The sequence below is a fragment of the Mustelus asterias genome, chromosome 22 (genome assembly GCF_964213995.1).
Source record: "Mustelus asterias chromosome 22, sMusAst1.hap1.1, whole genome shotgun sequence".
In the NCBI taxonomy this organism is placed as follows: domain Eukaryota; kingdom Metazoa; phylum Chordata; class Chondrichthyes; order Carcharhiniformes; family Triakidae; genus Mustelus; species Mustelus asterias.
The window spans coordinates 22,873,501-22,945,589 of record NC_135822.1 but is presented as its reverse complement, the minus strand read 5'-3'; the positions used below and the strand labels follow the sequence as shown (position 1 = coordinate 22,945,589).

Genomic DNA, 72,089 nt, shown 5'->3' with positions numbered 1-72,089 from the left:
ACCGGAGCACCCGGAGGAAACCCACGCAGACACGGGGAGAATGAGCAAACTCCACACAGACAGTGACCCGAGCCGGGGATTGAACCCGGGTCCCTGGCGCTGTGAGGCAGCAGAGCTAACCACTGTGCCACTGTGCCATCCCATATGAGGGTAATAGAAATGAATGTTGTGTTTGCAGAACAAAAGGGCAGCAAATGCCTGAGAGGGAGAAGGCCCAGCTCCCACCAGAAGCCTGTGCACTCCATGCAGCATGTGCAAGAATGTGCAAACTCAACACAGTCACCCGAGGCCGGAATTGAACCTGGGTCCCTAGTGCTGTGAAGCAGCAGAGCTAACCACTGTGCCACCATGCCGTCATGCTGTCATTCCACTGAACACAATGCGATGTGGGCATGAGAGAGAGTGCAATGAGGGGTTGAGTCATGAGGGCAGCACGAGCATGATTAAGACAGTGGTGTACATCTGAGTGTGCTTTCAATATGTGAAGGGATATACCTAATTTCTTCATTTTGTGTCTCACAACTGCCAGCTCTGCTAGCTCTCCCCCGGGTTCATATCATCCCTCAGGCATCAGGAGGAGGAAGACATTGCCAAGGAGGCAGCATCACATCATACTAGCCCACACCCTACCAATTCAGATACCGGCAGTTCAAATGGATCGAGTTCACGTTTAGAATTAGTGGCACAGAGTGAAAGGCAATGCACCAGAGTCAGAGACATCTGTGCACATTCCCCTTTGGAGGAGGGGGGAAAAGTCACAATGATGCACAGTGGATAGGATCATGGAGCCTCAGGAGTCAGCTTTTGGGGCACTGTATTTGTCAGATTGGGAGCAGATGTGCAGACATCTGGTGGAACTCCCCAAGGCACTGGGAGCTGTTGGACTGTAAATAGAGGAATCCATGAGTTCCACATTATCCTGGGGTCTCAACTGCATGAGATCTGACCAAGAGAGATTGGCACTTGTTCAGTATCTTTCTTCTCAGCTTCACATGACTGAGTGTGGGAGTACAATAGAAGGTTCACATGTGAGCAATATTGACGGTGGCATCTCAACATAGTTTCACCAAGAGCAATCTGTAGTCTGATTGGTGAGGCAGATGAGAGCCTCTTCCTTCCCTGTTGCATCACGTGAGAGTCCAGAGATCAAAGGTTCAAGCACTTGTGACGTTAGTGTACCTTTAAAAAGGTTTTTTTTAAATCATGATCTCTGCAGCTCTCACAGTCAGTGTTTCTCAGTTCACAGCCTTAGCTGATGTCATTATGTTGCCAGGCTGACTACAATGAGTCCTTTTATTAGAGACATAGAGGTTTACAGCATGGAAACAGGCCCTTTGGCCCAATTTGTCCATGCCACCCTTTTTATTTAACCACTAATCTAGTCCCAATTGCCCGCATTTGGCCCATATCCCTCTATACCCATCTTACCCATGTAACTGTCTAAATGCTTTTTAAAAGACAAAATTGCCTCTACTACTACCTCTGGTGGCTTGTTCCAGACACTCACTACCCTCTGTGTGAAAAAATTGCCCCTCTGGATCCTTTTGCATCTCTCCCCTCTCACCTGAAACCTATGCCCTCTAGTTTTAGGCTTTAGACTACCTTTGGGAAAAGATGTTGACTATCCAGCTGACCTATGACCCTCATTATTTTATAGATCTCAATAAGGTCATCCCAAGCCTCCTACGCTCCAGGGAAAAAAGTCCCAATCTATCCAGCCTCTCCTTATAACTCAAACCATCAAATCCCTATAGCATCCTAGTAAATCTTTTCTGCACTCTTTCTAGTTTAATCATATCCTTTCTATAATAGGGTGACCAGAACTGTACATGGTTTTCCAAGTGTGGGCCTTATCAATGTCTTGTACAACTTCAACAAGACGTTCCAACTCCAGTATCCAATGCTCTGACCAATGAAACCAAGCATGCTGAATGCCTTCTTCACCACCCTGTCCACCTGTGACTCCACTTGCGACTTCAGTGGTTTAAATGGGTTTTTTTTGTGTTTACTCTGGGATTAGTTTTACGATCCTGTATTGTTAGGAGGATGGTCATGTGTTTTTGGACAAGTTTTTTTCCCGATGAGTTTAAGGTTTCATTTACAGTTCTGAGCTGCAGTTGGGTTTTAACAGGGATAGCAAGCTGAACAGAAGCTTCTCTCTCCCTGTTGTATTTGGAAATTCTGTTGCTTTTCTGAAGGGTGTTGATGGGAGCTATTTTTTTTTTGGAAAACTCTCTTATCTTCAAACTGTTCTGAGTCTCAAGAGCATTTGACTGCAGAATTCAGCAAATTGCCTTAATCCCAGTATCACGTGAGCATTAGTCTATGCTGCGTTGAACCTGTTTAGAGAGTTGTTTATGGAGGTTGATTTGGTTGGGGCAGCTTATATATATTCATTAAAGTTTATACATTATTGTGGTTCTGTTTCTTGTTTGTAATTGTTGGAAGTTCTTGCTAATTTTCTTTCCATACATGTTAACTATATTCTTAAATAAACTTTATTTGATAAAAGCTCCCTGGTGGGTCATTTGAATCATACCTGAAGTGAAACCTATCATGCTTACCCTAGCCACATTCAAGATGCAAAACTTTTGATCCAGATGGTCTCCATAAAACACTTAGAAGTTTCTGACCTGAACCATAACACACTAAGATGCTCCTTGTATCCATCTAAGCATGACTTGAAGGGAGATTTAACGCACTCTGTGACCAGCTGGTCAGTGGATATATCTGAAATGCTGGTGCTATACATTCACTCACACTACAGTGATGCACTTTGCTCTTAAGTTGGGCACTTCAGTGTCCTTTATTGTGGCTGAGGCAGTATAATTGATATCATGTTAATTTTAATCTGAACTAATGCAGTGTTCTGTGGTTTTAATGGGCCCTTGGGATTAATGAGTAGAGCTTGATTTGAGAGTGATTGACAGGTCAGGTGACATGCCTATTTTTAACAGAGCATTTCAGTTTTAGTTTCGTTTTCAGAAGCGGCTTGAAGCTGAGAAAAGCAACAGTGGTTTGTCCCTCCCTCTGGAGCTGGGGTTTTTTGTTTTTTAAGTGTTGCTGTGTTGGAAAGCTGCCAGAGACTGGATTTACGTCTTTGGAGTTTGGTTGTTTTGAGGATATATCCTTCTCTGCAAACCATTGGCCTGGATTTCTGTCCATCGGTGTTACAAAGCTGAAAATCCAGCATTCCGTGAGCATACTTGTTTTTGTGCCAAGTCTGAAGAAGGGTGTATGTCTGTGCATTGAAATTTAACTTGGAACAACAGAGATAGCTAGCTGTTAGGAGTTACACTATGTCAAGTTTAAGTCTTGTAATTGGTAAATGTTATGCTCATTCTTTTTGTTACACTTTAACTGTCGTTCTTAAATAATCTTCATTTGATAAAAGCTTCCTAGTGGGTCACTTGAATCATACCTGGAGTGAAACACCTCATGCTCACCAGCGCCAAAATCAAATGTAAAACTTAGGGTCTAGGCTAACTTCACAAAACACTTCATAGAATCATAGAAATCATAGAAACCCTACAGCACAGAAAGAGGCCATTCGGCCCATCGAGTCTGCACCGACCACAATCCCACCCAGGCCCTACCCCCATATATTTACCCACTAATCCCTCTAACCTACACATCTCAGGACACTAAGGGGCAATTTTACCATGGCCAATCAGCCTAACCCGTACATCTTTGGACTTTGGAGTCTTTAACACTAGGAACCATCCCTGGATCTGCAGTGGGTGGATAAAATAGATTGTGGAATTGCAAATTCCTCAGTACGGAGTCAGGGCAGGTGCCTGGGGAACTACAAAGGGTCGTGAATGAAGTCTAGTCCATCACGCAAACTAACCTCCCACCCATTGACTTTGTCTACACTTCCCTCTGCCTTGGAAAAGCACAGTACGAAGTCTCACAACACCAGGTTAAAGTCCAACAGGTTTATTTGGTAGCAAAAGCCACTAGCTTTCGGAGCGCTGCTCCTTCGTCAGGTAAGTGGAAAAGCAGCCAGCATACTCAAGGACCCCACACACCCCGGACATTCTCTCTTCCACCTTCTTCTGTCGGGAAATAGATACAAAAGCCTGAGGTCATGTACCAACCGACTCAAGAACAGCTTCTTCCCTGCTGCCATCAGGAATGGACCTACCTTATATTAAGCTGTTCTTTCTCTACACCCTAGCTATGACCGTAACACTACATTCTGCACTCTCTCCTTTCCTTCTCCCTGTGTACTCTATGAACAGTATGCTTTGTCTGTATAGCACGCAAGGCACAATACTTTTCACATTATCCCAGTACATGTGACAATAAGAAATCAAATCAAATCAAATGACTTGAGAAAACACCTTATTGTGGTTGCAAACCACCAGTAAGTACTTTTATAGAGTGAAATAACTCGTGGTTGGGGAAGGTGTCTGCAGACTGAGTTGGGAGCTTTATTGCAACACTGAGTGCAGTCAATGGTGCCCTGCACCTGGGGGAAGCTTGCAATTTGGCAATCTGAATCACTGGCTCTCTGAGTCTGAGACTCAAAATCCAAGGGGAAACTAATGTACCTCCCCACATGAACAAACAAGGAATTAGTCACTTTTGGAATTCATTGTGTGCTGCTGACTGGGCGAGGCGATGGCCCAGTGGTATTATCCATAGACTATGAATCCAGACACTCAGCTAATGTTTTGAGGACCCGAGTTCGAAGCCCGCCACAACAAGTGGTGAAATCTGAATTCAATGAAAACAAAATATCTGGAATTTAGAATCTACTGATGACCATGAAATCATTGTTGATTTTCGGAGAAACCCATCTGGTTCATAGAATCATAGAATCCCTATAGTGCAGAAGAAGGCCATTCGGCCCATTGAGACTGCACTGACCACAATCCCACCCAGGTCCTATCCCATACATTTACCCTAGCTAGTCCACCTGACACTAAGGGGCAATTTAGCATGGCCAATCCACCTAACCCGCACATCTTTGGAGTGTGGGAGGAAACTGGCGCATCCGGAGGAAACCCACGCAGACACAGGAAGAATGTGCAAATTCCACACAGACAGTGACCCAAGCCGGGAATTGAACCCAGGTCCCTGGAGCTGTGAAGCAGCAGTGCTAACCACTGTGCCACCATTCTGCCCCAATGTTCACTAATGTCCTTTTGGGAAGGAAATCTGCTGGCCTTACCTGGTCTGGCCTACATTTGACTCCAGAGCCTGAGTAATGTGGTTACCTCTCAACTGCCCTTGGGCAACCAGGGATGGGCAATAAATGCTGGCCAGCCAGTGATGCCCATGTCCCACGAATGAATTTTTAAAAAGCCCTTGTTAATCAAGAATCGGCCTAGCTATCTAAAATGGAACATGCCATATTTGATGGCGGGACTTGGATTTCGAGCTCTCTCTGGAATTATCCAGGAAGGGGAGGCTCACCATGATGGTGAAAATATAAGCCTTGGACTTTCAATGAATAGGGTGTAAATGGCATGGAATTAGTACTTTCCTTTTGCCCGTGATCCTGAGGGACACTGGGGAGGATGCAGGTACTGCAACCTGGGTACCAGCTGGATCTGTTGGGTTTCCACTCAGTTGGCAGGTAACCATGATACAAGAAGAGCGGGTGCTTCTTATAACCCCTAATTTCAATCCTCTGGCACAATCCTTCGACTTAAGCAGACACAGTGTCCCCCCCTCCCCCCCCCCCCGTCCCCCCCATCCCCCCACCGGAAAACACAACTTGCAGGGGGAGTTTAAAGTTTGCAGTCAGCCTGAACTTTTGCACTTCTTCTTGAGGACAGTTCATCTCTCCATTATCGATAGGACATGCCGGCAGCTACAACAAAATGAACACTTCAAATAGCTACTCTTTTTTGATTTAAAAAGGAAAAAGCCAGTGTGAAAATTAAATGAGAATATGCTGGAGTGTTACACAATCAAGAATATCATTTTCATTTCTGTATCAGTGTAACAGTCGCCTGTCCAATTGCCATGGTGATATCGAGTTAATGTTCAGGATGGCCAAACACTGAACCAGTGCCGGATTTAGGCAGAAGCTAAACAAGCTACAGCTTAGGGCCTCACAATCCGCAGGGGCCTCACAAAATTTCAGAAGGTTTACAACGAAGAGAACATTTCAGAGCGGATACCAGAAAAGAAAAAGAAAGCACCAGCTTGAAGAGCAACTCAAAAAATTACCAAAATTACCAAAATCTATGAGAGAGATCAAGCCAGCCGAATGATAAATATGTAATCAGTAAATGCATTCATTCGAAAATACTGTGTATTTTTCACTTTAAATACCTTGCTATTAAACAATTAAAAGGCATAATTATGTTTTCAATTTTTTTGTGGCGACCCAAGGTCCTGTTTTGGTACGCACCTTTAGATACATAGAAATCCTACAGTGCAGAAAGAGGCCATTTGGCCCATCGAGTCTGCACCGACCACAATCCCACCCAAGCCTCACCCCCTTATCCCTACATATTTACCCGCTAATCCCTCTAACCTACACATCTCAGGACACTAAGGGGCAATTTTAGCATGGCCAATCAACCTAACCCGCACATCTTTGGACTGTGGGAGGAAACCGGAGCACCCGGAGGAAACCCACGCAGACACGAGGAGAATGTACAAACTCCACACAGACAGTGACCCAAGCCGGGAATCGAACCCAGGTCCCTGGAGCTGTGAAACAGCAGTGCTAACCACTGTGCTACCGTGCCACCCTTTGTGAGACCTTTTGGTGTAACTTTTTAACAAGGGGCCTCCAAGCTTTATATAGCTTCAGGCCTCACCAAGTCTAAATCCGGCACTGCACTGAACTCACCATCATGCTGCATGGAAACTTCACAGAATAAATTTATCGATCCGACATGTCTAACCAGAGGCTGCACCAGAAGAATGTATTGCCGAGGGGGTGGCACAGTGGTTAGCACTGCTGCCTCCCAGTGCCAGGGACCTGGGTTCGATTCCCGGCTTGGGTCACTGTCTGTGCGGAGTTTCCACATTCTCCTTGTGCCTGTGTGAGTTTCCTCTTTGTCCTCTGGTTTACTCCCCCAGTCCAAAGATGTGCAGGTTAGGTGGATTGGCCATGCTAAATTGTCCTTTCACTTCCCAAGATGTGTAAGTTAGATGGGTTAGCCACAGTAAATGTGTGGGGTTATGGGGAGAGGGCCTGGGTGAGATTCTCTGTCATAGAGTAGGTGCAGACTCGATGGGCTGAATGGCCTCTTATGCATTGTTGGGATTCTATGGGATTTTCCGCTCCTGTTCACGTCGCGTGGGTTGGGCGACAGGAGTGGAAAATATCTCGAGAAGACCATTGTCATGTTTCAGGATGGCGTGAAAGCCGGAAGCGACCGTTCCCCTCCCCCCGGTCAGTGACAGGCTGCGTTTCTCAATGTTCAACATCAAGAACCTCATTATAATAAATTAACATATATTGATCAGGCCCATTTGCCAGAATCATCTCCCCCACCCCCATGTCAAACAATCCAACCACAGCAGCGCGATGGCAGAGGGCGTGAAGTATGACTGGTCTCCCCAGGAGTGGCGAGTAGCACTCCCAGGGGATGTCAGGTGAGTCAGCACTCAGAGGGGAGAGGGTAGTGCCTGGGTAATGCCAGGTTAGTTCCCAGATAGTGCTAGATAAAGGGATTACCCACGTGGCAGTGTAGTGCCAAGGGCACCAGGATAGTTCCCAGGTAGTACCACATTGATGCCAGGGTAGTGCCCAGATGGTGCAAATCTGATGCCAAAATAGTGATGGGTGCCAGGATAGTGCCCAGGTAGTTCCAGATTGATCCCATAAGATGCCAGGGGAGTACCGGGGGTTGCACATGGGTGAATATCTCTTCCCACTGTGTGCTGAGGTGGCCTTTAAAAATGGCGCACAGGATCATCGAGTGTCTGGTTTGATGGTGGGGTGGGCGGATCAGAGGTCGGCCCACCAGCGATACAATGTGGAACCCATGACTGTAAGCTTTTTTTCCTGAGTCCTGCACTAGGTGGCAGGAAAGCCACCATCGACGTCAGGGGCTTCAACACTGCCTTCCCCGCCCACCATCGGCCTTTGCCAATATTGGAGAAACGCCCAGCCGATGGATTGAAGTTAATGCCACAGATCCTCATTATCCAGCAGCTGTTACTTTCCAATGTGGCTTCTTGCTGGGAATCAACATCGATGAATTTGCCCCAGCAAACCAGCTTTTGATTTGTTTGAGCATTCTTGCAGTGGTCAAGAGGGAACGTACCCATCTGATAGGAAAGGATGGTAATAGACTGCCAGTGAACCAATGATGTGGTGCCCAAATCAAGTGCAGTTTGATCAATGTTTTGTGAAGGACGTTTTGCCATTTTGTTCACCAATCTTTTACCTTATTTATTTAGCGGTCTCTGATTGGATATACTGTAGTTCTACATCCATCCAATGATCAAACACTTTGGTGTAGTACCTATGTTGGAAAACTGTCACAGGTTATCTATCCCAGAGGGGAGGCGATGGCCTAGTGGTATTATCGCTAGACTATTAATCCAGAAACTCAGCGAATGTTCTGGGAATCCGGGTTCGAATCCCGCCACGGCAGGTGGTGGAATTTGAATTCAATAAAAAATATCTGGAATTAAGAATCTACTGATGACCTTGAAACCATTGTCGATTGTCGGGAAAACCCATCTGGTTGACTAATGTCCTTTAGGGAAGGAAATCTGCCGTCCTTACCTGGTCTGGCCTACATGTGACTCCAGAGCCACAGCAATGTGGTTGACTCTCAACTGTCCTCGGGCAACTAGGGATGGGCAATAAATGCAGGCCAACCAGCGATGCCCACATCCCATGGATGAATGAAAAAATAAGATGAACAAGTGTGGTTTTCTAACTATCTTAGATTGGATTTCTGTCATGGTGCATCAACTCAATGATCATAGAAATCATAGAAACCCTACAGTGCAGACGGAGGCCATTCTGCCCATCGAGTCTGCACCGACCACAATCCCACCCAGGCCCTACCCCCACATATTTTACCTGCTAATCCCTCTAACCTACGCATCTCTGGACTCTAAGGGGCAATTTTTAACCTGGCCAATCAACCTAACTTGCACATCTTTGGACTGTGGGAGGAAACCGGAGCACCCGGAGGAAACCCACGCAGACACAAGGAGAATGTGCAAACTCCACACAGACAGTGACCCGGGCCGGGAATCGAACCTGGGACCCTGGAGCTGTGAAGCAGCAGTGCTAACCACTGTGCTACCGTGCCGCCCATGCCCTCTGCCTGAATTTGCCAGGGGAAGGAACACGGTGGCCCTGAATCTCTATTTTTGCATAAGATGCAAGCGTCAACCCTAACCCAACAGTACACCACTGTTTCCCAGTGACAAGAAACTGTAGCCTTCACTTCTATCCAATGACGGAATCTAACCTGAGATGGTTTCTAGAGAATTCAGTCACCTTCTATTTTTTGTATTCATTCATGGGATGTGGCTGTCGCTGGCTAACCTAGCATTTGTTTCCCATCCCTTATTGTCCGTGAGAAGGTGGGGGTGAGCTGCCTTCTTGAATCGCTGCAGTCCCTGAGCTGTTTATTGGTGATGAATCAACATTGTCCAGGACAGGCAGGAAGGTGAGAGGGTTTCTCACCCTTTTTTTGGTGAGTTCAAATCCAGAATTTAATGAACTTAATGCATGAAAAAATGGGCCGAACCATTCCTTGCCTGTAGGGGAAGGGGTAGGGCTTGAATCGCCAGTCAGCATGTGGAAGCAGCAGAGGACGCCAATGTCACACATAGATTGGCGTACAAATGGCCCCCTTATCTCAGTGCGCATGTGCTCCTTGAGAAGACGGTTTGGGTGAGGGAGCTGACGTTAGTTTTGAACACTCTATCCTAACCTGCAGGCCTTTGTCAGGTTTCCTATGACATGGTTAAGAAGGGCCTGTGAGGTGTGTGAACCACCAGACCCAAGCAATGGCGGCCCCCTTACCACCCATCCCTGATACTTTCCTTGAGTAAATCGCCCTTGTACCGAGAGATGGATTTTCAAAGAATATCCCTCCTATCAGCAAGAGAAGGTTTACGTTACAGTGAAAGATCTATGCTAGGATTAACCCAAACCCTAACCCAAGTAATAGTACTAATAATAATTTTTAAATAAAAATTAAACAGTGACTGGAACTGAAAAAGGGCCAAAGAGCAAAAGTTTCCAAATCCATCCCTTCCTGAGATTCACTTGAGGGCTGTTGCCAACGAGACAGCATTGATCTCATTGCTCAGATCAGCTGTCTGCAGAGGAGTAACCAGCACTGGGCCCACTGAATACGATAAGGCCCACGATCCAATTCCCATCCATCCTCAGGCCTCCGCTTTTGTGCATGCAGTGCTTCTGTGCAGCACGAGAACCATTCCCGGATTAAAACCTACCTGTAATGACTTCAACAAAGCCCATGAGGCTGGCCTCTCGGAGTATGAGCTCCCTGATTGAGGTAATGATTGCCTGCAAGCTTGCCATAAACAAGTCCGGGAAGCAAGCGACCGAGGGGGTCATCCAACCTGACTGTCTGCCCCTCTTCCACGGCTATATTCATGCCTGGATGTCCCTGGAGAGGGAGCATGCGGTGTCCGAGGGCAATGTTAATTTGTTAATTTGTTAATTAACAATGTTAATTTCGTTAATCCAACCACCGGTTGCCCTCCTTTTGGGAGCCGCCCCTTTTACTTTGTCCCCTCATTAATTTGACTTAGTTTATTTGGTTGGCGCGAAAGATTGCCTGCCCAATCAGAGAGTCTCACCTGTATATATAATGAGGAGTGTCAGAGCTACTGACGCTCCAGATTCTGGTTTTGTACCTGAAAAACTCTAAGGAGTGGAATTGAGTTTGTAAATAAAGGGAATCTGGTGAGGGGACACCGGCCGCTGAGGAGGTATTTCGCCATCCTCAGAACAAATAAATGTCCAGATTGCAAGGATGGAGTTACAGCTCCGTGGAATGGTCAATACTGTGATGATATGGTGCCAGTGTTCCTAGCTGACAATATAGTGATACAATTCCAGCATTGACAGATGTCAGGATTGTAATATGATTGCACTTGCAATGATGGATGATGTTGTAAAGCCAAATCTCCTGCATCGACGTCTACTGACATGATACTGACATGATATTGACATGATAAGCCAGTTGTAAGCACATTCTGTCAGTAGGTGGAAGAGGTTCTTAAGTTCCCTAGAAGAGAGTAGCCATACAGTTGTCGAATGGGAAGTCACACAGCAAGGGCTGGGGTTCGGAGTGTTCACTGAACTTGTGCATGAGAGTGGGGTGTCACTGAAAATATTCCGCTTCGACCTTCCTGAAATCTCAAGTAAGGACGCATCATTCTGCGTGTTTCAGTATACAGCCACATTTATTCCATTTGCATGTTTCACATAGAACATAGAACATTACAGCGCAGTACAGGCCCTTCGGCCCTCGATGTTGCGCCGACCAGTGAAACCAATATAAAGCCCATCAGGTTGATTATTTTGAAGGGTTTAGCATTTCGTTACGTGCGTGCGCTGGCGTCTTGCCGGACTGGAAGCCAGTCCTCTTGGCGCGAGCAATGGGTTAAAACGATCACGTGATCAGAGATGCCAGGCACTGATAGCAGAATGATTCTGGCTGACACCACATCTAACATTTCAAAAGATATTTGAACAAACGAGCCGCACACATTAACAGCGGTTTACACTGGAGAATTCGCTGCGGATTAGTACACAGGACCTCCCAATGCTGTCAGAGCTTTAGCAAACATACAAACCGGTAACTGATCGTCAAGAGCACCAGCAGCTAACATCAACTGAACAGAGAATGAATCTGTGATTATCCCTTGTTGAAAAACATGCTCCGTGAAGTTCTGAATTGACACATATAGTGAAGCAAAGTCTCTGAGTTCTGTATATATCTCCCCTGCCACAATGCTTCTCCTCAGATGGGATTCACACATACATATACACAAAGGTTATGAATACATATCAACATTTATAAGTTGGCACTGTTTGGATTTATAGAAGAATATTTCTCAAAACAACGGTGCAGCAGCACAGTGGTTTGAACAGCTGCCTCACAGCGCCAGGGACCCAGGTTCAATTTGGCCTTGGGTCACAGTGTGGAGTTTGCACGTTCTCCCCATGTCTGCGTGGGTTTCCTCCGGGCACTCCAGTTTCCTCCCACGCTCCAAAGATGTGCGGGTTAGATGGATTCTATTCTATTCTATGATTGGCCATGCTAAATTTCCCCTTAGTGTCAGGTGGATTAACAGAGTAAATACATGGGGTTACAGGGATAGGGCCTGGGTGGGATTGTTGTCTGTGCAGGCACGATGGGCCGAATGGTCTCCTTCTGCTCTGTACGGATTCTACGATTCTAAAAATTCTTAACTTGGCAACAGAAAACCCTCCCGTGTTTTCTCTTTTGGCAAAAATGTGTTTCTTTCCCGCTTTGCCAGCCATTCTATAAATTGCAGTTTATTAAAACCCGCACAAGTGCCTGATTTTGTTTCCAATCACTTCTCAGCCTTTTGGCTAAGATCAAGCGTCAGATCAAGCCCAAGATGGTTTGCCATTCCTTATCCTGTCAGCTTGCATCTTGTTTGTCTCTCTTGTGGGGACCTTGAATTGGATTCAATTGGATTTCGTTTTTGGAGCAAGCAAGGAGATAGGTTCCGGTCTACCCAGCCCACTCTGGAACTTTAAGGATGGAGTGGAAGAAAATGCTATTTAAGAGGATGATCAGGTGACTCCATTTCATAATGCAGTGCATGTTCTGGGATAATCAGTCCAAATGAATGGGCGGCACGGTGGCACACTGGTTAGCACTGCTGCCTCACAGCGCCAGGGACCCAGATTCAATTCTGGCCTCGGGTGACTGTCTGTGTGGAGTTTGCACGTTCTCCCCGTGTCTGCGTGGGTTTCCTCCGGGTGCTCCAATTTCCTCCCGCAGTCCAAAGATGTGCGGTTTAGGTTGATTGGCCATGCTAAATTTCCCCTTAGCGTCAGGGGATTGCTAGGGTAAATCTGTAGGGTTACGGGAATAGGGCCTGGGTGGGATTGTGGTTGGTACAGACTCGACGGGCCGAATGGCCTCCTTCTGCACTGTAGGGATTCAATGATAGCGCACTGGTGATGGGTCAGTTTATTTTCTTCCAATCTCATGTTCAAAGAAATGCCACAAACACGCGCGAGGACTTTGGATCTGGCGGATTTTTCCCTCAGGCTGTTTTGCAAGCACTGAACTTGGCTGCTCTGCCACACATTGTGAGCGATGGGCTGTGCTGTAACGGCCCATTAGCAGCGCTGTCAGAAAACAGATATTCAGATGACGGGAGCTAATGAGAAACCGGGGTTGCTACTTCCAGATTGATACAATGCGAAGGAACCCAGGAAAGTACTGATCGCACCACAGCGGTGAGATCCCAGAAGTGGGCCTGTGATATGCTGCTTCACCCCCTGAGCGCAGTCGTTCCTGATCAGAGGGATTTGAAACCCCAAAGAAATGGGAGTTTCTGGGTGGGGTGGGATGGGATGGAATAATGTATCTAAAATTCTTAAATCTGAATCCGAGTATCCTTGAACACAACCTCCTGTGGTTTTAATAGAGACAGGCAATCCATCAATCCGCCCTCAGCTTGTGAGCTGCTCCGTTACGTTTGTTAATGAGACATTTTTATCTCCCTTTTAAATTTAACCTGACGGGGAGACAAGGAATGCTGTGCGGGAGAGTGTAAATCCCTGCCCAGCGTGGCTGGTGAAGGGGAGAAAGAGACATGCTTTCCTCCCTCATCAGCCTAACCCGATTCTCTTACCCGGTCTGGCCTACACGATCCACAGCAATGGCTGACTCTTAACTGCCCTCCGAAATGGCCGAGTGAGCCACTCAATTCAAGGACAGATAAAAGGACAGACTCGGGGCGGCACGGTGGCACAGTGGTTAGCACCGCTGCCTCACAGCGCCAGGGACCCGGGTTCGATTCCTGGCTTGGGTCACTCTGTGTGGAGTTTGCACATTCTCCTCGTGTCTGCGTGGGTTTCCTCCAGGTGCTCCGGTTTCCTCCCACAGTCTGAAAGACGTGCTGGTTAGGTGCATTGGCCGTGCTAAATTCTCCCTCAGTGTACCCGAACAGGCGCCAGAGTGTGGCGACTAAGGGATTTTCACAGTAACTTCATTGAAGTGTAAGCCTACTTGTGACACTAATAAATAAACTGAAACTGTAAACTTTGGCCCATTTTATCTCAATCTTCCCGCTTTCCAAAGTGAGTAATCTTGCCCGGGCAGCGTTGAACTGCTTCTTCAATGAGTCCTGTGGTTCTTGTCTCACAGCGCCAGGGACCAGGGTTCGATTCCCGGCTTGGGTCACTGTCTGTGTGGAGTTTGCACGTTCTCCCCCTGTCTGCGTGGGTTTCCTCCGGATGCTCCGGTTTCCTCCCACAGTCCAAAGATGTGTGGGTTAGGTGGATTGGCCATGCTAAATTGCCCCTTAGTGTCAGGGGAACTAGCTCGGGTAAATGCATGGGATTATGGGGATAGGGCCTGAGTGGGATTGTGGTCGGTGCAGACTCGATGGGCTGAACGGCCTCCTTTTGCACTGTAGGGATTCTATGAAGAAAAGCAAAATACTGCGGATGCTGGAATCTGAAAACAAAAACCAATAACGCTGAAAAATCTCAGCAGGTCTATGGAGAGAGAATAGAGCCAACGTTCCGAGTCTGATGATGACCCTTCATCCTGACTTGAAACGTTTGGCTCTATTCTCGCTCCAGACCTGCTGAGATCTTCCAACATTTTCTGTTCAAAGGGGCAATTAAGGATGGGCAATAAATGTTGGCCCAGCCAGTGACGCCCATGTCCCACAAATGAATTTTCAAAGAGAATGGACACCTTGTAGTCGCTGGCTCCTTCAGCGCTAGATTCTGCAATGGGACTATCCAGTGTTTGTGCTTGAGGGAGGGTGCCCCCATCCCCCGACCCCCATCGCCACTCCAGGGGCAATGGTGGGGCAGTGACAATGGGTGGGACTTGTCGACCTCCCCGCGGTGTGTATCTCACGGTGGGAGGGGGCACACCATCGGCCGGCGGTGGGATGTTCTGGTCCTGCCGCTATCAATGGGATTTCCCATTGCACCGCCGGCCAGTGGGAAACCCGCCGCGGGAATGTACCGTCGGTGGGACCAGAAGGTCCGGCCAGCGTGAACAGCCAGAAAGTTCCGGCCCTCCCTAACGTTTGGGGACATGGGGTTCAAATCCCACCGTGGCAATTTAACTTCAATTAATAAATCTGGAATATAAAAATATTCTCAGTCATGGCGACTATGACAACTATCGCCGATCGTTGCAAAAGTCCATCCGGCCCTTTAGGGAAGGAAATCTGCCATCCTTACCAGGTCTGGCCTACATGTGACTCCAGATCCACAGCAACGTGGTTAACCACCCTCTGAAATGACCCGGAAAGCCACTCAGTCCGAGGCCAATTAGGGATAGACAACAAATGCTGGCCCTGCCAGCAAAGGCCACATCCCATCCACATGCAAGAATAAAGAAAATACTGTGACAAGTTTACCTCAGCAGATTAAGATGCGAGATTGTTCACATATTATTGCAGATTGATGTAAAGAATGTAGGTGTGGAGTGTCAGAGTCTATTCAACATCTTAAAGACTGGCAAAGCGATGAAATATAGTTGAAAATGTGTCAGATTACTGATCCCCTTCAAAGAGACTGCAATAAATATATCCCTATTCAGAATGATAGGATTGAGAAGTGGTGGGGAGAGGGAGAGATTGTAATTGTGAAAATACACTACAGTTTAGAATGATGACTTTATTGAATTGTTACATCACAGAAGGAGGCTATTTGGCCCATCGTGTCTACACTAGCCCGCCAAACAAGCATCATGACTTAGTGCCATTCCACTGCCTTCTCCCCATATCCCCGCATAGGGTGGTACGGTGGCACAGTGGTTAACATTGCTGCCTCACAGCGTCAGGGACCTGGGTTCGATTCCCAGTTTGGGCCACTGTCTGTGTGGAGTTTGCATGTTCTCCCCGTGTCTGTTCCCCGTGGGTTTCCTCCGGGTGCTCCGGTTTCCTCCCACAGTCCGAAAGATGTGCTGGTTAGATGCACCGGCCATGCTAAATTCTCCCTCAGTGTACCCGAACGGGGGCCGGAGTGTGGCGACTAGGGGATTTTCACAGTAAAGTGTATTGCAATGTGAATGTAAGCCTACTTGCGACTAATAAATAAACTTGGCACTGTTTACATTGAAGTAATCATCTAATTCTGATAAAAGCCCCCAAACCAAGGCATCCATCTGTCCTTTCCCTTGATAAATGATGCGGGGGGGCCAATGTGTTTTTCCAGGAATCACTCTTTAGATTTTAGCATTGAAATGTCAATGATTTCACAATGCAGCAAGGCAGGCGATGATTATACAGATACAGTAAGAGCCTGCGGCACATTCAGATCATCCCAAAAACAACCATTCAGACCCAAGCCTTCAAATTGCTGTCCCACTCTTTCCCGTTGCAACAGCCGCTGGGGTTGCCGAGCCCAGTCCACCTCATCCCTTTGTAGGTGGCTCGGGAGTAGGGCACGAAGCAAAGGAAGAGGCGCAAACGGCGCGCCACGCTGCAGTAGGTCACCATGGCGATCACAATCAGGGGTGACATCAGGACAAAGCCCAGAATGATGAGGGCCGAGGAACTGTTATCGTCGAGGATAGTTTTGCAGTAATAGGCACCGGAATGAAGGACCTGCAGACAAATACAAAACAAGTATGACTCTGAACTCACAATGATTATTGTGTGCCATTTACTCATCGGGAATTCCACTAACACGCTTTCTATGAATGCTATTAAAACACAGATCGTGAACAATCTTAAACCTCAATCCATATCGTTCACTGACACTTAAAGCTGTTGTTAAATATTTTTGTCAAATTTTAGGGGTAGGGAGATAGCCCACTCTGCCAGCTTTTTATTGGCTTTGGCAATTTTATCTTTTGAATGTCTGGGTCTGTATTTAACAGTGGAAGTGGGTGGATTTCCAATGAGTTAAAATCTCGCCCTCCGTCTCTCCATCCCCTCACTTTTACTCCCATACTCTGGGTGGGATCTTACTGGCTCGCCGGGCATTCGGTGTCACGAGCCGGTAAGATGGGGGTAAGAGGTGGAAAATCGGGAATTGCACCCGACTTCTCGGCTCTCGTGATCTTGCCGGCCCCATGCTGCCGGCGAAATCAGCCTTGCGCCCGGAAGGGGGGAGGGGGTGATCGGCCGGAGCCGCGGTGGAGGGGGGGTGGGGGGGGGGGGGGGGTGGTGGGGGTAGGGGGGGGCGTGATGTTGGGGGGGTAATTGGGGGGGGCTGCGAATACTGGGGGGGTAATGTCCATGGTGTGGGGTGGGGTGGGTGACAGTGGCACAGTGTACACAGTATACTGTATGCACAGTGTACACAATATACTGTATGCACAACGTACACAATATACTGTATGCACAGTGTACACAATATACTGTATGCACAATGTACACAATATACTGTATGCACAGTGCACACAGTATATTGTACACAGTGTACACAATATACTGTATGCACAGTGTACACAGTATACTGTACACAGAGTGTACACAATATACTGTATGCACAGTGTACACAATATACTGTATGCACAATGTACACAATATACTGTAATCACAGTGCACACAGTATATTGTACACAGTGTACACAATATACTGTATGCACAGTGTACACAGTATACTGTACACACAGTGTACACAATATACTGTATGCACAATGTACACAATATACTGTATGCACAGTGCACACAGTATATTGTACACAGTGTACACAGTATACTGTATCCACAGTGCACACAGTATACTGTACACAGTGTACAGTTTATACTGTACACACAGTGTACACAGTATACTTGGAGATCGGGGTGCCTGCACAATAGTGCCCCTAGAGCTCAACAGCGGACTTTATGAGTGTGCTGAGGCTCCACCTTCCCCCCATCCTCGCCCCAGTGGCGAGATTCACATCCCCGCCTCTGTATTGTACAGAGTGCTGTAAATTACCATTACTTACCTCGTCGAATAAAAACAGCTAGAACACCTCGATAAGGGATAAGGGATAGGATCTACAAATATTTGGATAGACAGGGACTTATTAGGGAGAGTCAACACGGCTTTGTGCGTGGTAGGTCATGTTTGACCAATCTATTAGAGTTTTTCGAGGAGGTTACCAGGAAAGTGGATGAAGGGAAGGCGGTGGATGTTGTCTACCTGGATTTCAGCAAGGCCTTTGACAAGGTCCCTCATGGGAGGTTAGTTAGGAAGGTTCAGTCACTGGGTATACATGGGGAGGTAGTAAATTGGATTAGACACTGGCTCAATGGAAGAAGCCAGAGAGTGGTTGTGGAGGATTGCTTCTCTGAGTGGAGGTCTGTGACTAGTGGTGTGCCGCAGGGATCGGTGTTGGGTCCATTGTTGTTTGTCATCTATATCAATGACCTGGATGATAATGTGGTAAATTGGATCAGCAAATTTGCTGATGATACAAAGATTGGAGGTGTAGTGGACAGTGAGGAAGGTTTTCAAAGCTTGCAGAGGGATTTGGACCAACTAGAAAAATGGGCTGAAAAATGGCAAATGGAATTTTAACGCAGACAAGTGTGAGATATTGCACATTGGAAGGACAAACCAAAGTAGAACGTACAGGGTAAATGGTAGGACTCTGAAGAGTGCAGTTGAACAGAGGGATCTGGGAATACAGGTACAGAATTCCCTAAAAGTGACGTCACAGGTGGATAGGGTCGTAAAGAGTGCCTTTGGTACATTGGCCTTTATAAATCGGAGTATCGAGTATAAAAGTTGGAGTGTTATGGTAAGGTTATATAAGGCATTGGTGGGGCCGAATTTAGAGTATTGTGTACAGTTTTGGTCACCTAGTTACAGGAAGGATATAAATAAGGTTGAAAGAGTGCAGAGAAGGTTCACAAGGATGTTGCCGGGACTTGAGAAGCTGAATCACACAGAGAGAGTGAATAGGTTGGGACTTTATTCCCTGGAGCGTAGAAGATTGAGGGGAGATTTGATAGAGGTGTACAAGATTTTGATGGGTATAGATAGAGTGAATGCAAGCAGGCTTTTTCCACTGAGGCTAGGGGAGAAAAAAACCAGAGGGCATGGGTTAAGGGTGAAAGGAGAAAAGTTTAAAGGGAATATTAGGGGGGGGGGCTTCTTCATGCAGAGAGTGGTGGGAGTGTGGAATGAGCTGCCGGATAAAGTGGTAAATGGAGGGTCACTTTTAACATTTAAGAAAAACTTGGACGGGTTCATGGATGAGAGGGGTTTGGAGGGATATGGTCCAAGTGCAGGTCAGTGGGACGAGGCAAAAAATGGTTCGGCAGAGACAAGAAGGGCCAAAAGGCCTGTTTCTGAGCTGTAATTTTCTATGGTTCTATGGTTCTACCTCCAGTTTTTTCACCCGTTTCATATTTGGAATTGTTTGGAGAAAATTCCCCCTCTGTTCCTGATGACAGAGGGCTGGTGTTTTGCGTGACTCACTTGTCCAGCCAGCGGGGAACCCGCCGCGGGGAGTCACCTTAGGCAGGACTGGAAGATCCAGCTGACGGGAGGGGCTGGAAAATAGCAATTTTTCCTTTTCTGACATTGTGGTTTAGTGATTTGTCCTTTCCCCGGATTTTGAACAGGGTTGTAATATTGGCGCTGTTCCAAATCCCACAGATTTCGTGTGGAATTTTCCCGTCTCATCCACCACGGGAATCGTAGCAGACGGGACGGGGACCATGCAAAGGTCCGTTGATCTCGGGCGGGATTTTCCGGTCTTTGGGCGAATGCGGCCGGCAAATCCCACTCTTATTAGTGTTTTTTTTTCACAGATCAACAGATGGTTTTAGTTCACTGTGAGATTCTCAGAACAGTCTCTACTTTGACCCTTGTTCCATCTCTTTGATGAGTGCAGATTTCCCGTGCAAGAAATGTTTCGCAGGTCCAGAATGTATTGCCCCACATCTGGCTTCATTGGGGGGGGGGGTTGACATATTCTGCGCAGTTTGCAAAACAGCATTCACAGCAGCAGCAGTGTGTACTATCTACAAGATGCACAGCCGCAATTCACCAAAGATCCTTAGGCAGCACCTTCCAAACCCACGACCACTTCCATCCAGAAGGACAAGGGCAGCAGATACACGGGAACACCACCACCTGCAAGTTCCCCTCCAAGCCACTCACCATCCTGACTTGGAAATATATCGCCGTTCCTTCGCAGTCGCTGGGTCAAAACCCTGGAACTCCCTCCCTAACGGCATTGTGGATCAACCCACAGAACATGGACTGCAGCGATTCAAGAAGGCAGCTCACCACCACCTTCTCAAGGGCAACTAGGGATGGGCAATAAATGCTGGCCAGTCAGCGATGCTCATGTCCCACGAATGAATAAAAAACAAAACTATTCTCAAAACGACTTCAAATTTTGGCATCGACATTCGAATCAGGCACACAACAGGATGGATAGGTCTATCTGGATAAAAGTTGTACACAGCGCAATGCAAAATCTTGTAGTCCCGGAATGTTAAGTTCAAATATGTCAGCAGGGATTGAAAAGGGATTGTGCGCTGGCAAGATATTTGTGCTGAGGGATGCCACGCTGACAACAAATAAAGCTTCCCCAAAATAGCACAAACAAGCATAATGGTTCACACGTTAATAATGAGTGTGAAACACATTTATCAGCACAGGAACTCCGCAGAGACAACAACATTAGGATTCAAAGCTCCAGCATTGCTGCTTTCAATCACAATCCAATTATTCTTGCTGAAAATGAACATGTGTGGGCATTCCGTGGGTACAGGGTCAGGCGCCGCTGTGATGTCCCCTGTTGTTAACACCCACAGTCCTACACTCACAGCTGAAGGTCAGCCAATTGAGTGGGACACCAGAGATCAGGCACCGTGCAGGGAGCGGAGTTGAGTGAGGAGTGGAGGGGGAGGAAGGGGATATCGACTCACTCAGAGAGGTTGTGCGGACAGGTGAAATTATATCTCCACCCTTGAGGCCAGACTACAGCTATTTTGTTGGGCTGAGTACAGGAGGCTTTGCTGAGGATCACAGTGGCACAGTGGTTAGCACAGCGCCAGGGACCCAGATTCGATTCCCTGTTTGGGTCACTGTCTGTGCAGAGTTTGCACCTTCTCCTTGTTTCTGCATGGGTTTCCTCTGAGTGCTCCGGTTTCCTCACACACTCCAATGATGTGCAGGTTAGGTGGATTGGCTAGGCTAAATTGCCCCTTAATGTCCCACCATGTGTAGATCAGTTGAATTAGCCAAGGTGAATGTGGTGGATTGCAGTGATGGGGGAGGGCCTGGGTAAGATGCTCTGTCGGTGAAAACTCGATGGGCCGAATAGCCTCTTCTGCACTGTAGGGATTCTATGATGAAGACAACCTAGATTATCTGCTGCTGTGCCGTTTGAACTCCATTCTGACTCAGAGGCCATTCTTGACAGTCAAATGTCCATCTCTGGACAGCTCCATCAGCATGAATAGATAAAGCAAAGACATGGCCATCTGTCTCTCTGACTCTAGGTTCCACCTTCACGCTATCATACATTTTTTGTAAATGTTCATTTGCATTCATTACCATATATTAGTCTAAACAAACAGCTGAATTGATGCAGTAGACTTTGGAATAAGAGTCTAATCTATTTTTGGCTGTCTTTCGGACAGTTAAAGGTTTCGTCACCATGTTGCTATTACCACAGGCTGAGAATGAAGATAAACTGCAGAGGTTCTGCTGGAGTCTGACAGGGTGGGTTGGGATGAAGAAAGCTCTCCAAGGCAGCACGGTGGTAGAGTGGTTAGCACTGCTGCCTCACAGCGCCAGGAACCCGGATTTGATTCCTGGCTTGGGTCACTGTCTGTGTGGACTTTGCACGTTCTCCCCGTGTCTGCTTGGGTTTCCTCCGGGTGCTCCGGTTTCCTCCCACAGTCCAAAAGACGTGTTGGTTAGGTGCATTGGCCATACTAAATTCTCCCTCAGTGTACCCGAACAGGCGCCGGAGTGTGGCAACAAGGGGATTTTCTCAGTAACTTCATTGCAGTGTTGATGTAAAACTACTTGTGACACTAATAAATAAACTCAAACTGTAAACTTTGGTCCATTTTATCTCAATCTTCCCGCTTTCCAAAGTGAGTAATCTTGCCCGGACAGCGTTGAACTGTTTCTTCAACGAGTCCTGTGATTCTTGCCTGAACCAGGGCCATACAACAAGTGAGGTTCTTCCTCTCCTACAGACCCTGCAATCTCACCCACCACCGCATCTCCCCATGCTTCCTCATTGCCTGGAGATTGGGCTGGGACAGGCAAAAACAGTATGGAAAACCTGCTACCAATTTCAGGCGATTTCATCCCTCTTCCTTGGCTCCCAAATACTCCCATATCCCCAGAAACAGATGAAAGGGCCAATCTATGCTTGCTGTAAAGGATTTTACCTCACTTTACTCATTTAGAACCGAGGTGAGGAGGAATTTCTTCAGCCAGAGGGTGGTGAATCTATGGAATTCACTGCCACAGAAGGCTGTGGAGGTAGGGTCATTGAGTGCATTTGAGACAGAGATAGAAAGGATCTTGATTGGTAAAGGGGTCAAAGGTTACTGGGAAAAGATGGGAGAATGGGGTTGAGAGATGTATCAGCCATGATCGAATGGCAGAGCAGACTCGATGGGCCGAATGGCCTAATTCCACTCTTATGTGTGGGATTTTATGGCCTCGCTCATCCTGAAACCGTAAAAACCAACCTGAAGTCAATGGACCTTCCCATGGGGGGTCCGCCCCTCGTCCGCTCCAATTCCCTTGGCAGGCGGGACAGTAAAATTCTGGCCTATATCTTTTGGTCTTATAATGCCCTTCAATAGGTTCTGCGTGCCAAGAATATATCGATTCCCCTCTTGAAAACGTCACCTCCAATGCTGTAATCCCAGCTCTCTATTCACAATGTAACACCTTCCCCACTTACAGAGAAAAATGTAGAACATATTGGCACAGAAGGCGGCAGTTCTTCCCATCGCGTCAGTGCTGACAGAAGAGGAGTTATCCTGCCCAATCCCACCTTCCAGCTCTTGGCCCTTAACCCAGTAGTTTCGGGTATTACGAGTGTATGCCCAAGATATTTGCAGCAACGACAGTAACACCTTCCCACTGAGAATGAACTCACTCCATCTCCATATAGTTTCGGCCCGAGCAACTTCAACTCGCGCCAATGGACATTTGCATTTGCCATCAACTGGAAAACAAATAATTGCAGGAATATAGATTTTTAGGCCCTTTCCGCAATACTTTCTTCATGATTGAATATGTGGGATGGTAGCAGTTTGCATTTATGTAGCACCTTTTATGTGGTAAAACATTACGAGGCACTTCACAGGAATGTTAGCAAACAAAATACATCACCGAGCGACCTCAGGAGATATTATGGGCTGGTGATCCAAAGGTTTTAAGAAGCTTCTTGAAAGCCGCAAGAGAGTTAAAGAGGCAGAAAGACTTTAGGGAGCAAATTCCAGAGTTTAGGATTGAGGCATCTACAAGCAGGGCCAGCAATGGTGGAGTGTTTATAAACTCAGCCTTGGAGGGTTGTTAGAGGGTTGTAGAGGGTTGGAGGAGATTACAGAGGTAAGGAGGGGAAATGTCATGAAGGAATTTGTTTGGGAACATGTACCAACCAACCCAAGAACAGCTTCTTCCCTGCTGCCATCGGACTTTTGAATGGGCCTACCATATGTTAAGTTGATCTTTCTCTACACCCTATCTGTAACAGCAACGCTATATTCTGCACCCTCTCCTTTCCTTCTCCCCTATGTACTCTATGAACGGTATGTTTTGTCTGTATAGCGCGCAAGAAACAATACTTTTCACTGTATCCCAATACATGTGACAATAATAAATCAAATCAAATTCGAAAAGAATGGCTGAAATTTCCCCTCCCCCACCCAAATCTGGTAAGTTTCCCTGCTCGCCATTGGTCTCTAGTAGGATCTTCTTGGTCCCGCTGAAATCCGTGGCAACTTGCATGGCTCGCTAGTCCCGCCGCCACAGGAGGTTGCCTTCAGTGGGATTGGAAGATCTTCCAGCCAACTAGATCTTCCAGTCCCGCCAGCAGGAAGGGCCAGAAAATCCCACCCCGGTGATCCGAATTTTCAAATCGAGGCATCGTTTAACTGGGAACCAACGTAGGCCAGCGGGCACAGGGGTGATGGGTAAACAGGACCTGGGGTGAGTTCGGGTACAGGCGGCAGAGATCTTGATGAGCCTAAGCTTCTAGAAGACTGGAGGCTGGCTAGGAACGCATTGGAATAGTCTAGTCTAGAAATCAGAGAGGTGGCGATGAAGGTATCAACGGTAAATGAACTGAGGCGGTGGCGGAATTGGAGCATGTTACAGAGGTGGAAAAAGGTGGTCTTAGTGATGACATGGGTATGTGCGTGGAAGCTCACCTCAGCATCAAATATTATAGGAAAGATTGACATAGACATAGAATCCTACAGTGCAGAAGGAGGCCATTCAGCCCATCGGGTCTGCATCGACCACAATCCCACCCAGACCCTATCCCCATAACCCCATACATTTACCCCTGACACTAAGGGGCAATTTATCACGGCTAATCCACTTAACCCGCACATCTTTGGAACCGGAGCACCCAGGAGGAAACCCATGCAGACACGGGGAGAACGTGCAAACTCCACACAGACAGTGACCCGAGGCCGGAATCGAACCCGAGTCCCTGGTGCTGTGAGGCAGCAGAGCTAACCACTGTGCTACCATGCCACCCCTGAACAATCTGGTTCAGCTTCAGGCTGTTGTTGGAGGGAGGGATAGTGTCAGTGATAGAGAATGAAGTTTGAGGCAGGAATCAAATTAATTACCCGAAATGAGTGGTTGGTTTGGTTTAATTGCCTCTGGTGCAGAATAATTGGTTTAATTGGTACATTATTCATTGTGTATTAATTTTGTAATGGCCCGTTTAATGCACTGGAAAAATAACAATTCCATTTCTACAAAGTCTCATCAAAAATGAAATCCATACATTTGGGTCCACGATGAATGCAGTATTTATATGGTCTGCTCAGCATGATATTGCAAGCTGTAGCAACGGTAGTGTTGAAGACAAATCCGTGTCTGTGTGGATTTCCTCCGGGTGCTCCGGTTTCTTCCCACACTCCAAAGATGTGCGGGTTAGGTTGATTGGCCAGGCTAAATTGCCCCTTAGTGTCACGGGAAATAGCAGGGTAGATATGTGAGGTTACGGAAATAGGGCTTGGGTGGGATTGTGGTCGGTGCAGACTCGATGAGCCGAATGGCCTCCTTCTGCACTGTAGGGATTCTGTGATTCTATGATTCTATCATGATTCTAACATGCAACAGCAAAATGGACTATTATTTAAATGATAAAAAATTGCAGCATGCTGCTGTGCAGAGGGACCTGGGTGTCCTTGTGCAGGAATCTCAAGGAGTTGGTTTGCAGGTGCAGCAGGTAATTAAGGCGGCAAATGGAATTTTGTCCTTCGTTGCTAGAGGGATGGGGTTTAAAAACAGCGAGGTTATGTTGCAGCTGTATAAGGTGCTGGTGAGGCCACACCTGGAGTACTGTGTACAGTTTTGGTCTCCTTACTTTAGAAAGGATATACTGGCACTGGAGGGGTTGCAGAGGAGATTCACTAGGTTGATTCCAGAGTTGAGAGGGTTGGCTTATGAGAAGACACTGAGTAGACTGGGGCTATACTCATTAGAATTCAGAAAAATGGGGGGAGAGCTTATCGAAACATATAAGATTATGAAGGGAATAGATAAGATAGAAGCAGGGAAGTTGTTTCCACTGGCGGGTGAAACTAGAACTAGGGGGCATGGCCTCAAAGTAAGGGAAAGCAGATTTAGGACTGAGTTGAGGAGGAACTTCTTCACACAAAGGGTTGTGAATCTGTGGAATTCCCTGCCCAGTGAAGCAGCTGAGGCTACCTCATTGAATGTTTTTAAGGCAAGGGTAGATACATTTTTGAACAGTAAAGGAATTAAGGGTTATGGTGAACGGATGGGTAAGTGGAGCTGAACCCACAAAAAGATCAGCCATGATTTAATTGAATGGCGGAGCAGGCTCGAGGGGCCAGGTGGTCTACTCCTGCTCCTAGTTCTTTATTCTTATGTTCTATGATGCTATTGTAGCCCAGTAACATTGCTGTTATCTTGCTGCATTGACTCACAGTCGCTATCTGACATAGAACTGGCACAGGCTAAAGAGTGGGTCCGTTTAACTTCTAACATATGAGTGGCTTTCATTTTGCTTGCCTTCCACTTGACTTCTCTTTGTCTTTGCTGGCAGAGTCCGACAATGCACATGTTTGTATTCAGAGCGTGTGTTTTGCCTGCAGTGATATCTCCTCTAAATGATGCCAAACATTTTCCTAATACGCCAACAATGAAAAATACACCATTACAAAGAACATACCGAATTGGGAAGGCTTCCCCTTCATCAGAAGAAAGGTTACATTTCCATCAACATGAGCGAATGCATTTTTTATCGATGCAGTAACAAGATTTCTTTGTTCAGTTGACTGCCTGTTTTCATTTGTGTGATGTGCTGGTTTAGAAGTAGTTAAACACTGCCAACAGAATAGAGTTATTATGCTGACGATGCAGTTCGAGTCATAGTGACAGTGGAACTTTTATTATGCTGGTAACTGCGGCAGGGTCCTCCGCTGGAAAGATGCTTTGCTCTCAGTAAACTGGCAATAACCCTCAGTCCTCAGCACCCAGGAACATGACTTCACATCACTCAGAGGGGAAGAAAGCAATATCCTCTGGCTCTTCAGTGAATACAGTAAGAAGTCTCACAACACCGGGTTAAAGTCCAACAGATTTATTTGGTAGCACGAGCCACTAGCTTTCGGAGTGCTGACGAAGGAGCAGCGCTCTGAAAGCTAGTGGTTTGTGCTACCAAATAAACCTGTTGGACTTTAACCTGGTGTTGTGAGACTTCTTACTGTGTTTACCCCAGTCCAACGCCGGCATCTTCACATCATAGCTATCTTCAGTGAATAACACTGCCGTGTTTCTCACACAGAATTTGGGGGGTGGCACAGTGGTTAGCACTGCTGCCTCACAGCGCCAGGGATCCAGATTCGATTCTGGCCTTGGGTCACTGTCTGCGTGGAGTCTGCACGTTCTTCCCGTGTCTGCGTGGGTTTCCTCCGGGTGCTCCGGTTTCCCCCCACAGTCCAGAGATGTGCAGGTTAGGTGGATCGGCCATTCTAAATTGCCTCCCCTAGGTTAAGGGGATTAACTATGATAAATGCATGGGGTTAGGAGGAAAGGGCAAGGGAGAAGGTCTGGGTAAGATGCTCTTTCGAAGAATCGGTGCAAACTCGATGAGCCAAATGGCCTCCTTCTGCACTGTAGGAATTCTATGATTCTATGAATTAAAAGTAGACAGAATAGCGTCTGGATAAACAAATCCATTATTTGTACCAGTGCCACATGCGGTTATAGCAAGTCCCTCTTAACAAGCTGTCAAATCTTCCAAAATAAAAAGGAACTTGATGAGGATTGGAAGTGTTCACCAGGTCACATTTCCACGCATGGGGAATCCACCCAGGGATTTCAGAACTGGCAATTGCCGGATGTTTGGGTGCCCCGAATGAAGGGGCAAAGTGTGAGAAACAATCCAACCAGTAAATTCACATTTAAAACCCCAGAACTGGAACAAATCACCCTCCAGGCGCTGGGGCTAATTGTCAAAAAATGGCTCACTAGATAGTCAGAAACAACAGGGATGCAGCAATTCAAGTCGTACCAGATGAATCCTCCCAAATCTGACACATCAGTAAAGAGCTGCTATTACAAACCAAGTAAGAGTTTTAACAACACCAGGTTAAAGTCCAACAGGTTTATTTGGTAGCAAATACCATTAGCTTTCGGAGCGCTGCTCCTTCGTCAGATGGAGTGGAAACCTGCTTTCCACTCCATCTGACGAAGGAGCTGTGCTCCGAAAGCTAATGGCACTTGCTACCAAATAAACCTGTTGGACTTTAACCTGGTGTTGTTAAAACTCTTACTGTGTTCACCCCAGTCCAACGCCGGCATCTCCACATCATCACAAACCAATACACAGTCAGGAAATCAGTCGCAATAGGTGTCATCGATTCAGAAGACATACCAGTCAGAGAGCTTGCAGGGAATCTTCAAGCCTCACTTGCTTTGCTGTTACAGAGTGGCCATCGCAATTCCACCCCAGCCTTAAGCTATCCAGCACGTCTGCAGGGTCTGTACATTCAACTCCTTTTGCAGTTGGAGCTGAAATAGTTCATGCAAAGGTGAGTGCCAGGCTTCAATCCAGCCCAGTGACAGTCCCGGGAGAGAATACATTTGAAATGATCACCAAAAATGTGAAGGGCAGAGCTGCCACAACCATGAGGCAAGCTCGGCAGTCACCAGGAGCAGGGAGGTTTGGTGGGGATAGGGAGACAAAAAACAAACTGAATGAACTATTCCTGAAACTACATTCGTAAACAGGCATCACGGTGGCACAGTGGGTTAGCACTGCCGCCTCACAGCGCCAGGGACCTGGGTTCGATTCCTGGCTTGGGTCACTGTCTGTGTGGACTCTGCATGTTCTCCCCGTGTCTGCGTAGGTTTCCTCTGGGTGCTTCAGTTTCCTCCCACGGTCCAATAGATGTGCTGGTTGGGTGCATTGGCCGTGCTAAATTCTCCCTCAGTGTACCCAAACAGGCGCCGGAGTGTGGCGACTAGGAGATTTTCACAGTAACTTCATTGCAGTGTTAATGTAAGCCTACTTGTGACACTAATAAATAAACTTAGAACTTAAGCTTATCTTAAACAAACAGGCTTCTGCAGTGGAAATGAAAGGTCTAGATCCCTTGATATACATTCATATATACTGATATTCATATATACTTCCATGTATTTACATTGCATCCATTCCCAAAATTTTATATTATATTCCTCATTCCGTTTATGGGACAAATTTGTACATCTACATAACTATTCCAAAACTGGGAATCAGTAAATAATATTAAAGAACATGATTTAATCTAGCTCGCTCTATCATAGTGATTATCGAATGTGTAAATTGCATATAAAATCATCCATTAACTGTTACAGGAACAAACAGGGTGGGGTTTTCCAGCCACACACACCCCAAGACTGGGAAATCCCGCCCCAGGTCCTTTGTATGGTCTTGTCTTGTCCCACCCGTTACGATTCAGACGGGACTGGAAAATCCCGCCCATAGTATTACGTCATGTGAGTTGTATGACACATTATAATGTGCATTTCTCAAAATACGTACCCTGCAAAGAGTGTAAAAGAACGCAAAAGTGCAAATCAGTAAGAGAATATTCTTCTTTCTTGTGCAAAATAAACATGCAATTGTAAATGTAGAATTTTAAATCAGTTTTTTGAAAGTTAATTATTGGGGTTTGTCTCGGGCACCTCAGACCCTGACACCGGTCCTGATGAAGACAAAAGTCAGGAAACATTTTTTTGCTAAGACAATGGACAGGAGGTTTGACCGGAAGCAAGAAACAGAATCTCTTATCGCTTTAAAAGAGGAGTGGATAAATATTTGAAAGAGGGACAAGCTTGTGACAAATGGTTAGTGGAATGGGATTAAGTGAGTATCACTCTTTACGAAACCTGAGCAGGCTTTACCATTCGTGAGCATCGCTGGCAAGGGCAACATTACATTTATTGCCCATCCCTAATTGCCCCCGAGAAGGTGGTGGCGAGCTGCTTCTTTGAACCGCTGCAGTCCAGGTAGTGCTGGTACACTCCGTGCTGGTAGGAAGAGAGTTCTGTTGGAATGTAACCAATGATAACATTGGATCTGTTGTGTGACCAGTGGTAACAAGTTGTAAGGGTCAGCTGACCCAGTAAACGATGTAACCAATGACAAAATGACGTGGTGGCCAGCTGACCAAATATAAATAAGAACCTGTTGGGAATTGGGGAGAGCTTGGAATGGCCGAGGGTGAGGCCTCAAGTGTTGGAGTAATGAAGTTTCTTTATGAAACCTTTTTTCTTTGATTCAGCTGTTGGAGTAAGTTTTGTTTCATTTTATTGCCTACACCTGAAGAGTGCGTTCTGCTGGATGAATTAAGTTCCAGGCTTTGATTCAGCGACAATGGTATGTTTCCAAATGAGGATGGTGTGTGTCTTGGAGGGGAACTTACTTACGTTCCCGTGTATCTGTTGCCCTTGCCTTTCTAGGTGCTGAAGGTCACAGGTTTGGAAGGTTTTGCCAAAAGGAGCCTTGATGAGTTCCTGCAGTGCATCTTATAGATGGTACACACTGTGCTTCAACAATGGATGGAGTGAATGTTTAAATGTGGTGGTTGAGATGTTGATCAAGCGGGGCTGCTTTGTCCTTCATGGTGTGGAGCTTCTTGAGTGTTGTTGGAGCCGCACTCATCCAGGCAAGTGGGGAGTATTCCATCACACTCCTGACTTGTGCCTTGTAGATGGTGGACAGTCTTTGGGGAGTCAGGAGGAGGTTTACTTGTTGCAAATTCCCAGCCTCTGACCTGCCCTTGTAGCCACAGTATTTATATGGCTAACAAAAAGAGAAAATGCTGGAAATTCCCAGTAGGTCTGCCACCTGCTTTTATATTGATAAGTTTAGACCAGTTAAATGTTTGGTTAATGATGACCCCACAGAAAGTTGATAGTGGGAGATTAGCAATTGTGATGTCATTGAGTGTCAAGGAAGGATCGTTAGATTAGTTGGCGATTACATTACTTACCAGTTGTGTTGCTCACCACTCATCAGCCCAAGCCTGAATTATCCACATCTTGCTGCATGTGGGCAAGGACTGCTGAAGTTTAAAGTTTATTTATTATTGTCACAAGCAGGCTTACATTCACACTGCAATGAAGTTACTGTGAAAATCACCTAGTCACCACACTCCAATGCCTGTTTGGGTACACGGAGGGAGAATTTAGCATGGCCAATCCACCTAACCAGCACGTCTTTTGGACTGTAGGGGGAAACCGGAGCACCCGGAGGAAACCCACGCAGACACGGGGAGAACGTGCAGACTCCACACAGACAGTGACCCAAGCCGGGAATCGAACCTGGGTCCCTGGCACTGTGAGGCAGCAGTGCTAACCACTGTGCCACCCCTGCTGTAACATTTGCAGAATTCCAAATGATCCTGAACAATGTTTAATCACCAGAAAATATTCCCCACTTCTGGCCTGCTTGATGAAGCAGTGATGCAGAGATGCCGGCTAATGCTGGGGTAAGCACAGTAAGTAGTCTCACAACATCAGGTTAAAGTCCAACAGGTTTATTTGGTTAGCACGAGCTTTCAGAGCGTTGCCCCTTCATAAGGTGAGTTTATTGACTCACTTGATGAAGGGGCAGTGCTCCGAAAGCTCGTGCTACCAAATAAACTTGTTGGACTTTAAACTGGTGTTGTGAGGCTACTTACTGATGAAGCAGCTGAAGCTGGTTGGGTCCATCCCTGAGGAACTCCTGAAGCAATAACCGCTGGGCTACTAAAAAAGTGTGAGTTTATGCACTTTGGAAGGAGGAATGGAGGCATAGACTATTTTCTAAATAGGTAAGTGCTCGGGAAATCAGAAACACAAAGGGACTTGGGAGTCATTGTTCAAGATTCTCTTAAGGTTAACATGCAGGTTCAGTCGGCAGTTAGGAAGGCAAATGCAATGTTAGCATTCATGTCAAGAGGGCCAGAATACAAGAGCAGGGATGTACTTCTGAGGCTGTGTAAGGCTCTGGTCAGACCCCATTTGGAATATTGTGAGCAGTTTTGGGCCCCGTATCTAAGGAAGGATGTGCTGGCCTTGGAAAGGGTCCAGAGGAGGTTCACAAGAATGATCCCGGGAATGAAGAGCTTGTAGTATGAGGAACGGTTGAGGACTCTGGGTCTGTATTTGTTGGAGTTTAGAAGGATGAGGGGGGGATCTTATTGAAACTTACAGGATGCTGCGAGGCCTGGATAGAGTGGATGTGGAGAGGATGTTTTCACTAGTAGGAAAAACTAGAACCCGAGGGCACAACCTCAGGACAATCCTTTAAAATAGAGATGAGGAGGAATTTCTTCAGCCGGAGAGTGGTGAATCTGTGGAACTCTTTGCCGCAGAAGGCTGTGGAGGCCAAGTCATTGAGTGTCTTTAAGATAGAGATAGATAGGTTCTTGATTAATAAGGGGGTCAGGGGTTATGGGGAAAAGGCAGGAGAATGGGGATGAGAGAAATATCAGCCATGATTGAATGGTGGAGCAGACTCGATGGGCCGAGTGGCCTAATTCTGCTCCTATGTCTTATGGTCTTATAGCTACTGATGATTGGCCCCTAACAGCCACAACTATCTTCCTTTGTGCTAGCTGTGCCTCCAGCAGTGAAGACATTCCCCCTATTTCCCATGGACCAGATTTTGCTCGGGCTTCTTGATGCCTCACTGAGGCAAATGAATCAGCAATCGCTCTCAATCCACGTGACAGACTTTTCTGCTTTCTGTATCTTAAATCAATTTTTTATCACTGCATCATTGTCTCTTTGACCTCATGGACTTTAATGTTTCTCAAAAGTCTGCAATGTGGAGCTTTGTCCAACGACTTTTAGATGTTAAAAGCAGATACTGGAATCGGAAACAGAAAAGGTTGGAAAATCTCAGCAGGTCTGGCAGCAGCTGTGGAGAGAGAGAATAGAGCCAACGTTTCAAGTCTGGATGATCCTCCGTCAGAACTTTTAGAAGTTTCCATGCACAACATCAACAGCACTGCCCTCGTCAACATTCCCCGTTACTTCATCAAGGAACTTAACGGGAGGCATGGTGGCACAGTGGTTAGCACTGCTGCCTCACAGCGCAAGGGACAGGGCTGGCCTTGGGTCACTGTCTGTGTGGAGTTTGCACATTCTCCCCGTGTCTGCGTGGGTTTCCTCCGGTTGCTCCGGTTTCCCCCCACAGTCTAAGGATGTGCAGGTTAGGTGGATTGGCCGTGCTAAATTCTCCCTTAGTGTCAGGGGGAATTAATAGGATAAATATGTGGGGTTACGTGAAAGGGCCTAAGTGGGATTGTTGTCAGTGCAGGCTTGATGGGCTGAATGGCCTCCTTCTGCTCTGTAGGGATTCAATGAAATTGCAATGAAACTTGTAGTCAAACCCGATTTGTTTAAAGAAATCCATTATGACTTCATTTATTAGTTCATACCTATCCAAATGCCAATTCCTTTTGGCCTGAATTATTGTTACTGAAAGTTTCCACATCACTGACGTTAGCGCTGACTAGTCTTTACTTGCTGGGAATAATCTATCTCCCCTTTTTTAAACCAGTGCATACAATTTGCAATCCTCCACTCCCCTGGCACTATCCCCAGATCCGCAGAGGATTGTAAGATTGTGGTCGGTGCCTCTGTAGTTTTCATCTTTCTTCCTTCAGACACATCCCATCTGGACTGTGGCTCTTCTACTGTGAACACTGCCCCAGCTTTTAAATACAAACTCTCTATCCGTATCTATTCTGTCCAAAATTGTTATTGCCTCCTCCATTAATGCTGGACAGGCAGCATCATTCTCTAGAATGAAGACATGATGTGGAGATGTCGGCGTTGGACTGGGGTGGGGCACAGTAAGAAGTCTCACAACACTAGGTTAAAGTCCCAACAGGTTTATCTGGAATCACGAGCTTTCAGAGCTCTGCTCCTTCCTCAGGTGATGAAGGAGCGGCGCTCCGAAAGCTTGTGATTCCAAATAAACCTGTTGGACTTTAACCTGGTGTTGTGAGATTACTTACTCTAGAATGAAGACAGAGACAAAGTGCTCACTTAGTCCCTCAGCCAAGCCACTGTTCCTCCATAAGAATACCTCTGCTTTGGTCCCTAAACTACTTCACCCTTCCATTGGCTGCCTTTTCAGTGTTGTGTTTCTTTTTATATTAACCACTAATCTTTTCTTACTCTCTGTCCCTCTTTTGGCTACAGTGGAGAGGCAGGTGCAACTCTAAGGAAATCCCCAGCATTGGACTAATCTCTGTAAAATGTAATCTCAGGCAGTTTTAAAGCTACCAGTTCGTTGCTTTGTAGCTGTAGGAGTTTTTTTTTTGCTCCAAATCTCAAGGGAGCCCATTAAAGAATAAAACAGCACGGGAACAAGCCCTTCGGCCCACCAAGCCTGTACCGATATGCAGCTTCTATCCCTTTGTTCACCTCCTATTCATGTGTCTATCAAGATACGCCGTGAACATTGCTTCCACTATCTCCACTGGCAGGGTGTTCCAGGCACCCACCACCCTCTGTGTGAAAAACCTTCCCCCACACGTCTCCCTTAAACTTACCACCACTCACCTTAAACCTGTGCCAGACCAGCAATGGTCTGCTGCTAAGGGAATAACTCCTCTGTATCCCTGGGCAGCAAGGACATGTTGCAAGCAATGCCCTAACTAATAATGTTCTCATTGAATTAAGCAGTTCTTTCAACAGTGCATGAGCTCTTAACTAAATAATTCAAATGTGATTTCTCTCTTTTTTTGAATTCTGAGTGTTACAAAGCACTGCAACTGAAGTTAATCAGTAACACTACAAAAGCTGCGAAGCTTTAGTCCGGATTGATATAGTTGATACTCAAAACAGCATTTTATTTTTTGGGTCTGGACTCAGCCGCATTCGACCGACTATGACATCAAGGAGCCCTGGCGAAACTGGAATCAGTGGGTATCAGGGGGCAAACTCTCCGCTAGTTGGAGTCATACCTGGTATATAGGAAGATGGTTATAGTTGTAGAGGGTCAGTCATCTCAGCTCCAGGACATCTCTGCAGGAGTCCCTCAGGGTGGTGTCCGAGGCCCAACCATCTTCAGCTGCTTCATCAATGACCTTCCCTCCGTCATAAGGTCAGAAGTGGGGATGTTGGCTGATGATTGCACAATGTTCAGCACCATTCGCGACTCCTCAGATACTGAAGCAGTCCATGTCCAAATGCAACAAGATCTGGACAATATCCAGGCTTGGGCTGACAAGTGGCAAATAACATTCACGCCACACAAATGCCAGGCAATGACCATCACCAATAAGAGACACTCTAATCATCGCTTCTTGACATTCAATGGTGTAACCATCACTGAATCCCCCACTGTCAACATCCTTGGGGTTACCATTGACCAGAAACTCAACTGGACTCACCACATAAACACAGTGGCTACAAGAGCAGGTCAGAGGCTAGGAAAACTGCGGCGAGTAACACATCCTGACTCCCCAAAGCCTGTCCACCATCTACAAGGCACAAGTCAGGAGTGTGATGGAATACTCCCCACTTGCCTGGATGGATATAGCTTCAACAACACTCAAGAGGCCTGACACCATCCTGGACAAAGCAGCCTGCATGATTGGAACCACATCTACAAACATCCGCTCCCTCCAACATCGGCGCTCAGTAGCAGCAGTGTGTACCATCTACTAGATGCACTGCAGCAATTCACTAAAGATCCTTAGACAGCACCTTCCAAACCCACGACCACTTCCATCTAGAAGGACAAGGGCAGCAGATACATGGGAACATCACCACCTGCAAGTTCACCTCCAAGCTACACACCATCCTGACTTGGAAATATATCGCCGTTCCTCTGCAGTCGCTGGGACAAAATTCTGGAATTCCCTCCCTAACGGCATTGTGGGTCAGTCCGCAGCATGTGGACTGCAGCGATTCAAGAAGGCAGCTCACCACCACCTTCTCAAGGGCAACTAGGGATGGGCAATAAATGCTGCCAAGCCAGCCACACCCATGTCCCACGAATGAATTAAAAAAACTCCACTGTGACTTAACAGCCACTTTGCCTTGAGTGATCAATCAGTGACCATTGGCCACATTTGCTGTCCAGTTAAGGAGGGTAAATTAAACTAATCCCTTCTGCCTGCCCTTGGTCCATGTCCCTCTATTCCTTGCATATTCATGTGTTTATCTAAAATGCCCCTTAAACACCCCTATCATATCTCCCTACACCACAACCCCTGGCAATGCGTTCCAGACACCTACCGCTCTCTGAGTAAAAAAACTTGCCCCTCACATCTCCTTTGTACTTTCCCCCTCTCACTTTAAGTGCATGCCCCCTAGTATTAGACATTTCAACTCTGGGAAAAAGATTCTGACTGTCAACCCTATCTATACCTCTCATAATTTTATCGACTTCTATCAGGCCTCCTTCGCTCCAGAGAAAACAACCCTAGTTTGTCCAGCCTCTCCTTATAGCTCATACTCTCTAATCCAGGCAGCATCCTGGTGAATCTCTTCTGAACCCTCTCCAAAGCCTCCACATCCTTCCTGCAATGTGGCGATCAGAATTGAATGCAATACTCTAAGTGGGGCCTAACCAAACTTTTATAAAGCTGTGAGGAAGGAGTTGAGGGTGCAGATAAGAGAGTGTCAGGACGCCTCCATCTTGAGGCACCCTCTCAGCAATGTTTTAAAAATTATTCATTAATAGGATGTGGCCATCGCTGGCTGGGCCAGCATTTAATGTCATCCCTAGTTATCCTTGTTCAGAGGGCAGTTGAGAGTCAACCACATTGCTTTAACTCTGGAGTCACATGTAGGCCAGACCGGGTAAGGACAGCAGATTTCCTTTTCTAAAGGACGTTAGTGAACCAGGTGGGTTTTTCCAACAATGGTTTCATGGTCATCAATAGATTCTTAAATCCAGAGTTGGGATCTCACCACTGTTCATGCCAATGGGATTTTCCCATCCCACTGCAGTGAGTAGAGATTTGGCTAGCTGCCAAGTTCTCCGACTTCACTGCAGCGTGAATGGCAGGTAAAATCGTGCCCCAGATATTTTTTATTGAGTTCAAATTCCACCACCTGCTGTGGCAGGATTCGAACCTGGGTGCCCAGAACATTAGCTGAGTTTCCTGGATTAATAGGCTAGCGATAATACCACGAGGCCATCGCCTCCCCTATTTGAATTAAAGGTTGAATTAATGTTTCAGTTTTAAAATGGGGCCACAGCTGCTGGGCTACCATTAGGGGTTTCCTGTAACCACTGAGATATGATGTGGAGATGCTGGCATTAGACTGGGGTAAACACAGTAAGAAGTCTCACAACACCAGGTTAAAGTCCAACAGGTTTATTTGGTAGCAAAAGCCACTAGCTTTCGGAGCGCTGCTCCTTCGTCAGGTGAGTGGGAATTCTGTTCACAAACAGGGCATATAAAGGCACAAACTCAATTTACAAAAAAATGGATGGAATGCGAGTCTTTAGAGGTAATCAAGTCTTAAAGGTACAGACAATGTGAGTGGAGAGAGCGTTAAGCACAGATTAAAGAGATGCGTATTGTCTCCAGACAGGACAGTTAGTGAGATTTTGCAAGCCCAGGCAAGTCGTGGGGGTTACAGATAGTGTGACATGAACCCAAGATCCCGGTTGAGGCCATCCTCATGTGTGCAGAACTTGCCCATCAGTCTCTGCTCAGCGACTCTGCGCTGTCGTGTGTCATGAAGGCCGCCTTGGAGAACGCTTACCCGGAGATCAGAGGCCGAATGCCCGTGACCGCTGAAGTGTTCCTGTTGAGGAACATTTGGCCCATTGAGCAGACTCAATGGGCCAAATGGCCTACTTCTTCTCCCATGTCTTATGGGCGGTACACGTCATAGTCTGCCTGGAGCAGCAATGGCCTCCAGTCAGCCTCTAATTCATGGCCTTACCTGGTCTTTTATGAAGTTATCCACCACTCATTCCCTGTTCCCGCCTCCAGCGGAATGAGTTGGGGACCGGATGTTGGGTTAAACCAACCAGCAACATGTACTCATGTGCCCTCCATCAAGCTGAGGTGAAAACTCTGCCCTTGATCAGAACTCAGAGCCAGACTGCTAAAGACTTTGCTTACTGAAGTCCTCTTTTTCTTTTTATTTAACTTCTAAGAGTCTTCGATTGAAATTGTATGTGACCAGAAAAGTGATGCAGAAAGTGGATGAAAATGAGCAACCCTCTGGATGCAGAGCTTGGTGAAATATAGATTCAGTAACTCGGAAGCCACACTTATTAATAACCGGCTCACTGACATTCAGCCTGAGTTCCGCATGGACCACCCAGCTCCAGATTTCAGCACCACCTTTGTGCAAAGGGACACAGGAATTGAATTGCTGAGGTGAGGTGTGAGAGACTGCCCTTGCCATCCAAGCAGAATTCAACCAAATGTGGCATCAAGGAACCCAGATAATACTGAAGTCAGACTGGATTATGGTGGGAGGGATGGAATGGAAACTCTCATTGGCTGGAGTCACAGATGAGGTGGCACAGTGGTTAGCACTGCTGCCTCACAGCGCTAGGGACCCGGGTTCAATTCCGGCCTCAGGTCACTGTCTGTGTGGAGTTTGCACATTCTCCCCGTGTCTGTATGGGTTTCCTCCGGGTGCTCCGGTTTCCTCCCACAGTCCAAAGGTGTGTGGGTTAGGTGGATTGGCCGTGCTAAATTGCCCCTTAGTGTCAGGGGGATTCACAGGGTAAATAGGTGGGATTGCGGGGATAGGGCCTGGGTGGGATTGTTGTCAGTGCAGACTCGATGGGCTGAATGGGCTCCTGCATTGTAGGGATTCTATGATTTTTCGAAGTGCGAGGGAATACAGGCCCAGTTTGCCCAATCCCTCTTCATAAGATGGTTGCAATTCACCAGAAACTCAAACTGGATCAGTGACATACACATCGTAACTCTAGGTAGGTCAGTGGCTCGGTGTGCTGCAGCGAGTCGCTCACCTCCTCCCTCCCCAAAACCTCTCCTGCAGGGCATCAGTCGACATGCAGTGTGATGGAATACTCTGCACCGACCCAGGGAGAAGCAACTGCAACAACACTGAGGGAGCTCAGTATCATCCAGGGCAAAGCAATCACTTGTCTGGCAGCCCGTCCACCCCCGGAAGCAGCGGCTCGCTTCACCAGCAGTGCAACATGGCAATGTAATGCCCTGCAGCACCTTGCCAAGGCTTTTCAGACAGCATGTTACAAAGCCGTGACCTCCCATCACCCAGGAGGAGAAGGTCACCAAATGCATTTGAACACACTTCCAAATCACACACCATCCCGATTTCGACGTATCGAGGAACATACAAACAGGAGAAGGCCATTCAACCCATCGAGCCTGCTCCACCATTCATTGGCTGATCAGACACTTCAATGCCTTTTACACCCACCATCCCCGTAACCATTCATGTTATTGTTAATCTATCAATCTCTGCTTTAAACATATTCAGTGACTGAGCTTCCCCATCCCCCTGGGGTAGAGAATTCCAAAGATTCACAACCGCCCGTGTAAAGAAATTTCTCCTTATCTCAGTCCTAAGTGGCTTCCTCATTATTTTGAAATTGTGCCCCCTGTTTCTAGACACCCTAACCAAGGGAAACATCTTCCCTGAATCTGCCCTGTCCATCCCTTTTAGTATTTTGTAAGTTTCAATGCGATCACCTGTTAAAACACTGGAGAATACAGGCCAGGTTTGCCCAACCTCTCTTCATAGGACAGTCCCACCATCCCTGAAACAAGTCTGGTGAACCTTCGTTGCACTCCCTCTATGGCAACGGAGGGAATGGACCAAAACTGCACACAACGCTCTGGGTGTGGTTCCTTCATCGACGCTTGGGTCGGGATTCCAGATTTCCAAACCTACCATCACAGTGCGGGTATCTTCACCACACGGATTGCGGTGGTTTGTGAGGGCCAGCTGGCGAGGGTTAGTAAATGCTGGCCTTGCATGTGGAGCCCATGGTCTGAGAATGATTCAACCAGTCGGATACTTCCTGCCTTGGGTCAGGAATGTCCTGATCTGGTGATGTCAATAGTACTGGATAGTGTGAGAAAACACCTGTGTATGTCACAGGAATTGTAATTATATAAAACACTGGTGAAGCCACAACTGGAGTATTGTGTGCAGTTCTGGTCACCACATTACAGGAAGGATGTAATTTGTAGGGGCGGCACGGTGGCACAGTGGTTAGCACTGCTGCCTCGCAGCGCCAGGGACCCGGGTTCGATTCCCGGCTTGGGTCACTGTCCACTCTCACTGTGGAGTTTGCACGTTCTCCCCATGTCTGCGTGGGTTTCCTCCGGGTGCTCCGGTTTCCTCCCACATTCTGAAAGACGTGTTGGTTAGGTGCATTGACCCGAACAGGCGTCGGAGTGTGGTGACTCGGGGAATTTCACAGTAACTTCATTGCAGTGTTAATGTAAGCCTTACTTGTGACACTAATAAATAAACTAATTGCTCTGGAAAGAGAGTGCAGAGGAGGTTTGCAAGAATGTTGCCAGGGTAGGAAAGTGTAGCTATGAGGAGAGACTGGATAAGTTGGGGTTATTTTCCTCGGAACAAAGAAGGCTGAGGGGTGACTTGATAGAGATGTACAAAATTATGAGGGGAAGTGATAGAGTGGACAGGATAAAATTGTTTCCCTTGGTGGAGAATTCTAGTGTGAAGTTGTACGAACTAAGTAAGGGCATGATGGGAAAATTGGTCAACTATTTGTTACAATATGAAGAATGGCTGACCAAAGCTATTTCAAAATGCCAGACCCCTGTAAGCGTTAACAAGAATGTATGAGTAAATAAAACAAGATAAGGTCAGGGAGGAAGGAGTCACCGACCTTCTTCTGTTCCATCAAAGGACAAGATAAGGGTATGAATAATGAGACAAAGAGTTCTAGGAGGTCAGCAAGTTAAAACATGATTAATGATATTGCTTATGATTCTATTACTAATCGAATTCCTGAATATGCTCTGGTCACGAAAACGGATGATGATTATGTACAAATACTGAACAGTTTCTCTGTGTAAGCACGGACTTGTGGAAGAATCAGCAGCTGTATCAACTGCTCTCTGACCCCAAGTTTCAGCCAAAACTGCATGCAGTCTGTCGTAAATAAATAGTTGTATTGTCGGAATGAATTTTGTAGAGTCTATCTTTCACAGTCAAGAAGCAGGAAAAGTTTCCACTTCAACATTAGAACCAGGGGGCATAGATTCAAGGTAAGTGGTAGTAGGGTGTAGAGGGGACATGAGGGGAGAATTGTTTTACGCAAAGGGCGGTGAGTTTCTGGAATTCGCTGCCTGAGTTGGTGGTCGAAGTTGAGACCCTAAACTCTTTTAAAAAGTAGCTGGATCTTCACCATAAGTGCTGTAAGCTACAGGGCTATGGGCCGGGTACTGGAAGGTGGGATTAGAAAGGGTATCCGGGTGTTATTGGATGGAACATGATCGGCTGAATGGCCTCCTTCTTTGCTGTAACTTTTCCATGATTGTAAAAAGGTGAGGAACAAATTTGAGGAAGAATATTAAAAAGCTATTTAGAGTCGGGGATTGATCTAATACATTTGCTATTAACAGGTTGGCACTTTCTGCCTTCATTATAATCATATGGAAGGAGTGTTCACTGCAATTAATCTGTGCTTGATACTTCCATTTATACTAATAACTTTATATAATGCAGATTTTATATAATGGAGTTCTTTCCCAGGGAAGATGGAGTACAAAGTTCAAATTGAGTTATGTGGAGTTTGATTTCTCAGAACATCTTGTTTATTTTCCCTATTATTCATTGTCGAATGAAAGGTAATGATTGGATATTAATTTGATCCCCTGTGGACAGGCTTCTCGGAGTTTTTTTTTATATATAGCAATTACAGATAAGGAGGATGTCGCTGTTGGTTGATTGTCACTGTCAGTTTCTCAGCAGCCGGCCTGGAAAAGCTGCCCAAAGCAGCCTGTTTTCTTGGAATCATTGAGGCAGCAAATTAGAAACCATTCAAATTCTGACATCCAATTTCTTTGTCAGCTTATTTTCTTTACAATCCATTTTCCAGAGTATTCCACTCCTCCCCCCCACCACCCCCGCCCCAAACCTGGTCACCAGAGAGGTTTGCCAGCCAGTAGGTAACATAACGAACTCGCACTTCTCTTGTTAGCTAGTGGATTAGCCTCTCATGAGTCCAATAATAGCCTGTCATCAGTGATTTGGCTGAAGGCTCCACTTAATCAATTGCTTCATTCAGTGTCCAGCTCACTCAGATGTTCAGACCAGAAGTTAAGTAAGTTTCTGTAAGTTGTAAATGTTCTAACCAACTTTATTGAGGAGGTGTAGTCATTAGAGAATACACTTGCTCATTCAGAGTTACAGAATTTTACTGTCCTGAAGAAAGCCATTCAGCATCCCACCACCCCCTCCCCCCACCCCGCCTTGCCCTAGCACTACTATTAGTTCTCGAAGAGTTTTCCACTCCATTTCATTCCTATTTCCCTTCTGAAATGTCTATATTTCCATATTTTCATGGAATCATACAGTGCAGAAGAAGCCATTCGGCCCATCGCACCCACACCAACAGATTAGAAACACCTGAACTCCCACCTAATCCCATCCCATCTGCCAGCACTTGGCCCATAGCCCTGATTGTTATGATGTGCCAAGTGCTCATCCAGATACTTCTTAAAGGATGTGAGGCATCCCGTCTCCACCACCCTCCCAGGCAGCGCATTCCAGACGTCCACCACCCTCTGGGTGAAAAAAGATTTCCCTCACATCCCCCTAAACCCTCTGGGTAAAAAAGGTTTTCCTCATATCCCCCCAAACCTCCTTCCCCTCACCTTGAACCTATGTCCCCCTCGTGACTGACCCTTCAACTAAGGGGAACAGCTGCTCTTTACTGTTAGAATGCAACCGATGATAACATTGGATCTGTTGTAGTGTGACCAATGGTAACAAGTTGTAAGGGTCAGCTGACCCAATAAACGATGTAACCAATGACAAAATGGTGTGATGATCAGCTGACCAGCTGACTTAGTATAAATAAGAACCTGTAGGGAATTGTTAGATTGCTTGGAATGGCTCAGGGTGAAGCCTCAAGTGTTGGAGTAATGAAGTTTCTTTATTAAACCTTTATCTTTGATTTAAAAGTTGGAGTAGGTTTTGAAATATTTTACTGCCTACTCCTGAAGAGTTCCTTCTGGTGGATCAACACTTATCCACTCTGTCCATGTCGCTCATAATCCTGTATGCCCTCGGTCAGGTCACCCTCAGTCTTCTCTGCTCCAACGAAAACAACCCAAGCCTACCCAACCTCTCTTCGTACCTTAAATGTCCCATCCCAGGTAGCAGCCTGGTGAATCTCCTCTGCTTCCCCTCCAGGAGTCAAGAAGGCAGTTGGCATGCTTGCCTTCATCGGCCGGGGCATTGAGTTTAAAAATTGGCAAGTCATGTTGCAGCTTTAGTTAGTGAGGCTGCACTTGGAATATAGTGTTCAATTCTGGTCGCCACACTATCAGAAGGATGTGGAGGCTTTGGAGAGGGTACAGAAAAGATTTACCAGGATGTTGCCTGGTATGGAGGACATTAGCTATGAGGAGAGGTTGGAGAAACGTGGTTTGTTCTCACTGGAACGATGGAGGTTGAGGGGCGACCTGATAGATGTCTAAAAGATTATGAGGGGCATGGACAAAGTGGATAGTCAGAAACCTTTTCCCAGGGTGGAAGTGTCAATTACTAGGGGGCACAGGTTTAAGGTGCGAGGGGTGAGGTTTAAAGGAGATGTACGAGGCAAGCATTTTACACAGAGGGTGGTGGGTGCCTGAAACCCGCTGACGGGGGAGGTCGTGGAAACTGATACAACAGTGACTTTTAAGGGGCATCTGGTCAAATACATAAATAGGATGGGAATAGAGGGATATGGTTCCCGGAAGGGTAGGGGGTTTTAGTTCAGACGGGCAGCATGGTCGGTGCAGGCTTGGAGGGCCGAAGGGCCTGTTCCTGTGCTGTCATTTTCTTTCTTCTTTGTTCAGTGCAATCACATCCTTCCTATAATGTGGCGACCAGAACTGCACACAGTACTCTAGCTGTGGCCTCACCAAAGTTCTATACAACTCCAACATGACTTCCCTGCTTTTGTAATCTATGCCTCAACTGATAAAGGCAAATGTCCCATATGCCTTTTTCACCACCCTGCTTACATGCCCTTCCGCTTTCAGAGATCTGTGGACGCCAAGGTTCCTTCGTTCCACAGAACTTCCTAGTGTTCTACCATTCATCGAGTACTTCCTTGTCAAATTCTGTTGTATCCTTTTGTCCACTTTTTTAAAAAAGGCAATAATAATGAACTCTGTATGAAATCTCCTAACTCCTCCCTTGGATCTCATAGCCTTTACATTTATGCCCATTCAGTCTTTTTTATTCATTTATGGGATGTGGGCATCGCTGGCTAGGCCAGCATTTATTGCCCACCCCTAGTTGTCCTTCTGAAGTTGGTGGTGAGCTGCCTTCTTGAACCACTGCAGTCCCTGTGGTGTAGGTACACCCACAGTGCTGTTGGGGAGGGAATTCCAGGATTTGGTCCAATTCAGTTTCTGGTCAGTGTTAACCCCCAGACTGTTCAGTGGGGGATTCATCAATGGCAATGCCATTAAATGGCAAGGGGCAATAGTTAAATTCTCTCTTGTTGGAGATGGTCACTGCCCAGCACTTGTGTGGCACGAAGGTTACTTGCTACTCATCAGCCCAAGTCTGAATCACAAAAGCACATTTTTTGACAATGCAGAAGGCGGCCATTTGGTCCATCATGTCCGCACAAGCTCTCCAAATGAGCAATTGATTTAATGCCATTCTCCCCATAACCCTGCACATTGTTCCTTTTCAAGTAACAATCTAACTCCCTTTCAAATGTCTCGAGAGAACGTGAATATTGTCCAAGTCTTGCTGCATATGGGCACAAACTGTTTCAGTATCTGAAGAATCGTGAAGGATGCTGAACATTATGCAGTCATCAGCGAACACCCTTACTTCTGACCTTATCATAGAATCCCCACAATGCAGAAGGAGGCCATTTGGCCCATCGAGCCTGCACCAATCACAATCTCACCCAGGCCTTATCCCCAAAACACTACATATTTACCCTCCTAGTCCCCCTGACACGAAGGAGCAATTTAGCATGGCCAATCAACCTAAGCCGCATATCTTTGGACTGTGGGAGGAAACCAGAGCACCCGGAGGAAACCCATGCAGACATGGGGAGAATGTGCAAACTCCACACAGACCGTGACCCAACCCCATGAGGCAGCAGTGCTAACCGCTGTGCCACTGTGCCGGTGATGGAGGGAAGATCATTGATGAAGGTGACACTGGGACACTGAGGAACTCCTGCAGTGATGTCCTGGGGCTGAGGTGACAGATTTCCAACAGCTACAACTATCTTCTTTTGTGCCAGACATGACTTCAACCAGCAGAGACCCCCCCCCCCCCTGATGCCCATTTTGTTCAGACTCTTTGATGCTACACTTGCTCAAATGCCACCATGATGCTAATGGCAGTCACTCGCACCTCACTTCTGGAGTTCAGCTGTTTTGTCCACATTTGAACCAAGGCCGTAATGAGGTCAGGAGCTGAGAAGCCCTGGCAAAACCCAAACTAAGCATCAGTGAGCAGGTTATTGCTGAGTAAATACCACTTGGTGGCACTGTTAACGGCACCTTCCGTCACTTTACTGATGGTCAAGAGTAGACTGATGGGGCAGTACCTGGCCGGGTTGGATTTATCCTGCTTTTTGTGGACAGGGCATACCTTGGCAATCTTCCACATTGTTGGGTAGATGCCGGTGTTGTCGCTGTAATGGAGAAGTTTGGCAGAAGCAGCCATGCTGTTCACTCTATCCAAGACTTTACATTCCCTATCCTCTATGTTTCTATTCTATCTTCTAAGTTTCTATAGCACTTGGGGCGAACGGGATCAAAGGTTATGGGGATTAGGCTATTGAGTTAGACCATCAGCCATGATCATGGTGAATGGCGGAGCAGGCTCGAAGGCCGAATGGCCTCCTCCTGCTCCTACCTTCTATGTTTTTATGTTTCAGTGTGCTATAGAGCAGTGTGAGGCAGTTCCCAGGGACAGTTGTGCTTTGATTAACAACACATTTTAGTTAGGTTTGTCACAAACCAACGAGGTTAGAAACCGCAAGACTAAGTGTGGCAAATTTTGGAGCCACCTTAGAAATTCCCTTGAGTGCAGCAGTACTGGGGACTCCTGTAATAGTCTCTCTGTGAGAATTCTCCTTACGTCCTGCCGTAATTTCAATAGAAGATTGGCTGTTCCAATTACATGGTGTTGGCGTCCATTATACACTCTCTGAGATTTCACCCTCCTGGATCAGTCAGTGAATAGCTCAGGTTGCGTCATATTGCGCTATACAAATTGCTGGACAGCATTGTGTTTGGCTGATTACATTGGTAAGGCCTTAGGGATCTGATATTTCATAGAATCATAGAATCATAGAAACCCTACAGTGCAGAAGGAGGCCATTCGGCCCATCGAGTCTGCACCGACCACAATCCCACCCAGGCCCTACCCCCACATATTTACCCGCTAATCCCTCTAATCTATGCATCCCAGGACTCTAAGGGGCAATTTTTAACCTGGCCAATCAACCTAACCCGCACATCTTTGGACTGTGGGAGGAAACCGGAGCACCCGGAGGAAACCCACGCAGACACGAGGAGAATGTGCAAACTCCACACAGACAGTGACCCGAGCCAGGAATCGAACCCGGGACCCTGGAGCTGTGAAGCAGCAGTGCTAACCACTGTGCTACCGTGCCGCCCTGACCTCATATTTGAGGAAGGATATTTCCCCGCCATCATGGCGGTAAGAAAGGGCACATAATTTCACAATACGAGTCGACAGACTCCTATTTATTGACTACAGCTCAGCCTTCAACACCATTATTCCCACGAAACTCATCTCCAAACTCCGTGGCCTGGGCCTCGACACCTCCCTCTGCAACTGGATCCTGAACTTCCTAACCCACAGACCACAATTAGTAAGGATAGGCAACCTCCTCAACAATCATCCTCAACACCGATGCCCCACAAGGCTGTGTCCTCAGCCCCCTACTATACTCCTTATACATCTATGACTGTGCGGCCAAATTCCCCTCCAATTCGATTTTCAAGTTTTCTGACGACACCACCATAGTGGGTCGGATCTCAAACAATGACGAGACAGAGTACAGGAATGAGATAGAAAATCTGGTGAACTGGTGCGGCAACAATAATCTCGCCCTCAATGTCAACAAAACAAAGGAGATTGTCATCAACCTCCAGGAAGCAGAGAGGAGAACATGCCGCTGTCTACCTCAACGGGGACGAAGTGGAAAGGGTCGAGAACTTCAAGTTTTTAGGTGTCCAGATCACCAACAACCTGTCCTGGTCCCCCCGTGCCGACATGATAGTTAAGAAAGTCCACCAATGCCTTTACTTTCTCAGAAGACTAAGGAAATTTGGCATGTCAGCTACGACTCTCATCAACTTTTACAGATGCACCATAGAAAGCATTCTTTCTGGTTGTATCACAGCTTGGTATGGCTCCTGCTCTGCCCAAGACCCAAGGAACTACAAAAGGTCGTGAATATAGCCCAACCCATTCAAACCAGCCTCCCATCCATTGACTGTGTCTACACTTCCCACTGCCTCGGCAAAGAGCCAGCATCATTAAGGACCCTACCCACCCCGGACATTCTCTCTTCCACCTTCTTCCGTTGGGAAAAAGATACAAAAGTCTGGGGTCACGTATCAACTGACTCAAGAACAGCTTCTTCCCTGCTGCTGTCAGACTTTTGAATGGACTTACCTTGCATTAAGTTGATCCTTCTCTACACCCTAGCTATGACTGTAACACTACATTCTGCACTCTCTCCTTTCCTTCTCTATGAATGGTATGCTTTGTCTGCATAGCACGCAAGAAACACTACTTTTCACTGTGTATTAATATATGTGACAATAATAAATCAAATCAAATCAAAAACATGGTGTCCTATTGGCCCTCCAACTTTGAGAGCTTGCCTGACTTATTTGGACAGCTATGACCCATCCTTTGGCAACTAATTCAGGGTAAATCACTGCCGGATGACGGCTCCTGGCATAGTGTAGGGTGGTGATGCCCATTTGACCGTGACATCAGGGTCTCGACCCCAAACCCCAAACACTGCCCTTGGACCCTGGGCCGGAGAGGAAAAAAATCAACTGGATTTTGTGATCACTATCCAAAGGTTCATCTTGATCTGTGCACGTATGTGGTTATGAGAATGGGATCAAGTGTAGCTGTGACGTCACCCTCAGACTTGGGTGCAATCTTTCCATAAGAATTTCAAGAGCTGAATGAGCATGAAAATGGGAGAGTTTCAGACCCTTATTTTGGCAAGAGAAAAATTCAATTCTTATGACTTAAGAAAAATGAGGCAATGTGTGATTCTTGCCAGCAGGGGGAGTAGATGGTGCCTATTCACACTGAGAATCCTGCTGCTGACTGCTAGAGGGTGCTATGGTGCATGTGCCCTGATCTGCCACTGCATATGTACAAGAGTATTTGGTGCACTGGGGGATTGTCACTCCCCCACTGCTCCGGAAATCATCTCCGCCACTCCCCCCATCTTTCGATCCTGCCAACGGTGACTCCCAGCCGGCAGAGGGTGCGAACAATGGAAAACCCAGTTGACGGCAACTGGAAACCATTCCCCCCCCCCCCAGTATTCATTCTGGTGTAAGAGAAACCTTCCTCTTGGTGTGATAGCCAATCAACACCCTCCAGGGGATGGACTCTGACATGCAAGACACTACTTTGCTGTCCTTTCGAAAGACAGTAATGGGCGCAGAGACGTGAATTTGATTTAGCGCAGCAACAATCAACTCTGAAGTAGAAAATTGTTGCTTTTAATCTGATGCAAGGACAACTCTGTAACTAATCAGCTTCTGGACGTGAATTTATGGCTGTGTTAATCGTTGATTGTGTTGTGGAGTTAACAATGTGCAAGAAAGCAGAGATAATAATGAGTAACTATGTAGCCGTGTAATATAAATCAAACATATTCGCTGTTGCCACCAAGTGAACAGAGATGCAAATTGAACACGGGATAGATGGTAACTACGGTCCTCGGGACATTTGATTCAGTGACCCTATTTCTCTACTTTCCCCGTCACTGTGAAGGTTCAGAGGTTTGATAAACTCCTCAGGCGACCTCCTATAACACTCTGCACAACAGCTCTGGGCACGACGAGCTGTTCAAGAGCTTTCACATTGCAAATTCCCCGTGGGGGGACGAATTCTCTCTTGATTTGTTTGTGAACATCAGCTCGGAGGTGAGGAAGCACAAAGTGAAAAACAGTGTTCCCATTAAGGCAATCAATAAATAATAAAGGAGAGAGGAGCAGCACGGTGGCACAGTGGTTAGCGCTGTTGCCTCGCAGCCCCGGGGTCCTGGGTTCGATTCCCGGCTTGGGTCACTGTCTGTGTGGAGTCTGCTCGTTCTCCCCGTGTCTGTGTGGGTTTGCTCCGGTTTCCTCCCAGATGTGCAGGTTAAGTGGATTAGTCATGCTAATTTGCCCCTTAGTTTCCAAAGTTGTTTAGATGGGATTAGTCATGGTAAATGTGTGGGATTCCAGGGGTAGGGTGGGGGAGAGCCTGGGTAAGATACACTAAGAGTTGGTGCAGACTTGATTGACCAAATGGTCTATTCTGCACTGTAGGGATTCTATGAAGTTCAGCACCATTGCAAATGGGCAGCGGGGGTTTTTTTGACTTTGCACCCATCTCCCCATCCAGTATGGTATGTGCCTATTTTCCAGTTTCCATAGAATCATAGAATCACAGAACAGAAGGAGGCCATTCAGCCCATCGAGTCTGTATCGACCACAGGCCCTATTCCCGTAACCCCACATATTTACCCTGCTAATCCCCTGACACTAGAGTCAATATAGCATGGCCAATCGACCGAACCCGCACATCTTTGGAGTGTGGGAGGAAACCGGAGCACCCGGAGGAAACCCACGCAGACACGGGGAGAACGAGCAGACTCCACACAGACAGTGACCCGAGGCCAGAATTGAACCCGGGCCCCTGACGCTGTGAGGCAGCAGTGCTAACCACTGTGCCACCAAGCCGTCCTATATTTCCTTGCCTGCTATGTTCACTCTTTATTTTTCTCATTTTTTAACTGTTTTCTGATTAAATTCTGTGCTAATTATATCAGTGGGAGTGTGCTATGGCCTGGTGAAGGAACTCTTTTCAGCCTGACTTGGATTGCTTCCCGAGCTTCTGGCTGAATTTCTGCCTCTGCCTTGGGGCACGGGTTGGGGGGAAGGATATGGGGAAGGGTTGCTTTGTACTCTGAGGCTTTAATGCCTACAATAAAGGGGCTGTCCTCTTTGAGGCCAGAAATAAGCTCCCAACCCAGTCTCACAGATCCCGGTTCCAGGATTCATCCCATTCCTAGCATTGCTACATGGGAAATGAAAGGCAAGGCAACATGTAGGTTTGGGTTTTACACAAGGCTTTCAGTGCTCAGAGTTATGATGGAGTAAGTAGGCAGCAACGTCCTGCACCCACAATTCCACAGTGCTGTCCAACCTACCCTGCTGCTCCACAAGTTGTGCTCCGCCAGGTACCTTGTGTGGGAGAGGAGAACTGAGCTCAGCAGCGGGTCGGCCAGGGGACCTGGAAAATTAGCAGCACCCTCATTGTAGACTGGCTGTCCCTGCATATGCATGAAATAGACAGCGCAGACAAAAGGTGGATGTTTCACTTTCTCTATCAACAGGACACAGCTGAATGTCCTTGCTAACAGCACCGAAACTATAATAAAGACATTGTTAAGTGACCATTGTCTGAACGGACATTCCATCTGTCTACCATTAAAGATTATGATATTACCAAAGGGACGCTTCTGTCTCGAGCCTACCTCTTTGTATCATACGTAAATAATTTACCGCTGTGCATGACTAGAAACAATTATCTTTATTAGAAGTTGTAAGTGCCCTATAAAAAAGGCTGATTGTACACAATTGGGCAGAGCAGACTGAAGAAGTCTTAGGAATTCTCCAGTTCTCCTCTCCTTATCGATAAGAAAGCAATAAAGGATCCATCATTCGCGAACGCTGTGTCCGAATATCTTTCTAGCTCCAACACCTGCTAACATAGAAATATAGAAACATAGAAACTAGAAGCAGGAGGAGGCCATTCAGCCCTTTGAGCCTGCTTCGCCATTCATCTCGATCATAGAATCATAGAAACCCTACAGTGCAGAAACAGGCCATTCGGCCCATCGAGTCTGCACCGACCACAATCCCACCCGGGCCCTACTCCCATATCCTATACATTTACCCGCTAATCCCTCTAACCTACGCATCTCAGGACACTAAGGGGCAATTTTAGCAGAGCCAAATCAACCTAACCCGCACATCTTTGGACTGTGGGAGGAAACCGGAGCACCCGGAGGAAACCCACGCAGACACGAAGGATCATGGCTGATCATCAAATTCAATGTCCTGATCCAGCCTTTTTCCCATATCCCTTGATCCCTTTAGCCCCACGAGCTATATCTAATTTCTTCTTAAAATCACACAATGTTTTGGCCTCAACTACTTTCTGTGGTCGTGAATTCCACACATTCACCACCCTCTGGGTGAAGAAATTTCTCCTCACCTCAGTTTTAAAAGGTTTACCCCTTATCCTCAAACTATGACCCGTAGTTCTGGATTTCCCCACCATCAGGACCATTCTTTCTGAATCTACCCTGTCTAATCGTGCTATAATTTTATAAGTGTCTATGAGATCCCCTCTCACTCTTTTAAACTCCAGTGAATATAATCCTAATCGACTTAGTCTCTCCTCGTATGACAGACCTGTCATCCCAAGAATCAGTCTGGTAAACCTTTGCTGTACTCCCTCTATAACAAGGACATCCTTCCTCAGAGAAGGACACCAAAATGGCACACAATACTCCAGGTATGGCCTCATCAATGCCCTGTACAATTGCATTGAAATCCATGGAAGGGTGTGAAGTTGCTGTACTTTATCCCCAAACATACCAGCAAAAGTTAAAGCTAGTGTATACAGTTGTAAGTAAATTTTAACCATGAGCTAAACATTACACACTGCCAAACAACCTTTCTGCATTAAAGATTGCATTTTACAAGTGTGGAACCTCATTCCTTCAGAGATTAATTATTTTAAAAAATATATCCTTGCAATATATTTTATATCTTTCACTCCCATCTTTCACTCTCCTTATTTTGCTTTCTGTGCATTTTTTTAAACCATAAATTAAATATTCTAATTGATCTTTCTGATTAAGACTCTACAAGTCTCAGTGAGGATTCTTCAATATGATTGTTGGAGGAGCGATATTGCTACTCACCAGCTTGTACATGCCACAGATCTCCCGTTGAGGGCATCGCCTTGGAATTTATCTCTGGGACACGCAAGTTGCCACTCAAAAGTCCATGAAAACCTTTGGGCAGTGCCAGGCACTGTTACTTGGAGATGGCCCCACAGTTCTGAGGGTCACGGACCTTTCCTTTAAAATCTCCCCTCCCTGATTTGTAGGGATAGGCAGGCTACCAGCTGTGGCCCATCCTGGGAAAGGATTCTGCGATAAACCCCAGGACTTGCATGGGAATCACTGATTGACCTCCAGGTAGGATTCGTAGAATATGAGCTCCCCGGTGATTGGTAATTAACTCATCAGGTGGCGCCTGTATACCGAGCCCTTAATAAAGCAGGCCCCTGAGCGGGTCCATTATTGCATTGTCCTGGTTGGGACCTGTTTGAGTTCGCCACAGGCTTGTTGGCTTTGCTTTACGTTATTTTGTGCAATAAAGCACTGTCCCTCTACAGCTGACTCCTGGAGTTATTATAGGCTCCCCCTCCACGGTGACCTTGGTGACCTTTGTTGTTGCCACCTTTTAGCCCCTCTTAGCGTGAGCCCCTCCAGCACCTTGACTGAGATGAAACTGGGGGATTGATATGGGCCAATTGATGGATAGAGGGCCAGTAGCAGAGGCCGTGAGCCCCTGAAAGCCTGAGTTACTCTGGGAAATTGAGATAGTCTGAGAGGAAATTGCTGCCAATTGTTCCTCCCCTGAGGTGCTTGTGGACCGTACATCATCTGATAACATTGATTTTGTCTCTTTCGGATGAGCGCTCACCAACCCATTATCATCAAGCATGCAGCAGGCCTTCCAAACAGGCCCAGACCTGTCGATCTATACAGCCCTTTGAAGATTGTGGTAGGAACACAGTGCATTTTACAAGTCATTGTATGAAGTAAGATTCTGGAACAGTGATTAACCCACAAGTGGCGACTTGATGGGCTGGATTTCTCCGGCCCCCGCACAGACAGGTTCGGAGGTGGGACTGGGATGACTATTGGCTGGGATGTTTGGGAGTGGGGCGGGGAGTTGGGAACATTGCCCTTACACAATGCCTTCTACAAGTGCGGTTGCCAGCTGCAACATCTAACCAACACCAGCCTCCCAGCCAACAGCGAGTAGTGAATTAAACTTCATTAAGACGGGCGGCACGGTAGCACAAGGGCGGCACGGTAGCACAGTGGTTAGCACTGCTGCTTCACAGCTCCAGGGTCCCGGGTTCGATTCCCAGCTCGGGTCACTGTCTGTGTGGAGTTTGCACATTCTCCTTGTGTTTGCGTGGGTTTCCTCCGGGTGCTCCGGTTTCCTCCCACAGTCCAAAGATGTGCGGGTTAGGTTGATTGGCCAGGTTAAAATTGCCCCTGAGATGCGTAGGTTAGAGGGATTAGCGGGTAAATATGTGGGGGTAGGGCCTGGGTGGGATTGTGGTCGGTGCAGACTCGATGGGCCGAATGGCCTCCTTCTGCACTGTAGGGTTTCTATGAAGACCTCACTCAGTGCGAAAAATCTCCTTCATTGGGATCTTCTCATTGGCGACAGCCGCCCCCCCCGTAATTCAGCTGAAACCTGGCTGTTACTTAGAGATCCCCCCCCCCACTCAGGCGTGAGGGCAATGGATGCCTCCTTCAAAAATTCCCCTCCCTGATTTGGAGGGTCTGGCGTCCACAGGGGCAGCCCATCCCGGCAAAGGGATCCCCCTCCCCTCCCCCTCCATGACAACCATGGATGTACTTATTTTCACGATCCATCAGAGTGTCTCTATCTTGAGGCACCCTGGAGCTCTCCTGCCAGCCTCAGCAGTGCCCGTCTGCCCTGCTGGGACGGCCAGACGGAGGGGCATCGTCTCCGGGCCCTCCAGATGGACCGGACAGTTCTTTGCTCTGCTTTTAATTGGACAGGATTCCCAGAGGAATTGGCTGCCTCCGTGAAAATCCTGATTGACTTTCCGGCTCAGCTCAGCCTGATCCAGAATTGGTGCGAACATCCAAATCGCGAAGGAGTCGGCTTAGTGTAACCGGGACGATGACCCTTGCCCTTGTGTTACGGCACTTTTGAGCAAACAAATAAACCAACTAACAAATTGACCGCCCCTTAAAGGGGCAGTGTAACAAAAAGACAAAACTTTAAAGGAAACTTCAATGTTGTTTCCAGGGCGATGATGCACGCCAGCCTCTGCCATGCCCACCGGGCGCGGAAGGCCTGAAGTGTACCGGTGAACACTGCATGTTCCCTCTCCAGGGACCCTTGGGTGTGAACGTTGGCCGTGGAAGAGGGGTAGTGAGTTGGGTCAAATGAATCCCATCAACCAAGGTGGCACAGTGGTTAGCACTGCTGCCTCACAGCGGCAGGGACCCAATTTCGATTCCCGGCCTCGGGTCATTGTTTGTGCAGAGTCTTCTCCCTGTGTCTGCGTGGGTTTCCTCCGGGTGCTCCGGTTTCCTCCCACACTCCAAAGATGTGCAGGTTGGGTTGACTGACCATGCTAAATTGCCCCTTTGTGTCGGGGGGGATTAGCAGGGTAAATATATGGGGTTACGGGGATAGGGTTGGGTGGGATTGTTGTCAGTGCAGGGCTCAATGGGCTGAATGGCCTCCTTCTGCACTGTAGGGATTCTATTCTATAACCGCCTGCTGCCTGGACTGGTTAATAGCCCTTCCACTGTGCTGTTCAAGTGTTTGTTTATCACACTGCCTGCTCAGGTAGCTGCAACAAAGCAGAAATCCCGTGACAATATTTGAGGAACAGAAAGATGAACAAATCATTTAAAGGAGCTCAGCAGCACAATTAAAAAATACTAACGATGCACTCGGATTTGTTGCTGGAGGTACAGAATTCAGAAGCAGTGAAGTTATGTTAAACAATCCTGGTGCACAGATCTGACCATGTATTAAAAAATAAAAAAACCACTGGAGAAGGTGCAAAATAAATCACAAGGATGTTACCGGAACTTGAGCGAATACAGATATTGGGAACATTCGAACAGATCGGATTTTCCCCTCAATAAAGAGACTTGCTGGAGTTCTTTGAAATTACAAATGGGTTGGGGGACAGAGGAAGTGTGAATATAATCTTTCCACTTGTGAAAGAATCCAAAACTAGGAGCTGTAAACACCTGAGGGTGCAAACTATGGGAAATGCCATTGACGGCGGCGGGACCGGAAAATCTTGCCGCCAGCCAATGGCAGACCACCGCCGCAAAACATGCCGCAGGGGTTGCAAAAAATGCCGCCACCTCATGAGGTATAAATTGTTGGTCCCTATAAAATCATGGCATTCTTGCATTTGTCCTGATGAGTGCAAGATGAAAAGCTTCGACAGCATGTCTCTTTTCAGCAATGCTCCCACGTTCTGCACTACCATGTGACTACTTACATTGGTATACGTCCACCAATCACTGAAAGTGGCAACGCAGGTGGATAAGGTAGCCAAGAAAGGATACGGCATACTTGCCTTCATCGGTCGGGGCATTGAGTATACAAATTGGCAGGTCATGCTGCAGCTGTACAGAACCTTAGTTGGGCCTCATTTAGAATATTGTGTACAATTCTGGTCACCACACTACCAGAAGGATGTGGATGCTTTGGAGAGGGTACAGAAGAGGTTTACCAGGATGTTGCCTGATCTGGAGGGTATTAGCTATGAGGAGAGGTTGGATAAACTCGGTTTATTCTCACTGTTACGACAGAGGTGGAGAGGTGAGCTGATAGCGGTTTACAAGATTATGAGTGGCATGGACAGAGTGGATAGTCAGATGCTTTTTCCTAGGGTAGAAAAGTCAAGTACTCGGGGACATGGGTTTAAGGTGCGTGGGGAAAAGTTTAAAGGAGATGTGCGAGGCAAGTCTTTTTACACAGAGGGTGGTGAATGTCTGGAACGCGCTGCCCGGGGAGGTGGTGGGAGCGGGTACGATAGCGGCATTTAAGGGGTAACCTTAAATACATGAACAGGATGGGAATGGAAGGATACGGAGTCTGTTAGTGTCTCCAGTTCTGGTTTAGGCAGGCATCATGATCGGCGCAGGCTTGGAGGGAGGAAGGGCCTGTTCCTGTGCTGTGCTGTTCTTTGTTCTTTGTACTCAACCCCAATCGTGGACGACCCATCCAGCAGGCAATGTGTATCGCTGATAACACCCACTGTACGTCTTCATGCTGACACTTTTGTTGTGATTTGCTACACACGAGAGCTAATAGATTTTATAGCTAATATGCTGCAGAGAAATGGCACAAAATGAAACTGATCCATCACTCCAACCCCTGCTGTGTACACCCTCCCCCTGCACTCATCCCATTACCTATCAATGACTGTCCTTTACCATTATTATCACAGGAGCAGATCTTCAGTTTGTATTATTTTATCAAACTCTGCATTGTGCGTCTGAATTTATTGATGCGGCCCAGAGACCAAATTAGAGTCTATGAAACATGAAGTCGACTTGCAATAAATGACAGTCAAATTACAGATAACTGTCCATCAAATTGTGTTATCCAGCCAGCGCCTGCCTGAGCATCGATTGATCTGGAACTTTCTGTCAATAATCCGCTCACGGTTAGATTGAAGGTAATAGGAACAAAACGAATGATGAGACTGCTCAAGCCTACCCAGCTCACCTTGACAACTAATTTAACAGATTAATTCTCTGCCATCTCTTTTCACTTCGACTGAATCTAAATGACATTAAGCATCGCTTCCAATCTGCTCTTCTGTAGTGTGCCCTGTGTTTTTATTCTGTCAGACACACTGGGTGGGATTCCTCCCCCCTCGTGGCGGGTTTTCCAGAGGTGGGGACAGCCCGCCTGCGATGAAACCTTCCAGTCCCGCCAATGTCTACAGGGTTTTTGCAAGCGTCGGACTCTCTGTCGCCAGGGAACGTGCCATGGTTGTGGGATGGGGGGTGTCACATCGACGGGTCAAGAAGATTCCACCGGTGGGAGGAGCTGGAAAATTTTGGCCACATTGTTTATATGATTTGGAAATGAATGATTAAATATAAATCTCAACCTCGATCCCAGTCTGAAATTCGTCCTTTGTTTATCTGTGAAGGGATGATCAGGAACTTTGTTGAGAGAACAAACAATCTTTGGAATGCTTTATCTGGCCAAAAGCAAAGCACTGATGATATTGTTTATAATTCCTCACTGAACGGCACGGTGGCACGGTGGTTAGCACTGCTGCTTCACAGCGCCAGGGACCCAGGTTCGATTCCCGGCTTGGGTTACTGTCTGTGTGGAGTTTGCACATTCTCCTCATGTCTGCGTGGGTTTCCTCCGGGTGCTCCGGTTTCCCCCCTCTGTCCAAAGATGTGCAGCTTACGTGGATTGGCCGTGCAATATTGCCCCTCAGTGTCAGGGGGATTTGCACGGTGAATACGGGGATAGAGCCTGGGTGGGATTGTTGTCAGTGGGCCAAATGGCCTCCTTCTGCACTGTCGGGATCCTATGATCCTTTTGACAGCCAAGTTCCCATTTCATGGAAGTCTGCCTCAGTAACCTGTAACTCAAATAATGCCGGAATTCTCCCATCCCAAATCGGGATGGAATGGAGACAGGATGGGGAATAAATGGTGACAGTGGCCTGCCAGCGAGCTCTACTTCCTCCATTCCAACCCGGATGATTGGTCTGCAGACAGAGTGGGAGGAAGAGGGGGGGGAGGAAGAGCAGGGGCAGGAAAGTGAAGTTACCCGCTTGTTAATTGGGAAAAAAAGGAGTTTCTTTAAGATGGAGGTGGGAGTGGAGAAGTTTAGGGAAGGGAATTTTATATATTCCAACCCTGAAGCCTAGGGCCCAGGCAGCTGAAGGAAGGAAAGTCAATGGTCAAGCAATTCAAATGGGAGACGCGCAAGAGGCCCGAACTGGAGGAGGGCAGAGATCGCAGAGGTTTGCAGGCCTGGTGCGGGTTACAAAGAAAGGAAGAGGTGAATGGGATGGATTTGAAAACAAGAAGAATTTTAAAATTGACGCATTGCGGAACCAGGAGCCAATGGATCAATATGGATCAGTAAGCAAGGCAGAGGGTTCTGATAGGTGAACATGATTGGGTAAGGACATGAGTGAGAGAGGAGGTGATCTTACCCTCTCGTCCCACAGGTAAATGGGTGGGGCGAGCTGATAAGATCGCGAGATGGGTGAAAAAACCGGGTTCGCGCCTATCATGATCTTACTGGGCCCGGATACCCAGCGAGATCAGCCTCATGCCCTCCCCTGCTGGCGGGAAACACATCTCACTTCATTTTTTGCTCAGAGTGGCGTAAGATTGCCCAAAAAACGGATTTGAAACTCTCCAGTGTTCACACTCATTCGACACTCTGAATGTTTTTGGTGAGATCGCCCCCAGAGTATTGTAGGGGTGTAAGTAGGAGACCAGGCAAGAGAGCATTGAATACTCGAGTCTCCCTGACAACGTTTGTATTTCATGTCGTGTTTAATAGTTTCCAGTTGAGATCGATGCATTATTTCAGTGGGATTAATTGTGAGTGTGCTCCTGGACTCTCATTTAGCCGGCACTAGGCTACAGTAATCAATGCTGCTTGCACAAATACAAGCCGCAATAAACAGAAATCCATTTCCTAAATCACTAATAGCTCCAAATCCATTTCACCTCTCACAGAGCAAAAACACAAACTAATAGGGCAGCAAAATAACAACTGGGAATTCTTTATATTATACCAGTACAAAATTAATAGGCTCAGAGCTATAAATAAAAGCAGCCGGGGAGTGAAGTTACACCAAGTCTATTTATTTGTGTCACAAGTAGGCTTACATTAACACTGCAATGAGGTTACTGTGAAATTCCCCTGGTCGCCACACTCTGGCACCTGTTCGGGTACACTGAGGGAGAATTTAGCACGGCCATTGCACCTAACCAGCACGTCTTTCGGACTGTGGGGGTGAAACCAGAGGAAACCCACGCAGATTAGGGGAGAATGTGCAGACTCTGCACTGACAGTGACCCAAGCCGGGAATCGAACCCGGCTCCCTGGCGCTGTGAGGCAGCAGTGCTAACCACTGTACCACCATGACACCCAAGAAATCATACAAGTAAGTTTGTTTGGACTTAATGGGACTGGGTCGGCTGTCTGTTTTGCTCCTGATCTTTCATCTGCCACCCGATCTTGCTCTCCAGTGACTCCACAGAGAGGGAAAGCAGATAGGGTGTGAAACAGGAATCCACCCAATTACGCTTGTTCCCCACTCAGCAGAATAGGTTAAAATGACCCAATCACATCTCTGAAACTGGACATCTCGCTGGCTGGCATCCAGCCTTTGCTAATTGCCTCTGCAAAAATAATACCACTGAGTTCAGGGGGAATGGACCAGCCAGGGGAAGAGAATGGAAGCAGAGTGGTAACGTTACAGGATTGGTAATGCAGAGACCGGGACTAATGTTTCAGAGAGATTAGTTCAAATCCCATCACGACAGCTGGGGGAACTTAAATTCAATTAATTAATCTGGTATTAAGTACGAGTCTCATTGATAAAGATCTCTGGTGAAGCACATCGGTTTTTACAGTGTACTATCAACATCCCGGGGCTTGCTATTGGCCATATAAATACTGTGGCTACTGGAGCAGGTCAAAGGTTAGGAACCCTGCAGAGAGTAACTCACCTCCTGACTCCCCAAGGCCTGTCCAGGCACAAGTCAGGAGTGTGATGGAGTATTTAATGAATGGCAGTACACTGGGAAGCTCAGAGGAACAGAGGGGATCTTGGAGTAATTAGTCACAGATCCCTGAAGGCAGCAGAGCAGGTGAATAGGATAGCTAAGAAAGCATATGGGACCCTTGCTTTCATCAGTCATGGTATAGAGTCTAAGAACAAGGAGGTAATGTTGGAGTTGTACCGAGCATTGGTTAGATCACAGCTGGAGTACTGTGTGCAGTTCTGATCACCTCACTATAGGAAGGATGTGATAGCACTAGAGGGGGTTGAGAGGAGGTTCACCAGGATGCTGCCTGGGATGGAGCATTCGAGCTATAAGGAGGCTTGGATATAAGGAGCAAGAGAGGCTTGGATTGTTTTCTTTAGAGCAGAGGAGGCTAAGGAGGGATAAGATTGAGGTGTATACGGTTATGAGGGATTTGGACAAGATATTCCCGTTGGCTGAGGGGTCAATCATGAGGGGGCATAGTTTTAGGGTAAGGGGCAGGATATTCAGAGGAGATTTGAGAAAACATTTTTTCACCCAGAAGGAGGTGGGAATCTGGAATGCACTGCCTGGGAAGGTAGTGGAGGCTGGAAACCTTACAACCTTTAACAAATATTTTCGATGCGCACTTTGAAATATCACAATATTCAAGGATATGGGAAAAGTGCAGGAAAATGGGATTGGTGCATATTTAGTGGTAGATATTGTCAGTGCAGACCCGAGGACCGTTTCTGCACTGTATGTCCTATGATACGATGACTCTACTCCCCACTTGCCTGGAAGAGTGCAGCTCCAACATCCCTCAAGAAGCTCGACACCATCCAGGACAAAACACGATTGGCACCCCATTCATTAACATCCACTTCCTCCACCACCGAAGAACAGTGGCAGCAGTGTGCACTGTCTACAAGATGCACTGCAGGAAATCACCAAGGTTCCTCAGACAGCACCTTCCAAACCCATGGCCGCTAACATCTAGAAGGACAAAGGCAGCAGATACATGAGAACACCACCACTTGGAAGTTCCCCTCCAAGTCACTCACCATCCTGGCTTGGAAATATATCGCCATTCCTTCACTGTAACTGGATCAAAATCCTGAAATTCCCCGCCTAACAGCACCATGGGAGTGCCTACACCTCAGGGGCTGCAGGGGTTCAAGAAGTCAACTCACCACCAACTTCTCAAGGATAACGAGGGATGGGCAATAAATGCTGGTCTAACCAGCGATGCCCACATCCCGTAAATGGATTTAGGAAAAGGAGAGAAAGTCTGCCATCCTTAGCCAGCTGGGCCTACATCAGGCCCACAGTCGTTGACTCTTCAACTACCCTCTGAATTGGTCGAGCAAACCACTTACTTAACTGTTGCAAAACCACGACTGAAGTAAGTATGTGGATGTGTCTATACTCTGTGGACTGCAGTGGTTCAAGAAGGGGCCTCAACATCACCACCTTTGCAAAGGCAATTAGACATGGACAATAAATACCAGGCTCACCAGCAATGTCCAGGGCCGAAGAATATATATTTTTTAAGTTGGAGAAAGAAGGAAGTGATGTTATGTCTCTCTGGAATTGCAAATTCCATCCTGGAATGGTGGGGAGTTGATCAATTTTTTAAAAAATTCATTCATGGGACTTGGGCGTCGCTGGCTGGCCAGCATTTATTGCCCATCCCTAGTTGCCCTTGGAGGGCAATTGCGAGTCAATCACATTGCTGTGGCTCTGGGGCCACAGGTCGGCCAGACTAGGTAAGGATGGCAGATTTCCTTCCCTAAAGGACATTAGTGAACCAGATGGGTTTTTTCAACAATCAACAATGGTCATCAGCAGATTCTTAATTCCAGATGTTTTTTATTGAATTCAAATTTCGCTATCTGCCGTGGCGGGATTCGAACCCGGCTCCCCAGAACATTAGCTGAGTTTCTGGATTAATAATCTAGCGATAAAAGCACTAGGCCACGTGATCACCATCTTGTGTGGTTGTGTTAATCTGAGTGGGGAGCAGGTTGGTAATTTGGGTGAGAGAGCTCAAAGAATCCCTACAGTGCAGAAGGCGGCCATTCGGCCCATCAAGTCTCCACCGACAACAATCCCACCCAGGCCCTATTCCTGCTAATCCCCCTGACACTTAGGACAACTTAGCATGACCAATTCACCTCACCTCCACATTTTTGGACTATGGGAGGAAACTGGAGCACCCAAAGGAAATGCACACAGACACGGGGAGAACATGAAAAGGACTGATTCCCTTATATAGGGGATTGACTACTTCGATGGAGAGGGGATAGGTCTGTACCTCTCCCCTTCACCTTGAAGTATAATTGCTATGTTCTCCCAACTATTTGATTTCAAGGGGAAAGGACTTGCAATGACTTGCACTTTTGAACATGAGACTTTGACTGGATTGGAATCTCGGACAGTAGGGTCGACAGCAGATACAGCAGAGGAGCTGGTAAGCACAATGTACGTTAATCTCAGCAACGAGTACAGACCTCGGATGAATAGTGCATTCAGTGTAGCCCAGAGCAAACAGACTTAACGGGCACGACGTTACTGCCCGCTCCCGCTGCAGCGAAGACGGAGAATTTGGCGACAGCCCAAATCTCTGTTCCCTGCAGCGGGATGGGGAAATCCCGCTGACATGAACAGTCGGAAAAATTGCGGCCAATGTCTTTCGCGGCTGGAAAAACGCCGAGGACAGCGCTGGGGGGGCACTGGACTTACTGCAGGCGCAGAGTGACACGGTGGCCGGTGCTGTCCTCATTACAACCACACAAGACATTTGCTTTTACTTTCTCGAGTCCCCTGCCTTTCGCGAGTTGCTTGGTGGCAACGAGGTTGCCAGGGGAACACTTATTTGCGCTGATTTTCCAAGCCCTGGATGAAGGGAAGCAGCTGCTCCAGGTTGAAGTAAATCAACAGAGCCAGCGCTGTCCGTCGCAGCAACAGGAGTAGTTGTGTGAAAATTGGTGGTGATGGGTGTTATCTTAGGCTGATTGATGTTGCTGATCTATAACGACCACTCAGCTGCCCATCATTTAGAAGCATTCAGTGTCACTCACTCAACTGGTAAGTGCTTCATCCTGCTGTTAGGAGAAGTTCGCCCTTTGAAAAAGCCACTCAGACTGACTATAGCCTGACTGGCAGCGAGGCAGTTCATTTATACTCTTCTCTCACAGCGCTTCAATATTACAGATCATAGCAGCTCTCGTCCTGGTGTCCTCCCCACCTCCCCCACTGTAGCCGGGAAAAGCTCAGTCAGTTTGAAGAAGAGACAGAATTTTACTGCCCCTCCCGCCACGGGAACTCGCAGGCGAGAGGCAGACAACAGGAAGGTCTGTTGACCTTGGGTGGGATTTTACATCTCCTGGAGGAGCGAAGCCTTAAAATCTAGGCCCGGAGAGACAGTTTTGATGGCAGAGTTGAGCTATCAGATGGGCTCTGATGGGCCAAATGGCCTCTTATTGTCTTTTTATTATATTCTAAAAGTTATATCTGTTTGCAGGCAGTCTGGCAGGAAATTCTGCCCCCGCTCTTTTGTGGTACAATTGGGAAAGGGACATCAGTAATGTGACTGGGAAGCAGTTTTTATAAGTGTAACAGAACTGAGATTACGGAAGGTTTATTCTGAAATCATTGTCAATATTCAGCGATAACATTTCAAAGCTAATTATTTTGCAGAATGAAATTTCCTGATGCATCACAGAATTCAGAATACGGAAAACCCCTTTTACCCATCCAGCTGCCCAGGGCTAGATATTGAACTGGGGCAGCCTTGCATGATCCCGTTTCTTCACACTTTTTCCAATACTTTTTTTTCTATTTTACTTTTGCCAATATTGGGCGCGATCTTACTACCCATTCATGCCACGCTCCCGCTGCAGCGAGGTCGGAGAATTTGGCGGCCAGCCGAATTTCCGTTCACTGCGGCAGGATGGGAAAATCCCACTGGTGTGAACAGTGGTAAGATTCTGGCCATTAAATCTTCTCCTTTCCATTGATTTTAATATCTTTGCCACAATAATCGCTCGTGGTAAAGCTATCAGCCTGTTAAGAAGGCTACGGATAAATCTGGGATAGAACCATAGACCATAGAATCGCTAATGTGCAGAAGGAGGCCATTTGGCCCATCAAGTCTGCATCGACCACAATCCCACCCAGACCCTACTCCATAACCCATGTACTTACCCTAGCTAGTCCTCCTGACACTAAGGGGCAATTTGGCATGGCTAATCAACCTAACTCACACATCTTCCTCCCACATCTGTGGGAGGAAACTGGAGCATCTGGAAGAAACCCACACAGACACGGAGAGAACATGCAAACTTCGCACAGTCACCCAAGGCTGGCGCTGGGAGGCAGCAGTGCTAACCACTGTGCCACCAATGGCCTGGTGCCACCAATGGCAGTGGTTGGCACTGCTGCTCCACAGTGCCAGGGATCTGGGTTCGATTCCCGGCTTGGGTCACTGTCTGTGTGGAGTTTGCACATTCCCCTTGTGTCTGTGTGGGTTTCCTCCGGGTGCTCCGGTTTCTTCCCACAGTCCAAAGATGTGTGAGTTAGGTTGATTAGCCATGCTAAATTGCCCCTTAGTGTCAGGAGGACTAGCTAGGGTAAGTACATGGGGTTATGAGGTAGGGTCTGGATGGGATTGTGGTCAGTGCAGACTTGATGGGCCAAATGGCCTCCTTCTGCACATTAGCGATTCTATGGTCTATGGTTCTATCCCAGATTTATCCATAGCCTTCTTGTGTACCCTCCGGAGGACGTGCTAGTTAGGTGCATTGGCCATGCTAAATTCTCCCTCAGTGTACCCAAACTGGGGCGACTAGGGGATTTTCACAGGAGCTTCATTGCAGTGCTAATATAAGCCTACTTGTGACACTAATAAAAATAAACTTTTAAAACATAGCTGAAGCATGACTCCTACCCTTTTGTCTGCCAGCCCTCTGGATATAAAGGTCAGCTTTCCATTAGCCTTCCTGATCATTTTACAATTCTCCCTCTCCGTCTGCAACCTAGCAGCAAAGAGCAACCCTGAGGGTATGTGGCAACAGCACAGACCATCCTTATTTATGACCCTCGTAAGAAGGTGGTGTTTCTGGAAGGAAATTACTGCCTCATTGATAATGCGGCGCTGACTCCAAAGCCAGGCTGTAATTCTGGCAGTGTATGGAACAGCTATGAGGATGTCTTGTGTAAAGATTTCAATTTATCGTGTTCGCTGTTCATAAAGTTTAACGGCCGCGCAAAAAAGATTCAGCCTTGGCATGGACGGAGTGCCAGAAAACAAAATGCACAAACAGAATGAGGGATAGGACTCAAATAGCAGCTGGGGATAAGAGGTTAGCAGGGAGGTAAATGGTGCAGTGGAGTGTGATCAAGCTAAGCATCTGGATTATTCAACATCTTATGGCTCCTGGTGAGATAAAGCTGGAGGGTAGCATTAGCAAGGAGCAGATGCAATCAATAAATTCTCCACGTTATAGCACGGTGGTTAGCACTGCTGTCTCACAGCACCAGGGACCTGGGTTCGATCCCCGGCTTGGGTCACTGCCCGTGCGGAGTCTGCACATTCTCCCCATGTCTGTGTGGGGGTTTCAAAGAACAAAGAAAAGTACAGCGTAGGAACAGCCTTCCAAATCTGCACCAATCATGATGCCTGCCTAAACTAAAACCATATGCACTTACGGAGTCCGTGTCCTTCTATTCCCATCCGATTCATGTATTTAAGGTTACCCCTTAAATGCCGCTATCATACCTGCTCCCACCACCTCCCCGGGCAGCGCGTTCCAGACACTCACCACCCTTTGTGTAAAAGAATTGCCCCCGGTTTCCGCCCACAGTCTGAAAGACGTGCCGGTTAGGGTGCATTGGCCGTGCTAACGTCTCCCTCGGTGTACCCGAACAGGCACCGGAGTGAGGCGACTGGGGGATTTTCACAGTAGCTTCATTGCAGTGTTGATGTAAACCGACTTGTGACACTAATAAATAAATTTTCAACAAATTCTGAATGTATGGAGCAGAGTTGGGCAACAACAAAAATTCAAATTCTGTCCAAAAATCTGTACAGGCCAATCAGCCAGGAGTGAATCCCAGGGACTGGGAGGATGGATGAATATTCTGGAGCCTTTTTTTCATCTGGGACGGTCCAGGAGGATTGATACAGACATTTTAATAGGTAGATTCCACAATATGGCTTCTAACCAGACAGGGAGAGGGTTAGTGTTTGAATACAAGTAAATTTATGTTTCATCCCTACACCTCGGTTTTTAAACTCAGCAATGATATTGGAAATCAGTGAAGCTACAGTGATGACGAGATTCCCAGGAATTGAGCTGGTCCAGTCAAACGAGATTTTTCTTTGTCAACATTAAGTATTGAAAACAAATTAATTCCACGGTGGAAATTAGTTCACCCTTAAACTTTAAAAGAAATTATCTCGACACATTGTACCACTCCCCTCCTCCGCAGGGCTATCTGCCATTTGTTCTTAAGTTTTGCTTTCATAAAGCACTGACCTTCGTTCTGCTAGTAACACATTCTGCTATCTTACCTTTATGCCACTATTAGTCTTTAACACTGCCATTAACACTTCCTTTGTCTTGTGCCCTAAACATTTTTATCCAATCTCTCCTAGATCACACCCATCATTGACTTTCTATTTCTGCTCCACCCCCACCTAAACAACATATGATCCATCACATTTCTCCCTTGCTTTAACTCTGAAGACGATTTATACAGACTCGAAAACTTAACTCTGTTTCTCTCTCCACAGATGCTGCCAGACCTGCTGTGTTTTTCAAGCGTTCTCTGATTTTGTTTCAGATTTCCAGGATCTGCCATATTTTGCTTTTCATTTACCCTGAAGCATGCTGGCCCAGGGACACTGGGGACAATTTGGGGCCGATGGGGTTTGCCGCATTGTGATGGGTTTCCCCACTGGTTGTGTGCTGCTGGGATTTCTGAATGAGAGGGAGGCTCTGATTATTGGAAGGAGATGGAATTGGCAAGACCTTGTCACCTACAGGAAGTCCTGCCAGTCCCAACTCTGGTTCCCCCCCCCCCTCCCCCAACTTACCTTCATGAAGCAGATTTGTGGCACCTTGAAGAAGATGGGAAGCAGCATTCAGCCCATTTGAAACAGAGATGAGGCAAAATATTCTCACCCAGAGGCTCCTGAGTCTTTGCAACTCTCTTCCCGGAAAGGTGATGGAAGCAGAGTCTTTGAATATCTTTAAGGCAGAGGTGAATCGCAGAGTCCCTACAGTGCAGGAGGAGGCCATCAGGTCTGCACCCGACAACAATCCCACCCAGGCCCTATCCCCGTAACCGCATGTATTTACCCTAGCTAGTCCCCCTGACACTAAGGGGCAATTTAGCATGGCCAATCCACTTGACCCGCACATTTCTGGACTGCGGGAGGAAACTGGAGCACCCGGAGGAAACCCACGCAGACACGGGGGGAATGTGCAAAACTCCGCACAGCCAGTGACCCAAGCCGGGAATTGAACACAGATCCCTGGGGCTGTGAGGCAGCAATGCTAACCACTGTGCCACCGTGCCGTCCATGGATAGCTTCTTGCTAAGCAAGGGGCTGATGTGTTATTGGGGATGGGTGAAATGCAGATTTGCAGTTACTATCATATCAGCCATAATCATATTAAATGTTGGAGCAGGCTCGAGGGGCTGAATGGCCTTCTCCTGCTCCTTATTCGTACCATTTGTGTTTGCGCAGAACTCATTTCGAACAGATTTCCCTTCTTTGTCAGCTCAGAAAGAAACTTGCTCAGGCTTTCCTTATAACCCCCAGCATTCTGCATCTGCCCCCACCACTCCCTCCCCCCCCCCCCCACCCCCCTGCACCCCACCGCCTGCTATACCCCATTACGGTTTAATGCACAAGTGCCGTAAGCGGTTACCACACACACTGGGAAGCGGCCAACTGCCTGGACTGCAACTGAAGGTTTACACTGTAAGACTTAGACCAGGCGATGTGTCCACCTTCCCTCAGCGGGGAATGGACACGATTCTCCCAAAACATTTCTAAGTTTTGTCCCCAGTGGGAATACCAGTGAGATTCCTGCCCCTTCAGATATCCCCTTTCAGCCCCCACCCCTTGCCAGTGCCAACCTGGTACTTCCAAATGGGTACTGCCAGGTTGGCACTACCAGGACACTGCCCAGCCAAGTCCCTGCCCACCCGGGGGCCTTAATGGACTCCAAGGCCCCGGTGAAGCCATCATAGCTGGTCTCCATTTGTGGGGACCAGTAGTGATTTGCGCTGGGTTCCCGTCACGCCCTAGAGTCGGTGAATTGTAGGATCCAGGAGAATCCAAACCGATTCTGCATACTCAAATGATATTTAAGTATGCTAGTCTCATTCAAGCCCCCCTTGCTGGGGATTACGTTGGGGGTTCTCCCTGGCGCTTAACATAGTATAGCCCCGCCCCTTCGATTCTCCAGCCCAAGTGCGATCTGAGCATGGACACTTGGGGCTGAAGAATCGCAGCCAATGGCTGGAATTTTACCGCCCTACCCACCATGGGAATCGGAGCCGGTGAGGGGCGGACAATGGGAACGCCCTTTGACCCCGGGTGGGATTTTACCGTTTCAGGATGAGCGAGGGCAGAAAATCCCACCCAATGTGCCTGCCTCCACCCAGTCGTGCCCAATCGCCCAACTCAGGTCTAACCTGTAGCATCCTGAGAAGCAAAGCCAATCCCAGCCCTCAGAGTGGCCCGTTGCTTTGTTGCTATGGCGAGGTGTCACCTCACTTTCACATCATGCCCTCCTTCTCCTCGGATGGTCGGATTGGGGCTGAACCGACACTGGGTTTAGCAAAGCAACAGCAGCTTGTTCAGTTCCATTTGTGGCTTTCAAACTCAATTAATTTCCTACTTAGTTTCACAAGTCATCCTCAGCTGAACCGTGAAAATATCGTTTAAATCTGTGAACTTCATTGAATTTTCAGAAATGCAGGGCGACTTCCGTTACAGTTTAAAGAGGGGAATTTTCCAATAGACCAGATAATGGAAAATAGAATCACAGAATCCCTACAGTGCAGAAGGAGGCCATTCAGCCCATCGAGTCTGCACCGACCACAATCCCACTCAGGCCCGACTCCCATAACCCTATGCATTTACCCTGATTATCCACATACTCACCTTAATAATCCCCCTGATACTAAGGACCTGATATTACCATCAGGTTGCGCCCATTTTCGGGCACGAAAACTTGGCAAAGTCGGGCGTGAGGCGAGAAGCGCGATCCGCACCCGCCTCCACGTCAGTTCCCCCCGTACCAAGGCCTGATAATAGCCGCGATCGGGACCGAGCCAGAAACGGGCACGACAGCGATTTAAATGCATTTGCATGCATTTAAATTGACTTAATGGGCTGCATGCCCAACCTTACCGACACTTCCCCCTTTACCACCGCGTTCGTCCATCCAGAATCGGCGCGAAACAGACATGCTCCATAAAAGTCTGATTCGGGCGCTCCGGTTAGTGAGGAGGCAAGTGCTGAGCGTCTGACGGCTCTCTGCTGTCGAGATCAGGGGAGGAGTGGGGGGGGAGGGGGGGTCCGCTGCCACTCTGCCTGAGATCAGTGGGGGGAAAGGGGGGTGTCCACTGCCACTCTGCCTGAGGTCAGTGAGGCAGAAGGAGGAGGTCCACTGCCACTCTGTGTGTGATCAGTGGAGGGGAAGGGGAGTGTCCGCTGCCACTCTGCCTGAGATCAGTTGGGGGGGGGGGGGGGGAGGGGGGGGCCGTGATCAGTCTGGGTGGCGGGAGGTGGGGGGGGGATTAGGGGATCAGTAGTGTTGTGGGGGTGGGGCAATGTCTGTGGGGGCTGCGGGGGGTGGGGAGGGGGGCGGGGGGGGGGGGATTATCCGGCCCGGGAGGGATGTGGCAGGGAAGCAGCATTCTATCATTTTTTTTCTGCGCATGTGCAGTTGGAAGCTCCGATCGGAGCTGCAGGGTTTTGGACGTGTTAAGCCCCGCCCACAGGCTTGTGCAGCAGAATTCGGAATCACTGATATTCTTTCAGGCAGAGTGTGTATGGGGGCGCCTGAGAATGCGTCTTAAAGTCGGATCTGAAATACTCCCAGTTTCAAGTCCGCCCAGCGCTTAGAATCAAAATGGTAAAATAGGGCCCTAAGGGTCAACTTAACACAGCCAATCCACCTGACCCGCACATCTTTCTGTACTGTGGGAGAAAACCGGAGCACCCGGAGAAAACCCACGCAGACACGGGGAGAATGTGCGCACAGACAGTGACCCAAGGCTGGAATCGAACCCAGCTCCCTGGCACTGTGAGGCAGCAGTGCTAACCACTGTGCCACCGTGCTGAGACATTGACTGACTTGCAAGTCCCTTGACTATGAAGCAGCTTAAAAATTGCTGACAATTTCAGTTGTGTGCTCCCCTGTTCTCAGTCCTGACACATCAACGTCTGGGAATGCAGACATGAACGCAAGAGTTCCCAGATCTCAAAAGGGATATAACAAGAGCAGCGTTTTTAGTTGGTGAGTTGCCAACCTTTACCCACCCGTCCCTGCGGGCGCACCTGCAATGCCAGTCACCCTAAAGTGTTTGACTTCAGCATTTTGGCAGCATTTTAATTAAAGGTACAGACATGAAAGCCACCAAACCTGCCCCTCCACAATCCCTGTGACCCATTTTGCTTTAAGTAGAACAGCCTGTGGTTTATAAAGGTGGGTCAGGTTGTCCTCATATCCTCCTCATTTTCATAATCAGATACAGGGTGTATTTCAAACAAAGCATTGTTAGGAAGACTCACACTAAGACTGGGAATTTTCTTAAGCGACAGAGCATTGCAATCACTTCTGAAGATTGAAACTTTTGTCTTCTTGCCTTGAAAATGTACATTAGTTTTAATATCAAAAGTAGTTCACGTACCTGGTGGATTAAAGTTTCTGGCAATATTGATACAGCGTGAATCACACCATAGTCAGTTGCAGGAGTAGTGGCTAAAGCTAAGCTTCCTGGCAGAATTGGACCATTTTAATATTTCTTGAGTTGCGCCAGTCATTTGCATTCGAATCCTTTGAATGTTATGCCGAGCATGCATTAAACAAAATGTTGCTTCACCATCAAAGGGAATCCCCTACCTCTCAGAGACAGAGAGAGCTATAAATGTGGATTAACACCAACCATCCCCTCTGCGTTAGCCAGGGAGTGCTGCATTTCTGCCTTATAGCATTGCTCAGAAAACAGGGCAGCCCGAACTGCAATTACTTTAACAGAAAACCCAACCAATTATCAAAAGACCCGGCCGGCCTTTGCAACTTCAGCCAGTGGTTATCTCTGGTTGGGCAATCCACTTTTCATAATTTCATAGCCCCACACCGACAAGGCAAGTAGAGAATTAGCATTCCTAGCCACAGGTTACTTACCCTGGAGTGACACTGAAACCCAAAGTACACCACTACAATGGTGGGCAGCAGCACAATGCAAAACACAGTGGCCATGAGGACAAAGTTCAGGAGGAACAGGGCAAAGTTAAAGGCAGTGACCAGGAGTGCCCATCCCCAGAACTCGCACACGCCGCGCGCCTCCAGTGGCCAGGGCTGGTCGTCAATGCTGTACGGTGGAGGGTGGACATGATCGAGCATGCAGGCAGTGTCCGACACGCTTCCCGCATCAAAGTCCTCGATCTCTTGCTCTGCCATTTTACCGCTGCCTCTTTCTCGATCTGTCTTCCACAGTTAATTGATTTTTTTTTTTTGCTGCAGTTCCCTGGCTTCAGTGTTCTGATGTGCAACCGGGCTCCGATCCCCACACAGATAGTTTCCTTGTCAGTTACCCTGCTTATTCCCACATTAACGTCGTCCTGTCCTGCCAGGGATGTGAATCACCCTCAGCGCTGAGAGGGCTGGCGGAGGAGTCTGAGCTTTGCACGAGCTGCATCCACACACGCGGCAGCTGATTCCTTCAGCCTTTGACACTAAGCCAGTTAGTCAAGATTAACAAGCTGCTTGAGGATGCAGTCCTTCCCGCCACGAACCAATCCCCTTGTGCTGTATGCACAGCCACTGAACATGCACCACCCAGATCAGCACCTGGGTATCAGACAAACAGCATAAACTGAAGCAGCAAGTCACCAGGTGATAACTGCAGACGCACTCACGGTACTTAAAGCAGCCTATGCAT

General features: G+C 47.3%; 1 protein-coding gene across 1 annotated transcript; it reads right to left on the bottom strand.

The window, feature by feature from the left end:
* Positions 1-16,494: 16,494 nt before the first annotated feature.
* Positions 16,495-71,608, bottom strand: tmem88bl (transmembrane protein 88b-like). Its single transcript, XM_078238538.1, has 2 exons — positions 71,333-71,608; positions 16,495-16,764 (listed from the first exon to the last, which is right to left on the bottom strand). Exons 1-2 carry the CDS (start codon positions 71,606-71,608, stop codon positions 16,495-16,497), a joined length of 546 nt encoding a protein of 181 aa, XP_078094664.1.
* Between the last annotated feature and the right edge of the window lie 481 nt (positions 71,609-72,089).

Bases quoted from the DNA above. Each gene is read 5' to 3' on its own strand.
- tmem88bl (XM_078238538.1), bottom strand. From the start codon at position 71,608: ATGGCAGAGCAAGAGATCGAGGACTTTGATGCGGGAAGCGTGTCGGAC. The intron at 16,765-71,332 runs GTAAGTAACCTG...ATTTGTCTGCAG, and splicing joins GGTTTCAGTGTCACTCCAGG to GTCCTTCATTCCGGTGCCTA.